The 72089-nt window shown below is 46.7% G+C and overlaps 1 long non-coding RNA gene across 1 annotated transcript; it reads right to left on the reverse strand.

The window, feature by feature from the left end:
- Nucleotides 1–15544: 15544 nt before the first annotated feature.
- LOC143268842 (uncharacterized) lies at nucleotides 15545–28502 on the reverse strand. The gene is made up of 2 exons (XR_013044970.1): nucleotides 27988–28502; nucleotides 15545–16999 (listed from the first exon to the last, which is right to left on the reverse strand). It is a non-coding gene; the product is annotated as an uncharacterized LOC143268842 (long non-coding RNA).
- Between the last annotated feature and the right edge of the window lie 43587 nt (nucleotides 28503–72089).

Consider the following 72089-nt stretch of genomic DNA (forward strand, 5'->3'; position numbering starts at 1 on the left):
GGCCCTGGAAGGGAGCTGCTTGTCCCCCCATGGTTTGCACAGCTTGCTGTCTTATAGAACTCAGGACCACCTGCCCGAGGATGGCACCACCCACAAGGGACTGGGCCCTCCCCCACCAATCGCTAATTAATAAAATGCCTTAAAGCTGGATCTTGTGGAGGTGTTTTCTCAACTGAGGCTCCTAGTAGGTTTTCAGTACTCCAATAATAGGTTTCTCTGCCCGTACAGTAAGCCAGATCAATTTAAAAAGTAAAAGACCAGGTTTATTCTGACCAAAGCAACTACCAGGTGACTCCTCCAGCCACCAGAAATTGAGGCAGGAGAAGGGCAGGAAAAATCACATGGCTGATCTAAAGGAGGGGTTTTTAATACCCTGTAGGCACTGGGTGACGATGTGTCCTCCACAAACTGGGTTTGTGCCCAATTATAACGCTTTAGGTGGGGATTGGGCTGCTGGCAGCTGCCAGAGGCCACCTAGGCTTTGTGGTGGCTCGTCTCCATTGTTGGAGATTCTCTGAGAATTTGGAGAGAATTGCAGAGTTTGGAGAGAGAGGAATGGGGGGGGTGGTGAGCTGGAGACTCCAGCTGACAGTTCCCTCCTTTCAGATAACTCTAGCTTATGTAAAGTTGACATAAGATTAGCCAGCACAACAATCAATAACTAATTATTTTCTTAACTAACCCTTTGATTTAGATTTTCCAGAATATCAAGTTTAGATGTGATATTTTTTGCTAAAAACTTGATCTGAACAGAGAGGTTGTGAGTTTTATACTGGAAAAAAGTAGTTTCTCATTCCCAGGTTTTTCTAAACATACTTAAAAGTGTTCCAATAACTGAATCATCCATTTAAGTATCCATTTTTAATTTCAAATTTATTTAAGCATGACTTAGTTTCCTGTTGGCGGTGCTCACAGTTCACGCACTGGACAGCCCCGTGGCTAGTGACTGAGGACTGGAGGAAGCCATTCTCTCCAGGCCCTGCCCACTTGGTGTGATAACTGGGTGCTGTCTGTTGTTATGTAGTGCTGGAGAGCACACCTGGGCCCATGCCAGGGGAATGCTCTGCCACAGAGCCATGCCCGCCCTCCCCAGCGCTGGCTGTATTCCTTATTAAAATACATATGAAAAAAGCATCCAACAGTCATTAATCAAAATTCAAATACTACAGAAGTGTAAACAGCAGAACCTAAGACGTCTTGTGCTCCCTCCTCACAGAACACTGTGGTCAACAGCATGGTCCAGATTCTCCACACTCCTTTTCTCAATTATAGCCTCACATGCACTGTTATTAATTTTTATAAAATGGGATAATCCTTTAAAGTCTTTGTTTCAGTTAAACACACATGCATCATATAATGTGAGGAGGGATGAACCGCCTCCCAAGGTTTTGTTCTATGAGACCCACACTCAAGTGAAGCAATAAAATAAACCAAAACAAGGGAACGAATGTTCTAAGCTTCAAAGCTATAAACACTTTGAAGAAAATGAATACAGCATAATGTCCTCTGGGCGACTTGGAGAGCAGGGGAAGCCTCTCTAGGGAGGTGGCCGTAGAGTTAAAAGCCCTCATGACTTAATCACATCCCCCAGAGACCCCAGTTCTTAATTCCACCAAAATGGGATTGTCAACACAGGGATTCTGAGCACAGAGTGAAGTCCTTGTTATCCTGGACATCAAGGTCCTCTCCCCAGAAGCCGAGTTTCCATCTTTCTAGGATTTCTTCCCGAGACATGTATCATCTGTCTGTGTGCCCTCAAGGCCTCTTGGGGGTGATGCCTAAAACTGTCACCTGTTCCCATCATCTTGGGGAGGTTCCCCCATTCCTAATCCATCCACCACCCATTTAATTGGTCTCCCACTGAAGAACACCTGGGTAATTGCTCCTTCCCCCACCCCCACCCCCAACCAGGCTGCACTGACCCTCCTGGTGCTGAGATCCTGTGCTCAAAATGCCTGTTCCCACACCCCTGCTGACATGTCTGTATGGACAGAGACGGACCTCCAAGGTAGAACAAGAGCTCCTTCAGCATGTAGTAGGCCCTGGTTCACCAAAACTAACAGAGAAATAAGAATTAAAAGTCAGACGGACAATGGTGGAGCACGACTTTAATCCCAGCACTGGGGAGGCAGAGGCAGGCGGATCTCTGAGTTTGAGGCCAGCCTGGTCTACAGAGTGAGTCCCAGGACAGCCAGGACTACACAGAGAAACCCTGTCTCAAAAAAATAAATAAATAAAAAACAAAAGTCTATAATCTTTGGCACAACCAGGTGAAAATGTCCTTACATTCCAATCGGCATTTATTTAATGATTCATGGATTTATTCATCTTTTCTATGCTTTCAAATGACTTGTCTTTCTGTTCTTAGCTTCTCCAGCTGTCCTGTGCTGTCCTCTTTTTCCTGCTACATTGTAAGTCCTTTCCAAACTGAATTGTAAAACCTTAAAAAAAAACATATCTAGAGCTGGGCATGGTGGTGCACACCTTTAGTTCCAGTAAAGCCAGCCTGATCTACATGGTGGGATTCTGTCTCAAAACACATACCACACACACACATCAACCACACACAACACACACACACATATCAACCCCATACATACATATCAACCACACACGCACATCAATCCCACACACATACATATCAATCCCACACATACATACATATCAACCCTACACACACTTATCAACCCCCCTCCACACATCAACACACACACACATACACACACACACACACACACATCAAACCCACACACATACATATCAACCACACACATATATACATATCAACCCCCCACACACATCAACACACATACATACATATAACCCCCCACACATCAACACACACAGACACACATCAAACCCACACACATACATATCAACCACACACACACATACATATCAACCACACACATACATACATATCAACCCCCCACACACACATCAACACACACACACACACACACACATCAAACCCACACACATACATATCAACCACACACATACATACATATCAACCCCACACACACACATCAACACACACACACACACATCAAACCCACACACATACATATCAACCACACACATACATACATATCCACCACACACACACACATACATATAAACCCCCCCACATCAACACACACACACACACACACACACACTTGTCTTAGATGGCCTTAGGAGATACAGATCTAACAGACTGAATTTTAATTATTTCATGTTTATTTCTAGCACCTGTTTTCTTTCTGTCACACTTGTGTGAGATGTCTCTGGAACTGATTTCGCTGAAGTAAGAAGGCACCAACACATGCTCTAACCAAATGGCTAGTCATTTCACCCCACCTGCCTGACTGAATAATCCCCACCCCCACCCCACCCCCGTGACTCGAGGCAAGTTCTGAGAGGCCACAGTTTGAACAATGCCGGTTCTGGAGAGCCGGGGCCTAGAACCTTAGGAATAGCATCTATTTCAGCAACAGCGGCCTTTTCCACAGAGTGAGCATGTGTTCCCCTCCCATGTGGTCCCCGGCCTTCCCTCTTGAAGGAGTTTGGTCTCTGCAGTGACTTGATACCTCTCCTCACGGGAAGCTCACCGTCACCGGCCTAACTTGACACCAGGTCCCAGTTAGCAGTCACAAGCAAAACTGCTAATAAAAGCATCAATTCCAAAACTGACTCAGAGAATGGCTGGAAAAAGAGGAGGAGACATCTATAGTCATTGTGAAGCAATGGTACAGAGGAAGTCAGAGGCATCAAAGAGAGATCTTCAGACATACTTGTTTATTTGGGGTGTGTGTGTGTGTGTGTGTGTGTGTGTGTGTGTGTGTGTGTGTAACTATGTGCACCACTTGCACGCCTAGTGCCCTCAGAGACCATACTAGGGTATAGGATCCCCGGAGCTGAAGTCACAGGCAGTTGTGGGCCACCACGTGGGTGCTGGGAACCCAGGTCCTCAGGAAAAGCAGCAAGTGCTCTAACCACTGAGACGTCTCTCCAGCCCCTAAATGTGTTGCTGTTTCTGAAGTGCCGGGATATTGTGGGGTCCCTGCGGGTATCACCGATGACAGGGAACGAACCGTGAAAAGGTGAGAATGAAACTCTGTACACCTGACTTGGACGGTCAGACTGGATCAAAACTGCTGGAGATTGGGTGCCATATTCTTCTTAGACACTTAAGCACAGTAAAACTTGGAGGAAAATTTTCACGTGACAATTATCACAAAAAAAAAAAAAAAAAAAAAAAAAAAAAAAAAAAGAGCTTTAGGCCAACTACACAGAAACTCCCCAGCAAAGTAACAAAGCACCATGACCTTCGCAATAAGAATGAGCTCTATTGGCTGACAGAGCTCAGGGCTCGGGCCTAGAGGAAGGATCTGTGATAACCATAAGGACAGATTCTGTTGGTGGTGGAGGATGCAAAATACATGGGCCCCTTTCATAGGGCCTAAAGAATTCTCAGGGTTTGGAGGAAATCCAGGCGGAGGCTGGCTCCTAACTGAAGAGCAAAGGATGGCCAGGTTGTTCGACCACTTCCACTCTGCATCCCAGGGACCCGGTGTCATCCATTTCCTTCCCTGGAAGAAAACAGGCCAGAGTGATTGACAGTCCTGGTCTCTCCAATGCTCATCTAAACTGTGCTTCCTACGCCCAGAGTGGGAAGCCAGAGAGCCATGGACCGTGGTTCCAGCTCCCGTGGTGTTTGACAAGCCTTCCCACAGTGCCGTCTCTCAGCTGTGGAGTTACAGCAGAAATCCTAACGGTCCCTTCAGCAGTGATAGTGTTTCCCATTCCAGAACTGCCTTTTTAACTCAGGGATTAGCTTCGCATCCCATGAGGTCATCACTGAGATTTTTCTCCCTTTTTTTTTTTTTTTTTTTTTTTGTGTGTGTGTGTGTGTGTGTATGTGTGCTTAGTTGTTATTTTAAGGTGTGTTATTTTTGTTTATGTTGCATGTGTTTAACTCTGTGAAGCTGTGTTACTGTGCCTGTCTAAAACACCTGATGCTTTAATAAAGAGCTGAATGGCCAATAGTGAGGCAGGAAAAAGGATAGGCAGGGCTGGCAGGCAGAGAAAAGAAATAGGAGAAATCTGGAGGGGGAAAAAAGTAGCCAGGGAAGGAGGAGGACATCAGGGGCCAGCCACCCAGCGACACAGCAAGCCATGGAGTAAGAAACAAAAAAAGGTATACAGGAGTAGAGAAAGATAAAAGCTCAGAGGCAAAAGATAGACAGGATAATTTAAGTTAAGGAAAGCTGGTTAGAAACAAGCCAAGCTAAGGCTTGAGAGAGAATTCTGCAGTTAAAAGAGGTACTGCTCTTGTAGGGGACCTGATTTCAATTCTCAGCACCCACAGGGCAGCTCACAACTGCCTGTAACTCCAGTTCCAGAGGATCCAGCACCCTCTTCTGGCCTCCACTGGAACTGCACTCAAACAAGCACTTGCTAATACCCAGACACACACGGTCACACGTAGTTAAAAATAGTCCTTTTTTTTTTTTTTAAAAGAAGCTGGCTCCCAGCAAGTGAGAGCTGAGAGAGAGAGAGAGAGAAAGAGAGAGAGAGAGAGAGAGAGAGAGAGAGAGAGAGAGAGAGAGAGAGAGAGAGAGAGAGAGAAGTTTGAAGGGGTGGGGGACATTCAGGCTCTGCTGCTGGAGACTGTCTCCTGCCAGGACAGCAGAGAATCTCAATAAGATGCTTCAATAAGAAATGCACAGCATGGACCACAGAGTCACTTTACAGAATAAATCTCTGCACGAGACACTAGTGACCGTGCAAGTGAGCAGGATCCTCCCAGACCCCACTGCCCAGTTAATGCACGTTGATATTATCTTCAGTTGAAAAGAAAAACCTCTTTTCAAAGTTCTGGGTTAAAATATGCCCTCCTTGCAATTTTTTTCCTCCTGTTGGGGAAGTGGGGGGCAGAAAAAATGATTTGCCCCCCTATAATTTAATTACCCCTTTCTCCAGGACTCCAATTAAAGTAACATCAGCTGTCACAACATGAGCATCTTTGGGCGTCTTGAAGACGCATCTGAATTTTGCACGTTGGATTAAGCTTTCCTATGCTTCTGCTGCCTTGACAACCCTTCTTAGTACCCGAGCTCATCTCTCATCCCTTCCTACATCTTCCACAGCTTTAGCCTCAAATCCTGTACCCAAATGTTGAGCCAGAACATCTTAAATGGCTTCCTTACCCAACCCCTGCCCTCTCAGTCTACTTCGGTTTTCTTGTTTGTTTGTTCTTCTGCTACCTGACCCCTGAATAGGCCTGACCTCCACCATTTTCGGTAACCTCCATCAGTGTGCAACTGACGCACCCACAATGACACACTGTTACCAGATCATCACCAAATGAATGACAGTTTACTCTAAGGGTCCCACCCTGTTCTATTTGCCAACATATAATGATGCTCCTGCAGCATTTCTGCACTGTCCAGAACAGTTCCGCTGTCCACAGAGTGCTTTATCCTCTTCCTGTTCCTTCCGTTCCTCTCACGTAACCCCCGACAATCATCCATTTGGGGTTTTGTTTTCTACTTTTCCCATTTACAGTCTTTCCCAGAGTGTCACATTGGTGGAACTCGTGTGGCCTCTTCAGAGTCGTGTCTGAGACTTCATCGTGAGAATTTCAGTTTCCACCATGTTTTTTCCTGGGTGACAGTCCATTTCCCTTGAGCATCCTTTAGCACCCACTGTGTAAGGTACCCCAGTCTAGTTATCAGGTCACCCGCTGAAGACACCACGGTTGTTTCCAGTTTGGCACTTAGGAATGAAGCTGCTGTAAATGTCCAGGTTGGGGTTTTGGTTGCAGACATAAGTTTTGGATTCTTTCTGGTAAACAAAATGATGTTCACTCTATAAGAAAACACCGAACCGGCTTTTAAAGTGGCTGCACCATTTGCATGTCCGCCAGCACTGAATATGAATTCCTGCCCCTCACATCTTTGTCAGCATTGGGTGGTGTCTGTGGTTTAGATATTGGCATCCTTGTAGGAGTGAGGTAGCATCTCACATAACACGCACTGTTAAACTTTCTTTCTTCTCTTTTATTTTGTGTGTGTGTGTGTGTGTGTGTGTGTGTGTGTGTGTGTGTGTGTGTTTAAGACAGGGTCTCCTCATTATGTAACTCTGGCTGTCCTGAGACTCACTATGTAGAGCTGGCTGTGCTGGGATTAATGGTGTGTGCCACCCACCTGACTCTCTTCCTTTTTATATATTTCTTTTCTTTCTCTCTTTCTTTCTTTCCTCCTTTTTAAATACGGCTGAGTTGCACTTGCAGCCCTGGTGAGAGTAGAACTCGCTATGTGGACCAGGATGGCCTTGTGAACACAAACTCTATATAATCCTGCTTCCTCTGTCCCTCGGGTCCTCATACTGTACAGGTGTACACTACCATGTTTCCTCTGTCTCCCGGGTCCTGATACCGTACAGGTGTGCACTACCATGCTTCCTCTGTCCCCCAGGTCCTGATACAGGTGTGCACTACCATGCTTCCTCTGTCTCCCGGGTCCTGATACTGTACAGGTGTGCACTACCATGCCCAGCCTCTGAGCATCTTTTCATTTTTCATTCACCTATCTTCTTTGGTGGAGTGTCTGCTAAGATCTTAGCTCCAACTTTAATTAAGTCATTGTTTTCTTCCTGTTTAGGTTCAGAAGGTTTTCGTGGATCTTGGATACAGACTTCCATCGCAAGCTCTCATTATAAATGTTTTCTCCTATCTGCGGCCCGTCCTGTTCACTTGACAGGATCTTTTCTCAGAGCAGAAACATTTAACTTTTATAAAGTTCGGCTTCTCAGTTCTTCCTCCTTGCTGTCCGTTTACAACTTGAACCCGGGGTTACAACCCGCTAAGTCAACAGCCTGTTTTGCTGCAAAGACAGAGGCAGTGAGCACCTCAGTCATTCCAGGGTTTGAGGAGTCTCTGGGTTTTCAGAAGACATACTGGGTACTTTCCTCACCGTTGTGACCAAACACAAGAGACAGCTGAAGGAAGAAGGCCTCATTTTGGCTCACGGTTTGAGGTGTAGAGCCCGGCCAGCATGATGGGGAAAGCGAGGTCGCAGGAACAGCTCCCAGCAGGCGGCGGAAGCAGGGCTGCCTCGCTCAGATGGACCAGGAAGCAGAGGAGTAGGGCTGGGCTCTAACATACCTGGGCCTTCTGCTCCCATAAGCCACTTCCACCAGTGGGCCCCCCAAACCTAAAGTTCCCACATTCTCCCACAACAGCACCACCAGCTGTGAGCTGAGTGTTCAAACGCATGAGCGTGTTGGGAGGGCTTTTATAGCCAGCGGCCTCTGTTGTAACTCCATGGAGTCTTCCCCACTTACCTCTGCCTCCTGTCAGTGACCTATGCACTCCCCTACATTAAACCCCATCGACCAGATGTCCTGCTGAGGACTTGCACTCAGCCTTTCTCGGTGCAAGGATGGTGTTGAGAGGAATTCATCCTTTCCGAAAAACTGGTGCTAAACTCATCCTGTCCTACCTGGTGCCAAGTCCTCTGGCACCAGGTCACACCTCATACATGAAACATCTTAGTCATAAACACACTTAAACATAAACAAAATATCCCAATCAGCAAGGTGTTTAACCCCTACGTCAGCACCCTTATCACGGGCAGCCAGCCTCATGGGTCATCCATTTGCCTAAATAAAACCAACTCATCTTCACTTTGATGGAGAGACAGTAAAGACTTCCTTTTGAGTCTCACTTGGAAAAGCTGGCTTTATTTAAGAACATAAAATAAAATAAACATTGTCAGCTGGTAGATATCTTGGATCTGTGCTTTGAAGCTGAGGTTACAGGCCTTTGAGCCACATATGAAATAAAAGACGAGACAAATTCAAAAGGACGTCTGTGTGGATTCTTCCTTATTACTTCATGACATGGTTTTCACATCAGATGTTTAACAGCTAATCAATCTGATTACAGCACCATTAACCCCACTTCCAAATGGGATTAGCCACTCTGGTCTTGTTCCTTTCAAAGATTAGTATTAGGGTTTTTTTTTTTTCTTCAATTAGGACTAAATGTTAACCAAAATGTAGTACATGAAAAGCGTTATTAATATTATCATAATAAGAGCGTGTGCTCTCTCCACATGAATGCATGTAACACATTGGCCTACAGCGTGGGACTAAAATCCCTTCCTTTCTAGCCTTAAGAGAAAAGAGAAATATGTGGGTACTGAACAAGGGAAAAGAGAGAACATTCTGTCAGGAGCTTTTTTTTTTTTTTGCAAATTCTGTTCTAATTTATGCAAAACCAAATTTATCTCCACAGGATTACATTTAACTGGTTCAAGTCCACACAGCTGAGAAAGATACAGATAGATTAAAACTCCCTTAAGAACTGAGTTTGGAAACAGCCATTGGATGCCCACATTCTCCCATTTGAACAGTCTATGCCCTTTATGAATTAGTAATGAGATTTGACAGGACTGATTTTCCTGGGGAATTATATGAGATGTTCTATTTTTTAACCAGAAGCTTAAAACATGTGATGAGATCAATGTTTTATATTGAGTCTGCCTAAGACCTCACACGAAAATCCTTATCAAAGGGAGCAGCTGCATGGCCAAGATGAGGGCCACTGGGAAATCCAGAAAATTCTCAGTACTGTTCTTCCCCTTTGCTGGGACACTCTGGTGTCTGTGTGTCCATCTGGTGAGAAGTTCCTCCCCTTTGCTGGGACACTCTGGTGTCTGTCTGGTGAGAAGTTCCTCCCCTTTGCTGGGACACTCTGGTGTCTGTGTGTCCATCTGGTGAGAAGTTCCTCCCCTTTGCTGGACACTCTGGTGTCTGTGTGTCCATCTGGTGAGAAGTTCCTCCCCTTTGCTGGGACACTCTGGTGTCTGTGTGTCTGTCTGGTGAGAAGTTCCTCCCCTTTGCTGGGACACTCTGGTGTCTGTGTGTCCATCTGGTGAGAAGTTCCTCCCCTTTGCTGGACACTCTGGTGTCTGTGTGTCCATCTGGTGAGAAGTTCCTCCCCTTTGCTGGGACACTCTGGTGTCTGTCTGGTGAGAAGTTCCTCCTCTTTGCTGGAACACTCTGGTGTCTGTGTGTCCATCTGGTGAGAAGTTCCTCCCCTTTGCTGGGACACTCTGGTGTCTGTGTGTCCATCTGGTGAGAAGTTACTCTCCTTTGCTGGGACACTCTGGTGTCTGTGTGTCCATCTGGTGAGAAGTTCTTCCCCTTTGCTGGGACACTCTGGTGTCTGTGTGTCCATCTGGTGAGAAGTTACTCCCCTTTGCTGGGACACTCTGGTGTCTGTGTGTCCATCTGGTGAGAAGTTACTCTCCTTTGCTGGGACACTCTGGTGTCTGTGTGTCCATCTGGTGAGAAGTTCTTCCCCTTTGCTGGGACACTCTGGTGTCTGTGTGTCCATCTGGTGAGAAGTTACTCCCCTTTGCTGGGACACTCTGGTGTCTGTGTGTCCATCTGGTGAGAAGTTACTCCTCTTTGCTGGGACACTCTGGTGTCTGTGTGTCCGTCTGGTGAGAAGTTACTCCTCTTTGCTGGATGCTCTGGTGTCTGTGTGTCTGTCTGGTGAGAAGGATAAAAGAGGCCATGCCATTAATCCCAGCACTTAGGAAACGGAGACGGGGATCTGGAGCATTCAGCCAGCCTTGATTACATAGTGTGTGTGGAGGATAACCTTGACTATGTGAGACCCTGTCTCCAAAAGCCAGAAAAGAAAAGAAGGAAATAACAACCATGGTTACCACGAGCCTAGCACAGGGAATGCACAGTCTCTGGTCCGGAAGCTCATTTCGGCACTTCTATTCAGAACCAGCTCTAGGAATAAAACCTTAAAGGCAGAACCTAGGGCTTCGTTTAACAGAAAAATTGTTTAGCAACTGATCTTGGAAAATGAAGAAAACTACCAAGAAAAAAATTATAACCCAGGGATCTAGAAATAATAACTGCCAACATTTATAGTACTGCATGTGTTTCTAACCAGTATTTTTTAAACAGATGGAGCCTGTGTGTATATATGAATGTATATGAATGTGTACAGATGTATCTCTTTGTAATTTTCATGTTGAGACAGTATCTGATTATGTTAATCAGACTGGGCTCAAATTCATAATCCTCCTGCCTCAGCCTCCTTAGTTGCTGAGATCACAGGCACACACCACCATACCCAAATTATATGTGATTTATAAAAACAAAAACAAAAACAAATTTGGGGTCTTACCACATATACATTCTACAATGGCTGTCTTTAGGGGGAAGCCAGGAGGGGCAGGTGCCGTCCCCTTACCACTGCTGGATGCCAGCAGCCAGCACAAAGCTGCGAGTGTGAAAGTACCCTCCACCCTCTGCCAGAACGAGGCTGATGGGGTGGAGTAAGTGTAAGAGCTGGTGTGCAAAGAGTGGTGCAAGCCTGTAACCCCAGCCCCCAGGAGGCCGAGACCCGAGGATCGAGAGTGTAATGCCAGAGGCCTGCAGAGATCCCTCAGTGGCAAAGATCACAGGCTGCTCTTGCAGAGGACCCAGGTTCATTTCCTAGCACCCACATGGAGGCTCAAAACAATCCAGGACATCCAATGCCTTCTTCTGATCACTTTGGCACCAGGTAAGCACCTGGTACATGCACATAAATGCATGCGGACAAAGTGCTCACACATACAAAATAAGTGAATCTTTTTAAAAAATTAGTTTAAGGCTAGCCTGGACTACACAGTGAATTCAAGACCAATCTAAGAGTTAGAGTTACAGGCTTGCACCACCATCCCCGGCTGGACACCAGCTCCAACATTTGCTTCATCCTTCTTGACAAGACTGTTTCTTAAAAAGAAAAAGAAGAAAAACTAAGGACAGAGAACGTGGCTCGGTGGCTGAGCACTTGCCTGGCACATGCGATGCTCTGTGTTCAATCCCCAGCAATCCCTAGTAAGAAAGAAAAGAAGGAAGAGAAGAGACAGAAAGATAGGGTGGGGAGAGAAAGAGTGGTGAAAATTAAAGCTACATGAGAACCTGGCAGCTCACAGTAGAGAGTCATAAGGCTTGCTGTGTTTAATTAGGCAGATCCACCTTATCTAGGAATGGCAGTCGTCTGTCCCTGGAGAAGGTAACAGCTGATACATGAAGCCGCGGCCAGGGCCACACCAGGACCCTGGGTGAGGAGAATCAGGCTCGGCAGCACTCACGGAACACTGAGCCATACTCTGTTGATGCCACCCTCTGCGAGCTTTAAGACGTGGGCCAGGGGCTAACAGAGAAGTGTAGGGGCAAAGGATGGATAGGGGGCGTGAACAGGCTGTGTATCAGTCTCCTGGGGGCTGAATAAATCACCGCAGACTTCATGGCTGAACAGAAGAAAAACTTATTTTCTTATAGATCTGGAAAGCCAGAAGTTCAAAATCAACGCACAAGAGGAGTGTGCTCTACACAGAGACACGGGGAGAGAGCCCTCCGTGCCTCCTCAGCACCCAACGGCTGTCAGCACTCCGGTGACTCACCCGGCGGCTGGCATCACCCCGACTCTGTCTCCACCTTCACATGGCCCTCTCATCCTCATCTCCCTCGGCCATTCTTTGATAAAGATGCTGTCGTTTCATTTAGGGTCCACCTTAATAATTCAGAATGGTCTTAATATCCATAATTTAATCATGTCTACAAGTGACCTGGGGATGGGAGGGACGGGACGGATGGGGCAGTTCTGTGTTATAAGGGCGTATTTGTACATCAAGTCCTAAAAAGAATCTGTATGGACATATCGTAAATAGCTCAACATGGACATGCTAATAATAGTTTGTTTGTCCTGAGGTAATGCCTAGTCCAGGTGACAGCACGAAGGACTGTAAGGCTTGATGGCTGTGGAATTATGCGAACCTAGCTGCTAGAGAGAGAGAACCATTAGGGGAGAGTTCGGGAGACATGGAAGAGAGGCACCAACACCGTGAATGTCAGGGCAAGACTGACCACCTCAGCACAAGGTCAAGACTCACCTGTGACACTTCTGACTGCCTCTGCGTCCCCTCCCCGTCTGTAACCTGCCGGCAGCTCTGCCTTCTCGGTGGCTAGCTCTCTGAACAAAGCTCTGTTCACGGACTCAATCCCAGTCTCTCTTCAGTGGCCCTGGTGTGACGAGCAGCTGGTACAGCAGGGCCATCTCTCCAAACAGCCCTCCTCCAGCCTCCATGGACATCAGACACACACGTGATGCACACATGTGCACGCAAGCAAAACACACGTGTAAAACTGAATAAATAAATCTAAAAAGAATTTTTGAAGAATTCTGGTAGTGTGAACTTTATTGTCAGAAAGTAAGTTCCAAATCTGCCGATGTATCCCTACTACGTCATAAACGCCACCCAAGGCTCGCAGCCCTCCCACGTCTTGCTTTGGCTAGGTTATCCCTTTTGTATTGTCCCAGGGCCACTCTGCACGCACCACAACGTGCTGCTCCACTGGCTTCTTCTGGACCATCTTCCATCCCATCGCCCTTCCTAGCAGCGAGAACTAATTCATCCTCGTGTTTCCGTCTACACAGCTGGGCAGTGCCTGTCAGTGCGTGTTGAATGAAGGCATGAGGAGAGAAGATCTGGTCTTATCCATGCTCGGAATGCTACCCAACAACACTCCAAATCAACACTCAACAGTCCCAAAGCGCTCATTTTAACCAGGGAGTCAGTGAAACCGAGAAGTGCTTGTCCTGAAACCTGGAATAAGAAACGGCTTTGCTCACTACAGTCAGTCAGGGCACTTAGAGGGAGGTGACCCGAATCCTGGTCTAGACTTGCCCTTAGCTGTGTGACTCAGGCAGGTCGCTCCACGTCCCTCGGATCGAGTCCCTCATGAATAGCACAAGCACTAAGAGGAGGCAAGATGGGATAGAAATTCGGGTCCTTGCTCGGTAACTCCAGGCTTTGCTTGGCATCCTAGGGGGAACCTGGAGTTATAATTACTCATTTAAATCCCAGTCTTGCTCTGACGGGAAACAACCTGCTTCCAGGAGTGTGTAGGCCGGCCGGCCCCAGCCATCCAAGCACTTCAGGACACCCAGGCTGAGCCTGAGATCCCTGAGAACTTCCTTCTCCACAGTTCTCACTACTAACAATCTCATTTGGTTTTGCATAAGCCTTTGAACTTCCTCTAACTCTTCTGTTGAAATAGTCTCCAAAGTAGAAGAGAAGGGACAATGAGTTATTCTAAGAAAGCCTGGGCGAGCGCATACCCCATAGCTGCCCTGGGGGGCCAGAAAGTCACTGAAAGTGTCAAAGTTTGTGATTGGCTGGTTTGTTTTGTTCACTGATAGGAACTCACTCTGTAGCCCAGGCTGGCTCCCACTCACTCTGTAGCCCAGGCTGGCTCCCACTCTTCATCCGCCTCCGTCCTCTGTGGTTGTTGATGTTTCTTTTCCTGTGTTTGTTTGTTTTCTGTTTTTTCAAGACAGGCTCTCTCTGTGTAGCCCTGGCTGTCTTGGAACTCATTCTGTAGCCCAGACTGGCCTTGAACTCAGAGATTTGCCTGCCTCTGCCTCCCAAGTGTAGGCATTAAAGGCAGGTGCCACCACGGCTCAACATCCTTCATTCTCTTGAATTACAGGCACAATAACACCCAACCAGAAATTCATTTTTAGCTCTGAATGGCATTTAAAATATTCACATGTATGTTGTCTACTCCTTGGTGTACCTACCTATTTTAAAAATGTAATTTTCTCTCATAACCTTTGAGGGAAACTATTGCTCACTGTTTCCTTGGGCTGGAAGTTCTGGATGGCTTTGTACCACTGAGGCCTGAGAGGGCGTGCTGGTTGGAGAAGGGAGCTGGACTAACCTCACCCTTCATGAAGACAGAGTCCAGAAGAGCACTCACAGGCAGGCATGGCCCACACAACCTACCAACCTAGTTCATTCTGTGTTCCCTTGCCACCACCAGTGACCCAGAGCACCGGTATTCCTTGCTCTAACAAGCTGAAGGGGGTGGGGAGGACGACATATGGGGACTTTGGGAAGATGTTAGCCAGCCAAAGGGAAATAAACAGAACAAGGAGACACAGACAGTCTGTTTGGGAGGCCATGGCCTGATCTGCCAATAGCTGGTTTGTTTCTAGGCCTTGGTCTGTTCTGTTCTCATTGGTGGTCCATGGTCTGCCTCAGCCGTTTTGGTTTCAGATGAAAGCCAAACCATGAGCAACCTTAGTCCTGGTAGCCCATGCTGCCCTCAAAGCCTCCAGAACAAAACTACAGAGGACTCTGAAAAGCCCCTTTAGTGGCCTGGCCCCTGGGCTCCTCCCCAGCCCTCTCTCAGAGGATGCATCCCAACACTAGGTCACAGTGAGCTGTAAGTGGCTGGCAGACTCATAATAAGCCCCTCTCCTCTGAGCGGGGATCAAAGCTCTAGATTGCAGCTGGAAATACAGCAGAAAGTTGTGAGGAAGTAGGCCCCCCACCCTCCCAGCTCCCCAAACCCTCAGCCCCCCACCTCCCCACCCCCAGAAGACAAGCATGGACTGGAATCTGCATGTATGCTGATGTGCATAAATGTATGTGTGCGTGTGAAGACAGACTGTCTTAATAACTTCTACACATTCTTTTTTTTTTTTTTTTTTTTTTTTTGGCAGGCTCTCTCGTGGAATCTGGAGCTCATTGGTTTGGGTAGTCTGGCTAGCCAATGAGTTTCAAGGTTTCCCAGCTCTCAGGTTAGAGACGCATACCACCAAGTGTTAGTGAGCACTCAGCTTTTTAAATCGGTGCTGGGGATTTGAACTCAGGTCTGGGTGCTCTCACCACAGGCACTTTACTGACAGCCCCGGGATAGCCAACTCTTGATGCATTGTCATTCAGGAATTGGGGTGTTTTCCAGTGGTTAGAAAGAGACCTACACCAGCAAACTGGGCACAGTTTGCTGGTGCAGGACAGGCTAGACCCCTGCTGCTCCAGCTGTGGGCACAGTTTGCGGGTGCAGGACAGGCTAGACCCCTGCTGCTCCAGCTGTGGGCACAGTTTGCTGGTGCAGGACAGGCTAGACCCCTGCTGCTCCAGCTGTGGGCACAGTTTGCTGGTGCAGGACAGGCTAGACCCCTGCTGCTCCAGCTGTGGGCACAGTTTAGCTGGTACAGGACAAGCTAGACCCCTGCTGCTCCATCCTCTAAGCATCTCTGCAGGAGAGCTGAGCAGACAAGGCACCATCTTGCAGCAAGGCAGCTTCCAGTGCCTCTGAGACCCCACAGGCGGCAGGCATTCTTTGTGGTCATCTCCTCAGACCGAGCTCACTCCGGCATCCCTGGACCAGTGGAAGTTTCTCCGAGCTGCTATAAAAGCTTCTTCAGGGCAGAGGTTAAGACACTTCTGCCTGGTTGTTCTCAGACTGGGCTCCAGAACAAACTCACACTCCTTCCCTTTTCTCCTCACGATGCTGGCGGAACACGCACCTCTCATATCCCCTCTTATCCACAGTCTTATCTTTTCACCTTTGACCATTTGTTGTTTTCTTCCTGGAAACTTTTTATCTCTTGCCATCCCTGACTGTTTCTCTGAGGGAAGAGGACCAGCTTTCACATTTTTGTTTTGTTTTGTTGTTTTTTGAGACAGGGTTTCTCTGTAGCTTTACATCTTTCCTGGAACTTGCTCTGTAGCCCAGGCTGGCCTTGAACACACAGAGATCCACCTGCCCCTGCCTCCCAAGTGCTGGGATTAAAGGCATGCGCCACCACTGCCAGGCCAGCTTTCACCTTTGAGCATCTACCAAAATGTCTCCATGTCACATGGGTGTGTCTCCTTGGGAACAGAGGGGGGCTGCGGGCTCTTTATGGGCCTAGGGAAGCTGCAGGCCCTTCCTGGGCAAAGGTGACATCTGGTCTACCTCGGTTGGAAAAAGTCGAGAGACTCCAGAATGTCCTTCCAAACAAGTCTCATCATCACCATAGTTATCAGGAACTGTTTCTTCAGTCATGATTTGTATAAACTCTGTCAAATGCTGGTTTGAATTACAAATGAGGACGAACATTCCTGTACTACCTTACCAAAGGCAAATGTGACCTGACCTGAGAAAGAAAAGTTAAGATGAGTTAGAAACCCCTGTAGCAGGAACCTTAAAAGTTCTTATTAATAAAATCAAACCCGAGGCGAGTTATTGGGGTCCATGCTGGTAGATCAGAGAGACAGAACAAGCCACAGCTATCTTACCTCGCCGGATCCTCAGCTGGTCTTGTCTCCTCAGACTGGAGGCCTCTGAGTCCTCATCCGGAATGGGTCTCAGCTGAATTACTGCTCAAAAGCCTGAATGCTTAACCAGCCAAAATCTCCTAGTTTCTGGTCCTCACGCCTTATATATCTTTCTGCTTTCTACCACCACTCCCTGGGATTAAAGGCTGGCTTTCTGGGATTAAAGGCATGTGTCACCATGCTTGGCTTTTTCCAATGTGGCCTTGAACTCACAGAGATCCAGAGGGATTTCTATCTCTGGAATGCTAGGATTAAAGGTGTGAGTGCCACCATTTTCTAGCCTTTGTATCTAGTGGCTGTCTGTTCTCTGACCCCAGATAAATTTATTAGAGTACACAATATTTTGGGGAACACAATACCACCACAAACCCCCATAACCCAAACCCAAGGATGAGCATGGCCTTGGTCAGAGCTTGGGGCCTTCAGGAGGTTAAAAGTCAGATAAATCACTGGATGTTCAGTTGCTCTACGATAAATAATGCTTTACAAAGATCTACAAAGTGGAAACTTGAAAGAGTCCTTGCTGCCTTGAAAACGCAAACTTTTTGCAATTTGTGAAGAATTCTGTTAAACTGCCCTCCCCGCTAAGCCCGGAATGTGAAGTTTGACCTCTTGACTGGAAATCAGAGAGGGGAGGAAGAAAACCGTAAAGGTGCTGACACTGAAAATCACATCTGGAAAGATTGTACAGGATGAGAGGAAGGACAAATGTACTCCCCAGAGGTGCTATGGAAACTGCTTTTTAACAATCTGCTGATAAATTGGTGGTCGTCTGCCTAATTATACCAAATTGATGCATTATTCTGAGACAGTGTTTTGCTATGTGGCTCAAGCTGGTCTTGACAATTTTCCTATCACTTTTGTTGTTGTTGTTTTGTTTTTGGTGGTTTTTGTTGTTGTTTGTTTGTTTATGTTTGTTTGTTTGTTTGTTTGTTTGTTTGTTTGTTTGAGACAGGGTCTGTCTCTCTGCATAGACCAGGCCCGCCTGGAGGAACTCACAGAGATCCACCTGCTTCTGCCTGATGAGTGCTGGGATTAAAGGTTCATGCCACCAGGCCTGGCCTGTCTTCCACTTGTGAACTCCAGGACAGCGGGGTGTGGACTTCTAGACCTGGCTCTATATTTTTATTTTAAACATTTAAAGAAGTTCTTATTAAAATATACAAAACACTTCGACAAAATGGATTAGTGAAGCAGCTGGATCAATATCGACAATAGTCAGCAAAAAACACACAACACTACCAACCCTCTTTCTGCACATTCCAGGCAGCAGCTGCAGTTAAAATTACATAGGTTTTAAGGATAATTGATATAAAAAAGAAATCACGGAAATGAGTGTGGAATTCAGGATGAAGATTGTCATGGCTGGCGTAGGAGAGAGGGAACCGTACAGTTAAACAGAGTTATAAAGATCTCTTTTTTTATATATATAATATCTTCTTAGACACTTGTTGTAATATTTAAATAGGCAAGGCAACAGAGAAAAAGGAAAAAAGAAAATTGGCGAAGTCTAGAAATATGCTTGTGTACAATACATTGGCTTTTCAGCTGTCTCCCTGAACTTCCTCAGGCCCCACACACCTCACACCACAGCCTTGACCTGCGTGTGGGGAAATCAGACAAGAAGTGGATGAGAGAGGAAACTCTACCCCTAGAAGCTCCAGACGGGGACTCATTATCTAGTCCAGACCTCTGGACGTCCCCTGTGTCCCTCCCCAACATCAGAACTGCAGCGTCTCTTCAGTGAGCAACAGCTTCGACTGACATTTCACCCCACGTTAGTGCTGCAGCCAGCGGTCACTGGTCAAGTGCTCAGAAATAAAGCCGGCTCTGTAAGGTGAAAGTACTAGAGAGTAAACACTGCCGCCATGGCCAAGTTCAAGCTACACCCATGTAAAACCCCCAGATAGCAGAGCCGGGAAATGCCATCACCATCGGCACCCAGGAGCTAGACCGCGCTGGCTCCCCGGCATCACTGTTTCCCGTATACTTTATTATTACTTTTCTAAACATCTCTGCAATTGACAAGCATCTTGCTCATATGCCTGTTTCTTCAGTCTCAAGAATGATAGAAGAGCCTCTCCTCCAGCTCAGAGTGAGAATCAAGTACAGACGCATGAAGCTTTCTAATCCTGTCAGCCATGCTTCCTTCATCCTTCTTCCTTCCTCACCAGCTATCTTCTTCCTCTTCCTCAATGCAAAGGCGCATTCCCACCACAGGGCTCAGGCCCCTGGAAACAGCACTTGGAGTCTGGGAACTATGTAGACACACTCCTATTGTCGGTAAGGTGGAATGAGCAAGCAAAGCCAGCTTGGAACACATAGCAAAACAGGGAGGGAGGGAGGGAGGGAGGGAGGGAGGGAGGGAGGAAGGGACAGAGAGAGGGAGGGAGGAAGGGACAGAGAGAGGGAGGGAGGGAGGGAGGGAGGGAGGGAGGGAGGGAGGGAGGGAGGGAGGGAGGGAGGGAGGGAGGGAGGGAAGGAATAACTATATAAAACATGGAGGTCCACCATGCATAGCTCTACTTGTAAAGGGTTCTGCTTGCGCTCAACTGCCCGCCCCTCTCGGGTAACAGGTCCTTCACGGTAACAAATCCTACCCAACAGTGATCCATCATGAAGCATTAACCGTGGCTGTGGCGCTGTCCTCTACCACAGACACAGTGTACATCAGGCAGTTTTTATGACTCTGCTCCTTCCCAGTGGGAGACGCGTCTGCATGAGCGTGCAGAGCTTGCTCCGAAGCTCTGAGCCCCACTGCCTTGGTTCCACTTGTTGACATGTAGATGACGGCAGATCTATAAAGGTGTAGGCCCTGTGTCAACAAACGAAAGTCACAAGAGACCGTAAAACTTTCTCTGCTCTTCCTCCTCCAATAATCAGGTTACATCACCGTTTCTTCAGAGGCACCTTCCAGAAAGGGTTGTGTGCCTCACATCTTCCGGCCCTAGCGTGGCTCTCACAGAAACTGCCCAAGAGTTTGTGCTGGTTCTGAAGACAGCTCGGCAAGGGTTGGTACTCCTCCTTAAGGAGGTGGGACACATTCCACTGAGAGTACTTACTGACTCACTTCTAGCTGGCAGACACAAACGACGGATGCTAGAGTAAACGACATTTCCCTCTTAGATCACTTGTGTGGAGTTATGACTCGAACAGTCCTTCCAAGGAGCCCACAGAGGAAGAGCTGAAGTCTCCAACCACCAGACATCTTAGAAATGCACTCTCGACCCACAGTCAACCCTTTAGACTCTGACTCTGACTGACAGCTTGACCCCACACTCTTGAGAGGCCCCAGCCTGGACCATTTCTGATCCCTGCCCCTCGGAGACTGAGGATTACAGACCTATGTGGTTTTGAGCTGCTCTATTTGGGGGCAATGGTTATAGAGTCACGAATCATCAACACAGCCTTCCAGAAAGCTGATCTAATGGCTTCATTTCCACCCCTGCCTCATCCCATGGGGTGTCCATGGTATCTCTTTTTCCTGTTTTCTTGCAGGGCCACAAGCCAGTCTTCTTCCTCGGCCTCTGCATGGTCCTTCCTATTTTCTCAATCTTCCTTGCCTTCTCCTCCTCGGGCTCCCAGGCTCTGGCCGTCTTCTCTTCTCTCTCATATTCTGTCTTACCTATCATCATGATTTTTATCTATACTTATATTCCTTTAATGGCAAGTGTTAACTCAAACTCTCAGAGGTAAATGGAGAAAATATTGCCTAATGTTGAAGAATAGAGCCTAGAGTAACTCACAGAATTCCTCAAAGATCTGTAAGGATTTGGATCCCAGGGACCAGAACTTAACACTGCCCAGACATTTTTTCCCTTTACTTCTTGTTTCTGCTTGCGTTCATTTCTTTGTTTGCTAAATTCCTTTTAGCATTGAAACTAGACTCCATCCGCACTTGGGAGAAGGTGGAACCACGAGCCTTGGTCCCACTGACCACATTAAGTGGCAGAGAAGTCTTTCTCCAGCAGAGGAGATGAGGGTTGGATAGAAATGGCGTACGTTCACCACACTATGGCTAGCTGGCTCTGCCATGGACCCTCCTGCTTCTCCCTGAATGCTGGGCCTTTATAGCAAAGACATGAAACAGCTCCAGCTGGAGATCAGGACATGGCATTTGGTAGGAAGGGCTACTGTAGGAAAGGTGTAGGATAATGCAATTATTCTCTCAGTTTTAGAGGCCAGAGGTCCAAAATTAAGGTGTTGGGAAGGTCAAGAACTCCCAAGGCTGCTGCAGGAAGATCTGTGGAAACCTTGCTCTTGCTTCAGGTGGGTCCTTGGCTCATCTGGTCTGTTTCCATCTTCGCACGGTGTTCCTTTTGTGTGCACCATTATCTCTGTGTTCACATTTCCCCGTGTTTGTGAAGGCACAGCGCACCCTCTATACAACCCACTCTAGTGACATCAGCTTAATCATCTCTGCAAAGACCTCGCTTTCCAATAAGATTTCTTTCTAAGGAACTGGTCACTAAACTGTTGACATAAAGGGGTGAAGTGGGGAATTCAAACCATAACAGGACCTGTAAAGAACACTAACACAGAATCTATTGAACCCATTGGCATTTCCCGCTCTTATCATGGTCTTTGTTCCCCAGACTGGCTCCTTTCCTTATAGATCTTATCTTAGTTACACACACCACCATGTGCTCTGTAATCCAAACCAAGCCCTTCTTTGTTCTTATCTCTCCAGTCATTCAGTGAGTCCCACAGGGCTGTGTCATAACTGCTTCTTAATGGGCCTCCTTCCTTCCAACTAAATGTTACATCACCTGAGCTTAGATTCCTAGAATTTTGTATCTGGATGTCACAAACACCTCCTAAATGTTCTGATGGTCTCCAGTTGTAGTTTTCTGACTATTCACTGTAACACCTTTGCCTCCATCAGTCCATCAAATACAGACGCCTGTGTGATCTTTCAAAAGCACCAAGGTTTAATGACAGTTCCGTAACTTTTCCATTGAGTTCCAGTGGTTTCCACGGCACAGAGTTCTTGATAAGGCCTCCCGTCTGGGCTAGTCCCAAAAGTTCTGCACTTCCTCTTCGAGTCCCCATCATTCTGTGTATCTAAAGCCTCCTCATTCTGGAAGCACAGCCCAAGAACTTCCTCAAGGACGTCCTCTTCATCTGGCCCCTCGCCGGCCCTGCTCACGGTCTCTTCCTAACCACTGTCCTGTTGTAGCAGCCTTTGAACAAAATTTCCTGCAGAAAAACTCTTCTCTGCTCTCGGAGGGTTTTGGGGGGTCCCTGTGGACACTGCACATGGACACTCAGACCCCAAAGGCTTGCACACAGCCGGGTATGGGCATGGCTAGGCAGCAATGTATGAGGACAGCACAAAACACTAGACTTTCCAAGAGACCACTCTGGCAGCAATCGAGGGGCCAGATGTCTGGCGAAGGTGCTGCCATAGGCAAGGGCAAGCTGGGCCCTCGACAATGATGACTCAGCTTCTGGGGGCTCCTGGATCTGGATGGGGTCCTGGTAAGGATGACTCAGCTTCTGGGGGCTCCCAGATCTGGATGGGGTCCTGGTAAGGATGACTCAGCTTCTAGGGGCTCCTGGATCTGGATGGGGTCCTGGTAAGGATGACTCAGCTTCTGGGGGATCCCAGATCTGGATGGGGTCCTGGTAAGGATGACTCAGCTTCTGGGGGCTCCGGATCTGGATGGGGTCCTGGTAAGGATGACTCAGCTTCTGGGGGATCCCAGATCTGGATGGGGTCCTGGTAAGGATGACTCAGCTTCTAGGGGCTCCGGATCTGGATGAGGTCCTGGTAAGGATGACTCAGCTTCTGGGGGATCCCAGATCTGGATGGGGTCCTGGTAAGGATGACTCAGCTTCTGGGGGCTCCAGATCTGGATGGGGTCCTGGATGGCTGAGGTCTTTGCCTAGCCCAGCCTTTCTGCAAAGATCCTTGTCTCCTTATGGGTGGCTGCAGAACAGACCACCTAAATGCCAGCAGCTGAGGGGTCAGAGCACTCGGTCCCTGTCTTAGGACGGTGGAGTGCGCTTCCAGACCACATGCTCCTGAAGGACAGCAGGGTGTCACCACCGTTATAGACCTGTACTGAGTGCAGACGTGGCCGTTCTGGACACTACCTTGGCCAGACACTTCGTTCTGGGTGCAGTTCTGTCTGATTGGGTCTGCTAACTACCCCCACTGCATAAATGAGAATACTGAGGCCCAGAACAGTTATAGAATGTGCCTGAGGCTTCACGCCTGGTCAGAGTTGGGGCAGAGATTTGAACCTAGGCTACCTGGTTCCAGAATCCACATTCTCCGTTTGTTTGTTTTGGGGTTTTTGTTTTGTTTTTTATTTAACATAATTTCTTTATTGAATTCTTTGAGAATTTCATATCATGTATCCTAATTCTGCTCACCTCCTAGTCCCCCTTTATCCTCCCCTCACCCCTGCAGTGTCCCCCAAAAGAAAATTTTTTAAATAGTCAAAACAAAACAAGCAAACAAAAGCGAAAACCAAAAGGAAAAACAACCCTTTTCGCTCCTTCATCCTCCTCTCCTCTCCAACCCCTCTTCATTGTCCTGGTGGCGTTGGGAGTCACGGTGTCACACAGTGCACCCTTTTGTCCATCAGTGTTACTTGCAAATGTTCACTGCAATGAGTCATTGGTCTGGTTCGAGGCCTCTGGTTTCTGGTACACCCTCATCACTGGATCCGCACAGTCTGGGATATCCTGAGGCCACTCCAAGTCATGGAGATTCTGCAGTGATCATTCACGAGCCCAGAAGGTCCTTAACTGGGGATATGTCAGAGTAGGCCAACTCCAGGCCAGGCTGTGGGCCTGAGTGGTAGCTGAGTGAGTCTGAGCCACTGGGGCCGCTCCCCTCAGGTGAGGGGCAAGCCAGCTCCCCTATGCCCATGCCATCAGGGTCAGTTCTCCATTGCCTATGGTGAGGGGCGGGTCTCTCTCTCTCTCTCTCTCTCTCTCTCTCTCTCTCTCTCTCTCTCTCTCTCTCGATTGCAGGAGGGGTGGGACAGAGAGGGGGGACTCTCCTGTGAAGGTTGGGACCAGCTCTCTTGTTGCAGTGTCCATGAGGAGAAGGGCCAGCAAAGGGTGGGGCTGGCCCCGATTTCATCAAGCGTGGTTCCTATGGTCCCCCAAGGTGACATGAGTCACAGACATTAACACAGACCTCAACTGCAGCAGAACCACAGACCCAGACATGGCCCTCAGCAGCAGCTCAGGCCCAGACATCCTGACCCTGAGTAGAAACACAGGCCACTCGGATCAAGATAAGATGGCTCTAGAGTTGGCATGGCCCTGGACAATAAGGCCACAGGTTTCAGCCTAGACCCCAGGCTTCCATGTGACCTTTGGTGGCAAAACAGACCCCAGCTGCTGTAGGACCACAGCCCCAGACATGGTCCTCGGCAGCAGCCGGGTCTGGATGTCACCAGTACAGTGCAGGCCACTCAGATCAGCATGCCCCCAGCGGCAGCATGGTCCTCAGACACTAACATGGCCCCTGAACTCGGGCATCTGCACTGTCTTTGATAACATCCACATTCTTAGCTTTCGTATTCTTCCACCTACTAACTAACACTGATTCATTTTTTTAAACAAAATTAATATGTCTGTAACTAAAACTAAGTTCACACACAATCACTTTTGGGGCCCCAGGAAGAACACTTAAGGCTCCAGGCTTTCGTCCTCTGAAGCTGACACAGTATGAAGCCAGTGTCCAGGTCATGGGCACTGAGACATCCATAGAGAGAAAAGCCCGTTTTCTCGGTGTTGAGCCCCCAACCAAAGCCACCAAGCAGCAGTTCTGATTCCCCAGAAGAGATCTGTGACAGAGCTAGGCTGGTAACCAGCACCTGGGAGGCTAAGGAAGGAGGGATGCTGTGAGTCTGAGGCCAAGCTGGACTCCATACTGAGTTCTAGGCTAGCCTTAGGCCACAGAGTGAGATCCTGTCTCAAAGACAAACAGATAACCACCACCACCCACAGAAATTGCGACAGAACTACTTTTCATGTGAGCCACTGCCCAGGAGACATGTTGAGGTCCCAACCTTCAGTACCTCAAAATGTAACCCAGTTTGGAAACACTGTGTTTATAAAAGTAATCACGTGAGAATGAGGTTCTCAAGGTAAATCCTAATCCACATGTACCCAGGAAGATGAAGGTGGAGTAATGTATTCATCCACCATCCAAGGAATCCCCAAACTGCGGCAAATCACCACACAGGCAAGAAAAAAGGAAGGAACAGTAGAAGGGATCAACCCTGCTAACAGTTTAATCTCAGGCTTTTTTCTTTTTTTTAACTTCCAGATCTGTGAGGCAGGAAATTTCTACTATTTGAGCTACCCAAGTCATGGGGGTACTTTGCCACTACAGCCTTGGGACGGGAATGTACCCATGCCTTCTATATGCTCTGGGTAATTACATACTGGATCTACGTAGTAACGGTATATGATTCTCCTGGTCAGCACAGGGAGGTTGACCAAAGAACTGGCAAATCAATAAAAGAACAACCAGACTGGCAAAAAACAAAACACCGTGGGCAGTGGAGGGCTTCGAGAGACCTCGGGCTTCGAGAGACCTCGGGCTTCACCTGCTGTCTTGAAAAGGAAGCTATCTGTGAGGCAGCTGCACGAGGAGGCCTGAGAAGAACAAGCTCTGGAAGACAGACAGACAGACAGACAGACAGGCATGGCTTTACCACAGGGGTCTGGCAGTAGAAACTCTTAGACTAGTAGGTATATCCAATAAAGAAAACTAGAGTTAAGGGACCCCATGTCGGGAGCACGAAGGTCCTTGCATCCACAGATCTCACAGATCCAGGGAAACTAACTTGAAGCACACAGGATTGTTCTCTCAAAGGAAAGGTCGCAAAAACATGTTCTTCATGGAAGTTGGAGGTGATTAAGAGCCTGGGCTCTGTGTTATCTGTTGGGCGAGGCCATATCAAGCTCTCACAAACAGGACCTTAGGTAATCTAAATGACCCTTATAGCCAGGGAATCCCCCAAGATGCCACAACCAAGATCAGAGATACCTACTAGTCTAAATGACCCTTACATTATCTGTACAGCCAGGGGCTCCCCCAAGCTCCCATAACCAGGACCAGAGGTGTCTAACAGCCCCAATGACCTCTACTCTATCTGTGTGCCTGAGACCAGGCCAGATCCTTCCCCAGACCCTTGAGTGAATACAAGTAGCCTATCTCTAGAACCCATCTTCCTGGAAGAAATGACATGTGCTTTGAGTTAACTTTCTATGTAACTATGCCTCTCTGGGCAATAGGGATTGTGTGCTACACCAGGAAATAAACTGTACTGTTTAAAAATGCCTGGCAACAAACTGCCAGCCGTTAGACTCACTAGACGTTCGATCCAGTCTGACTAAGTCAGGCTGGACTGGGTTTCAGGTTCACCTCCTCGCCTCCTGCTGGGACTCCTGCAGGGATCCCACCCCCACCCCTGCAACCTCAGGCGAGTAGATCGGAAGGCTTTCCGAGTGTATAAGCGCCAACAGGCGGAGTCACTACTGTCTTTATCGACTAGAGAATCTCGACAGGGAAGCCATCCTTCCAGGAAAGCATCCTCAAGCTTGCCCTCTGGTAAAAGGAACCATGGTGAGGGCTGATAGGATGGCTCGGTGGGTGAGGGTACTTGCCACACAGACCTGGTAACCGAGTTCCATCCCCAGGACCCACACACAGGTGGAAGAAGGGATCGGACTCCATAAAGTTGTCCGCTTTCCACCACATGTGTGCTTGGCATGAGCTTACCCCATCTCTCTCTCTCTCTCTCTCTCTCTCTCTCTCTCTCTCTCTCTCTCTCTCTCTCTCTCTCTCTCTCTGTCACACACACACGCACACCAGTAATTCATTGAAACCAGAGGTGAAGCTTGCCCTCCCCCTTTTTTTAAAGCAATGAGGGTCTGGAAAGATAGATCTATAGGTAGGTAAAGTCCCTGCCTTGCAACCAAGGGAACCTGAGCTGAGACCCCAGAACCCACATGCGGAGTGGTGGTCCACACTGTCATTTCAGCACTGAGGAAGCAGAGACAGGGGCATCCCTGGGGCTTGCTGGCGATGGGAATACTTGGTGCACTCCAAGCTAGTGAGAGATCCTTCTCAAAAGAAAAGATGTGGATGGGGCTCGAGGTCTGATGTCAGAACTTGATCTCTGGCCTCTACACTCACAAGCACACAGGTACACAGGCACTAGCACACACACACACACACACACACACACACACACACACACGCGCGCGCGCGCGCGCGCGCGCGCGCGCGCGCGCGCGCACCCACACAGATATGCGCACACATTAAAATAAGGCTTGGGTTGATGCATTAGTAAATGTGTCCTGTGTACGCCTCCATCTCCCTGTAATTACCATCTGCTTTATTCACTTCTGACTGCCCAGTTATACTGCTAATTTAAGAAATATTTACATTAGCTTTAGTCAATATTTGACTTTTTTAGTAAATGTTATACTATTAAGCTGCTTAAACATTTATCAAGCAGTTAAAATGAGTCCTTACCTCATTTAATATTTATCTTTGAACAGACCTGGTAAGCATAGAGATAGTCATGGCAGCATTTAGAACTTACTTTCGGTTTTCTTGAGCTACTGTGTACCTGTAAAATGTTAACCATGAAGAAAAGCTGTTCCACAAAGGAAAACCTCCCTAGGTAAACCAGAAACCCAGTTCATAAAGAGCGCCAGCCGCAGAGCGTGGGAAAGAAGCCAGCTGATCTTCCATGGAAATTTCAATTTAACTTCAAGTAAATCTTGAGCAAAAAGCTGAGCACACTTCACACCAGTCGCATACCTTGAATCGTCGTGCCTCGCATTTGTCCCTCTCACACTTACTTCTCGCTGGGTAACATTCCTAAAGTCCAGATGCTTTCTCCTGCCACCACAGTGAGTGGGCGACTGAGAGAGAGCGGAGCAAGTAGTCAAGACAGGAGAGGAAGGACTCACCCGCTGGACGCCAGATCTTCAAGCCCCACTGAGGAGGCAGGGCAGGAAAAAGCTCCGTGACCAGCCGTGAGACAGGAGCCCAAGGGCCTTCATCCTGTGACCGCTTACGGACCATCTGTTACGTGCTGGCTACCATGCCCAGGGCTGAGTTATGATGAACAAGACAGATTGGATTCTTGGTGCCTGTGACCGAAAGCAGGCAAATCAAGAAGCTTCCAGGTGCTGATCATTACAAGAAACTTCATGCAGAATGATTTGAAATCCTGAGTCTCTTAACCCTTAAGAGTAGAAGAATTCGGCCCTGGGGAAATCAAGAAGTGCATTCCCCGCAAAGAACACGGTTGTTCTGAGGGGACAGAATGAGCAGATTCTAGAAACACAGAGTCCATTTTCCTCCTCAAAAGGAAAAAAAAAGTGCACAACGGAGCAGGGAGACAGCTCAGTGCATAAAGGCACTCGCTGTGCAAGTTCAAATCCCAAACCTACATTTAAGGGAAAAGGGCAGATGTGGTGGCAGCACCTACAATCCCAACATTCTATGGTGAGAAGGAAGAGTCAGAGCATGGGTCAGCTAGTCCAGAGTACTGGAGTGCACAGTGCTAGTTCTGAGTACTGGAGTGCACAGTGCTAGTCCTAAGTACTGGAGAGCACAGTGCTAGTCCAGATTACTGGAGTGCACAGTGCTAGTCCTAAGTACTGGAGAGCACAGTGCTAGTCCTAAGTACTGGAGTGCACGGTGCTAGTCCTGAGTACTGGAGTGCATAGTGCTAGTCCTGAGTACTGAGTGCACAGTGCTAGTCCTGAGTACTGGAGTGCACAATGCTAGTCCTGAGTACTGGAGAACACAGTGCTAGTCCTGAGTACTGGAGTGCACAGTGCTAGTCCTGAGTACTGGAGAGCACAGTGCTAGTCCTGAGTACTGTAGTGCACAGTGCTAGTCCTGAGTACTGGAGTGCACAGTGCTAGTCCTAAGTACTGGAGTGCACAGTGCTAGTCCTGAGTACTGGAGAGCACAGTGTAGCAACACTAACAAGAGATCCTGTCTTCTCAAGGCCAAAGGCAAGACCCTCATCCAGAAAGTAACTCTCCCATCTCCACTCTTGAAATGTGTCAGGAATGCATGAACACACACTCACACACTGAAACTAATTTATTCAGTCATTCATTTCAAAGATACCCTTTTAATTTTTACAACATAGATTTGTTTGTTTATGGGGGGCACGCACAGGTGCCATAGTGAACCTGGAGTCAGAGGACAACTTGTGGGAGTCAGTTCTCTCCCTTCACAATGTGGGTGCCCTGGGATCAAACTCGGGTCATCAGGCTTGGCTTGTCGGCTGTAAGCACTCGCATTTACTTACCTGGCCAAGGTCACATGATAAGGCTGTGAGAAATGAAATCAGGTCAGGTTGGAGGGGCCACGCGCAACCGAGGTTGTGACAATTTCATTGAGAGCAGTCAGACATGAAACAGAAGATGACGGCCATTGCCAGGATCCATACAGCTGTAGTGGCCAGGATACAGTAAAGTTTACAAGCCATACAGGGTCCACAGGATCAATGTCTGAGACCAACTGTGCTGTCACGTTCCCATGCGTCCTTGACTACGAAGGGAACACACAGAGAAACACACAGCAGCCTGAACGCTTCACTGCCTGAGGGAGTGCGTCAGTCTCTCAGGAACCGGAAGGTACATTGTACTTCAGAAGCCATGGACCTGAAAAACCTATGATGTATGCCTCTCAAGGCAGCTAGAGCAAGCCAGCTCCATGGTTCCCTGCAGATGGCAAGTGGCTTTACCCACTGAACCATCTTGCTGGCCCTAAAATGTACATACATAGGTAAATAGCACCATAACCAAGTATTATTTTATAATACAATATGGTGTTTGTGGGGAACGTTTGTGTCCTTTGATTCTTCTGATGTCAACCTTAGTGTGACTCTGAATGCAGGAAGATACTCCAGGCACACTGAGCATCACGGCAGCAGCGATAAAGAGAGTGAGAAAGGACAGGATGGCACACGTCTGTAATCCCAGCACTCAGAAAGTTGAAGTAGGGAGGATTTCAAGTTCAAGGCCAGCCTCGGCTATACAGCAAGGCATCATCTCAAAAAGAAAAACAAAACAAAACAAAAGAACAGAGGTAAAAAGGTGTCTGAAAATAAAAACAGTAAAACAAAGTGAGATGTAGTTCTCCAGGGACTGAATCCAGGGCTTGTGTATGCCTCGGTACTGGAAGAAAAGTCAGAAAATGGAAATCACTTAAATGTCCATATATAAACATCAGCTTATCCATTTGCTGGGAAATGCATGACTAAGAAAGTTCTCACAGCCTTCAAGATAAGAAGCAAAATATAAAATTAGCCATATAGGAATAAAACATAGAACAGATAAGAGGAAGGAAGAATGCTAAGTGATGGCACAGTATAGCCTTTTTTCCTCAGCACATAGCATGTTCCCCCTGTCATCATCCTGGTGTGGATACCCTGGCCATGTAGCCATGGCAACTAAGTGAGAAAATACGGAGGTAGCTAGGTCTGGAGTAGAAGTGATAGAGTTCCTGACGCCTCCTGGTAGAAGGCAGAGGGGAAGGTCTCAGGAATTGCAGCCATTATTCCCTCCTGCCCATCCCCAGTTGCAAGTGATCTTGGGAGCTGTTAGAGTTCACAGGAAGTGGAAGGTTAACTGAAGGGGGGCAGCCTGATGTGGTGGCGCTTGGCAGTGTTACAGCTGTTTGGGGCTGATTCATGTTCCTGTAAGAATATCCCTCCTTGGTGTTTTATAAGTAAGCCCAATAAACGTATTGGACTTGGTGAAACTATACCTTGGCCTGTTGTTGATGTGTTTATCTAGGTACACAGACATTGTCCACACCCCCGAAGAGCAGTTAATGCAGCAGGGAGCATGATTGTTTTCTATGTATTATTTCTTATCTTCCAAATTCCCTTAACTGTGCATGAATCACTCTTATGATTAAAAAAAGAAAACACTTGGATCTTCCTCTGCTCACTACGTTGGCACTCCCCACATATCTTCCCTCTCCTGTCTGCCGCCTGAACTCAGCAGGGGGTGTAAGAGGGACTTTTTTCCAAAGCCACTGCAGAAAGACAGACCTGTGAGGTCAGGCATCAGACTCATTTGGCCTCTCCACCTCCAGTGTCCACTGGAACTCAGGCCGGAGGATGAAGAGGCTAAAGCCAGAGGCAGGTAGAAAGGAACAATGCTTGCTTCAACCAGGGATGATGCATTGAGAGACTAAGCGTTGGCCAGTGAGTATTCAGTCTCTCTCCTTTGGGAATTCTAAGGTCACTCCAAAGAGCAAGAAGGAAGATGCCATGTCATAGTCAAGGATGAGAGGCCAGAAAAGCCAGAGGCAGGTCAAGAGGAACTCTGAAAGCCATGTATAAATGCTCCTGGTGGTTTGGGTGGAACCTCAAACAGGCCTGGCAGGTACCTCACTGGCATTTGAAGCATTGGCAGAGAATAATCACAAGAATGGAGACAGTAGAGAGGGCATACATTTATCTATGAATCTGGCATCTGATCAATATAAAGAGTAAATATTCCATACATTCAAATCTCATAGGGGATGTATCTTAGTTACTTCTCTATAGCTGTAATAAGACATCATGGCCAAGGCAACTTAGAGAAGAAAGAGTTCATTGGGAGATTCTGGTTTTAGAGGATGAGAGTTCATGACCATCACGACAGGAAACATGGCGGCAGGCAGGCATAGGGCTGGAGCAGCAGCTGAGAGCTCACATCTTGATCCTCAAGCATGAGGCAGAGACAGAGACACACAGAGAACCGGGAATGATGCAGGCTTTTGAAATCTCAAAGCTCTCCACCAACAAGGCCACATTTCCTAATCCTTCTCAAGCAGTTCCACCAACTGGGGACCCAGCAGTCAAACCTATGGGCCATGGGGACCATTTTCACTCAAGGCACCACAGTGAGGAAGACAGTTTTCCTCTTCCATGACCAACGTTTATTAACTAAACTGACAGGAGAAAGAGCACACAAAATTTATCTAATACCAGTATTTTATTTTCTGTTCCCAGAGGCACAGAATTCCCCCAAGAGTAAATATCGTCTGTATATCATCTTAGCGAAGAAAATAAACTTGTGGAGAATTGACAAGATGAAGAGGGTCTGAGCTTTGAGGGGTGACAAACTGTGGGAAGTTAAGCTTGTGGGAAAACTAACGACAGGTAAGAGCGGGTGTGTAACGTGTGTTGGTGCAGACCCATCTCAGGATGGGTTTTCTGTCTCTGGTGTTGAGAGTTATTCCTTCCCCCGTGCAGTAGAGAGGAGGGGAACATCTTCACAAAGGGGAATTTACGGCTCCCTCCTAGGCAGACAAAATGAAGATTTTCTTGTTTCTTAATTTTACCTTAGCACAAAGCAACCCCTGTGACAAGCGGCACATTACTCCCATCATCTCTACTATTCACGTCTGTACTGACAAGGAGGACAGGGAACCACACTCGAGTTTCTGAACTGGATTCCAGAAGGAAAATGGTAGCAGTCACAAACGCAGGAAAGGAAGGAAGTGGCCAAGAACCTGGGTCACGTGCAGAATAGACACAAGAGGCAGAAGGCACAAGCTAGAGTTACAGGTGACTCAGACGCGCGCTCACAGGGTGCTGTGCTCCGGCCTCCAGAATCCAGAACGTGGTCTAAGTGACTCAGACTCACACTCACAGAGTGCTGTGCTCCTGACTCCAGAATCCAGAACGTGGTCTAAGTGACTCAGACGCGAGCTCACAGGGTGCTGTGCTCCGGCCTCCAGAATCCAGAACGTGGTCTAAGCGACTCAGACGCGCGCTCACAGAGTGCTGTGCTCCTGACTCCAGAATCCAGAACGTGGTCTAAGTGACTCACACTCACACTCACAGAGTGCTGTGCTCCGGCCTCCAGAATCCAGAATGTGGTCTAAGTGACTCAGACGCGCGCTCACAGAGTGCTGTGCTCTGGCCTCCAGAATCCAGAACGTTCTCTTGGTATCAGAGAAGAGATGGCGAAGGTTGTGGAGAGGAGCAGGTCACGGGCCCGAGAGTTAGGAGCAGTGGACGGCTCGTTCGTCTCCAGGGACACAGGAGCTGTGGCAGAGGTGAAGCCTCCCTTCCTGACACCGCAGCTTCCCTCTGTAACCCCACACAGTCAGTCAGCCCTGTCTCCCAGGTTTTGTCATCTGAACAATGAACATTCCTTTCCCATTACTCATGTTCCTGATGGCAATGCTAAAGAGACCTGAGCCAAGCACTAGCCTTGAGTGTGCTTGGGGAGCCCCAAACAGGCTTTTATTGTGGAGTACTTATTAATTTCATTTTCTCTTTTTACCCTTTTATGGGTATGGGTGTTTAGCCGGCATGTGTTTGTTTACCGCACGTGTGCCTGGTGCCCGCAGAGGTCAGAAGAGGGAATGGAATCCCTTAGAACCAGAATTATAGATGGTTGCGAGCTGCCGTGTTGGTGCTGGGAACGGAAGCCAGGTCCTGGGCACAAACAGCAATTGTTCTTAACCACTGGGCTGTCTTTCCAGCCCCAGAGATCCTTCATTGAGTTTGCTCAATTTGCTGGAGCCTGGCTTAAAGAATGTAGAGAAACGCGTTTACCGGTTCATTACAACAGATGGAAAGTGATTAGGGCGAGGTTGTGAAGACAGCCACAGTGCTCACACCCCCTCGGGGAGCACTGCCCTCCAGGAGCCTCCGGATTTTCTGCTGTCTGGAAGTTTCCATCACCTGTTCTTCAGGTGTTAATGGAGATGACGTCACTCCAGTGTAACTGAGCATGGACACCGTATAGAAATGTGAGCATAGAACCGAGTGTGACCTGGTATTGACAGAGGTGGGGGGGGGGAGCAGGGGAGAGGGACCAATGAGGCCTGTCCAGTCCCTTAATCTCTCTGTGCAGCATTTCTCCCTAAAAAATGTAGGCAGTCTCCCTTCTGAAATGGATTTCTTGTGAGTTATCATTGGACACGAGAAGCCTGAGAAGATTTGAGTTTCTGTGAGCAGCCTTGGGAAATAGAAACCATCATTTCTATGACCTGGGCTAGGGAGGGAGTCAGGAACCAGAGAAGCCCAGCTGGTGAGCAGGCAAGACGGTCCCCCATGTGAAAACATTTGGCATGCATGATGGCCTGAGTTCAGTTCTGGGAACCCACAGTGAAAGGAGAGAATCGGCACACAAAAGTTACCCTCTGACCTCCACACATGCTGCGGCACACACTTGAGCACACTTGCACGCCAGCACATAAACACATGCACACACACGCACCACATAGCAGACTAGCTAAAAAGCGTCTCCTGATGGCCTCACCAAAGCCTTTTCTCCTCTCAGCCCGTCTCGGCACTGAAGAGCTTTAAAGCACTGACGTGTAAAAGGAGGCAGACTCGTTTTAGATTTCTCAGAGGTTTCAGATCCAGGGTGCAGCCTGGAAGGGGGGGATACATGCCTTCCACACACAGAGACTCTCCCTCAAATCCTCTTCAGTCAGCACGCTCCCCCAGGCCTGCCATGAAGGTGTCTGGTGTCCCAAATTCCTTTCATCTTCCTGCTCTCTCCACCTCTTCCTCAGCTCTTCCACCCTCCTGTGGACCCTTCCTGGCGCTTCCCTCCACCCACAGCCACGCAGTTCAAAGCAGCCCACAGCTCAGCTTTGAAGGTGCCTTAAAGGAAACGTGGATGCTTAACTTCCTCCCAGTGACACCGCAACTTTTTTCCAGCTGCTGCTGCCCACTGCCACTCAGGAAGCCAGCAAGAGCAGAGAGCAAGATCTCGAAGCCTTTCCCTAGAGGTCTCCTTTAGTTCCTGGGAGGGTTTGCTGACCCATCAAACCACCTGCCCTCAGAAACTGGGGTTCTTGGGAGGGCTATTGGCTCCACACTGAAGCCCCCCCAACTTCTACCTCTTCCCATGACCACTGCTCCCCAAGTTTGCATGCCCACACTGACGGGAGTCTCAGACATTGTTCAGCAAAGGACGCTGTTAAGGTTACTAATTGCATGCTATAGGCTTACAGGTACTTAAGGGAACTGTGGTTCAAATGGACCTGGCAAAAGTCTGAAGTTTATCCGTCTGAGTAGATAGTGTTTCCTTACATTCCAGCACAGAACCTTCGAGAGAATGAGACCTCAGGAGATCAAAGTCCTCTGCCTTTCAACAGGAGATGTGCATCGCACCCCTGAGGCCCAGGCTGGCAGAACAGTTTTGTCAAGGACACACACTTGGTGAAGGTGTGAAGCAGAACACACACTTGGCAGAGGCGTGAAACAGACCTTTCTCTGGCCTACGTGCTCGCTGTAACACGATGTCCTTCAGAAAGTACCACCTGCCTTTGGAAGTCGTCCAGCCCTTGTTTTGATTTCTCTCAAGGCATTTGCGTTGTCTCAACACCAGCTACCTAACCCTGCAGCTGTGTCTCCACACCAGTGGCAACGTAAGCAACAGGACAAAGTGGGCTCCACCCCGAGAAGCACAAACACCCCATTAAGGAGGAGGCAGGAGAGCGAATAAATAGGCATGTAACAACAATAGAAAGATTTTGAATGAGCTAGCAGCAATTTCTTTAAAACAAAACAAAACATAAACCTGCAGGGGGGGAAGAGGCCAAAGCAGGAAGAGGCCTCAGAAACACCAGTATGCAAGTGATTCTGTGAAATAAATGTAAAGGGAAAGCCAGGCGGGGTAAGACTGCCCCTTTAGGGACTCAGAGATGACATCTCCATTTCTTCCTTTGTTCTCTGGCTCTCATCAGGGGTGTATGTGAACACCATGTATGAGACGATTTTTCTGATGAGCTCTTCAGTGCTTTGGGCTGTCAAAGCCGCTGGACTTTTCTGCTTCTTCTTCAAACTCAGTCAAATTGTCCTTTTCTTCACCTTCCTCTCATGACGGCAGTCTGCGAAGCCGTTATTGGGTCTAAGACTGTGAACCCTGGACCGCTGTGCATCAGATCAGTAGCTGACGCCTGCCTGCTGGACCCTGAGTGCCAAGAAAACACCACATCCGAAATCTGCCCTCAAAGTGCCTCTCTGGGGAGGTTCAGGCCTGTGCTGACCACAGTGCCTGACTCCACTGGTGACATCCCTGACACACACACACATATACACACAGACACACAGACAGACACAGAGACATACACACACAGAGACACACACATACATACACATACACACATACATACACAGACACACACACAGACACACACACAGAGAGAAGAGACACACACATACATACACATACACACATACATACACAGACACACACACAGACACACACACAGAGAGACACACAGACACACACATATACACACAGACACACAGACAGACACAGAGACATACACACACAGAGACACACACATACATACACATACACACATACATACACAGACACACACACACACACAGAGACACACAGACACACACATATACACACAGAGACACACAGACACACACATATACACACAGACACACACAGACACACACAGAGACATACACACACACAGACACACACATACACACAGACACACAGACATACATACACACAGACACACACACACAGACATACACACACAGACACACACACACAGACATACTTACACACATACACACAGAGACACACAGACACACACAGAGTCATACACACACATACACACAGAGACACACACAGACACACACATATACACACAGACACATACACACATATACACACATACATACATACACACAGACACACATACACACAGACACACATACACACAGACACACACACATACACACACACACACACATACACACACACACACCCTCCCTGCTGTTCTCAGAACTATCCTTTTGTTTTTTAATTACTACACTTTGTTTGTTTGTTTGTTTGTTTGTTTTTGGAGACAAGATTTCTCTGTGTAGCCCTAGCTGTCCTGGAACTCACTATGTAGACCAGGCGGGCCTTGAACTCACAGAGATCCACCTGCCTCTGCTCCTTGAGTGCTGAGATTAAAGGCATGCACCACCACTGCCTCACCTCATTTTTTTTTAAGGCATCTTAGTTTTACAGAAACTGTGAGCACAAATTATATACTCCTCTTTCTGGAGCCTTCTGATGTTAACGTTTGCTTTAGAGTGGTATATCTGTTACAGCTGAGCCAATATGAATATGTTGTTAGTAGCTGAAGTCTGTAGTCCACATTAGGGTTCACTCTTCCTGCGATCTGGAGTAAAGGTTTGAACAAACATGTACTGAATGGCATGCAGCCAGCATCACAGTATCATACAGAACAGTTTCATTATCCTGAAAATATCATGTACTTCACCTACGTTCATCTTTCACTCTCTCTAAATCCTTAGACTCCATTGATATTTTCATTCCCCACCCGCGTTTACCATTCCCAATTTTATACAATTAGAAACATGTCCCGTGTATGTAGCCTTTTCCAGTTGTTTTTCCCACCCTCCAAAGATGCATTTAAGGTCCCTTCATGTTTCTTTCTTTAAATGAAGGCAGGTTTGTTAGGCTCATAATTTGAAAGCATAGTCCTTCATGGTGGCAAAAGCCACTTGAAGTTGTAGTGGCAAGAGCTTGCTCATACCTGGGCAGGTTAGGAAGCAGAGAAGACAGAATGGGGGTGCGTACATGGCTGCCCGCCTTTCCTTTATTCAATCCAGGACCCCAGTCCATGGAACTGTGCTGCCTACATTGAGAGTCAGCCTCCCCTCCTCATTTAAACGTCTCTGAAAACATCCTTACAGACATTCCCTGGAGGTGTGTCTCCTAAATTACTCCAAAGTCAGTCAAGTTGACAATGATAACCATCACAAGTCCATGCCTTGTAGACTTGATACAAATATATCACTTTTAACCTCAGCTTTCCACCCCTGGTCTTCAAAGGCTCATGGCCATCTCCTAACGCAAAATGCACTGGCTTCACCTCTAGGAGTCTCCCAGTCTTAACGGTTCTAATAATAGAAAACACAAGGTTTCTTCTGAGACTCAAGGTGATCACTTAATTGTGAGTCCCTTTGAGGACAATATTTTAGTTACAGACTTCCAGTATGTAATGACACACCGTAAATATCCCCATGCCAAAAGGGAGGACTGGGAAGATAGGAAGGTTACCCCAGACCAAAGCAAGACCTAGCAGGGAATGCACCAAGCCCGCAGCTCTGGCTCTGGGGTAATGGGTGACGTCATCAGGTCCCTACAGACATGGACAGCCCACTCCTTCAGTTCTGCTGACCCCACTCTAGACCTAAAACTCCGGTCCCGGCATCGCCAACACCTTGTGCTCTCCACAGCATCCAAGGCTTTACCTTCCCAGTTTCACATGGTAGCTTCTTGAGGCCTCCTTACCGAGAATCCAGCCAACGCTGTCTGTCTGACCTTGGTGTCTTTCTGGAACTTTGGCGCATGCGTTCCCTGTCCTGTCACTCTTAGCCTTTTGCGTGTCTTCGAAGACAGCATCACGTGGACAGTACTGACAAATCCGTCTACTGGCTCAAATTGAAGTCCAGCTCCTGCAGCTCTAACGGCCTCTGAGTACCCTGAAGGCTGAACCTGGGAAAACACTTTCCTAGGTCACTGGTTTTTGAGCAAGAAACAGTCTCTCTCCAAAAGAAAGGAGTCTCCTTTTTGTGGATTAGATATGGAGTGGGTCCTCAGGATGCTCACGTGTAGAAGGCTTGGTCCTTGGCTGGTGGTGCCCCTTGGGAAGTGGTAGAGACTTTAGGAGGTGGGGTCTAGCTGGAAGCGGGAAATCGCTAGGGTGTTTGTGAAGGTTGTACCTGACTCCAATCCTTTCCCCTCTCTCTAGTACGTTATGTCCAATCCATGTTCCTACTACAGTGATGCTCTGCTCCACCACAGGCCCAGGACCAGGGGAGCACGGACCATGGGCTGAACACTCTGAAATCATGAACTAAAATAAATAACTACTCCTTCAGACTGTTCTCTCGAGTATTTTAGTCACAGCTGTAGAACATTAGCACAGTAGCTCATCGCTTGTTTTGTTTTGGTGCTATGACTGAATCCAGGACCTTGAGCATGCTAATCACACGTTCTGCTACTGAACTAAATCCCTAGTTCAGTTTGTTGCTTTGTAATGATAATAACATTTCATTATGCTGATACGTAACAGTTTCTTTATCTAGTAAAGGGGATGTTGGTTGCTTTTAAGGTTGGGCAATTTTGAATAAAAAGCATGCATAGGTTTGGGTATAGACAAGCTTTCAGCTCATTTGGATACTTGAAGATGGTTGAGGGGAAGGTTTTTATTGTAGATACAATGGAGAGTGCAGCCAGAGGCATCTGGAAGAGTCCAGAGCAGGGAGAGAAAGTAGTGGACTGAACATGGTCGGCAGAATGGGCCAGGCCAGGAGAACAGCAGGGGCGGGCGGGGGCGGGGGGAACCAAGAGAGAGCCAAGGGGGCATCTGGCTGAAATAGCAGCATTCTATAGGAATGGGAAGCTGGGGGAAGGGAAGCCCATGAGTTAGAGACGTTTAGGGTAGGGATGGGGTAAGAAGAGCTGAGAGGAGCCAGGATGCCAGCATGGACTCTGTGAGGGGTGACTTTCCAGGCTGAGAGAGCTTGGGGCCAGCATATGCTTTGGTTTGAGAATAGGCACCACGGTTAGCCACTTGTTTCTTTTGGACCTGACAGATACACATTAAGGAGGACAACTGCTAACTGAGTTTTAGCTGGCCTTTTCTGTTGTTCTGTTACGGGTACAGCTGGACCAGAAGGGAGACAGAGGCTCGGATGGAGCTTGTAGATTTCTGATGAAACTGAGTCAGGAAACTGTAATCACTGGAAGAATGGAATACAATTCCAAGGAACACTCCCAGGTATACACATCTTAAAGCTGTGACAATGACCTTGAAGAACAGAGCCCCTGTAGTTGGAAACATCATTGGATGTTTTATTCTGCTTTCGGATGTAGGTACCTGTGGGTTTTGAACCTGAGGTCAAAGCTAAGGGAAGCGAGGCTGTTGCAGGAAGAGGTCGGGCCTGAGACAGAGAACATAGCCACAGCCGCGGAACAGGGGCTTCTGGCTGATCATGTCTCTCAAGACTAACGTTTCAAACTGATGAGCACTTTGGGATGGTTTTCCTACAGGTTTTATCAGTTCTTAATCAATATAAATGGGTGGGGGGTCCTTGATATGCTCAGATGTCAATCCTTTTCAGATAATGTTTTACAAATAGTTTTTCCCATCTGTGATCTATCTTTTCATTCTCTTACGGGTTTATTTTTCTAAATAAAATGTTCTTGTTCTTTTTCCTTGCTTTTAAAACCTATTTCCTTGCAAAAGACCTTCACTGTCCGATTGAAACCTGAAGCAAAGGAACCTTCTACAATGAAATTCTCAGCGGCCTTGGGCAGGAAGCCAAACAACTCCAAGTGTCCTCAAACAGCCTGATGATCCTGGTCCAGAGGAAAGTCAACTACAGCAGCCGTCAGGAAGTCAAAGCTGCCCCTGCCTCCACAGTCTAGAATGGAGCCTCACCCTGCAGACGCTGGAATCAAATATTCAACTCTGAGTCCAAGCTACAGTCAGGACAACGATTATGGAGTGACTTAGCTGCCACCTCTCCCTCTTGATAGGGTCAGGGAAAACTGTGGCTGGAAGCTGGTGGGCCAGTTGGTTCTCATCAGTCCATGAACACTGTACGGGAAGGACTAATAAATCCAATCTACAACTGTTTAAAGGGGGTATGGTTACATCTTGCAAATAAGTTCATTGTCTTCCACACTGGCTCATCTCTGAACTGCATTACAGAAAGAGGTAGTGCCGTCATCTCACACAGCACAGATGACCGAAAGATGGCGTGTGTGACTAGCCACAAGAACAGTGCACACAGAGGGCTCAGGGACCAACAGAGTGACCCAATACAGAGGCCATGATGTGACCTGAGGTTTCTGTCCCAAACCTTGTCAAGTCACACCCTTGTCCTGAATGCTCTATAGAAACAGGATGAATTCGCTGGGTAGGTTTCTCTCCCTTGGCTGCTCACTGTTGCCAAATACCCAGCAAGCGCAGGGGAATAGAATAGGTAAGGAATATGAGGCCTTTCTTATTTAGTAAATGTATATTTTGAGAATTTCATACACAAGTACACTGTACTGTATCATTTCCACTCCCCTCCTTGTCTCTCCAACCCCTCCATTCTTAGATTCATGATTTCTTCTATAATTATTATTGTTATATAATATGACCTACTAAATCCATTTAGTGTCGGGCATATGCCCATGTGTTTAGGGCTGACCAGTTGGGATCAGAAAACTGATCAGGGTGTCTTGTCCCTAGAGAAAACAGATTCTCCCTTGATCAATAACCATGCTCAGACACGGTGTCACTGGCCAGGAACTCTCCAGTGCAAGACCGTGGCACTAAAGCCCACTTTTATGTTTCAGCGAGAGGCATCTGTTATATCAGCTATAACGATCTGCACTAAAAGAAGTCATGAAGGGTTAGTGAGGGCTCTCCCAGCCCCCACCTACACGATTCAAAACAGGAATAGAATACAGTGGCGTGCAGTTCGGCACCCAGAACCTTCATATACTAGAATGCCTGTTTGGCGTGTGTAAAGCCCTGGGTTCAATGTCTAGAGTATCATGGAGCCACAAAAGCTGAAAAATAATTAAATTCAACCAAAAGTATATGTAATAGTTAAAACATTTGGACATTTCTTGTGTATGTCAAATGGCACACACTTTCTAAAACATTTCTGCACCCCATCTCTCTCTCGCTGGTGGCCTCACATGGGCTTGTGTGTGATATCAAGGCAGAGATTCTACTCAGCCAGCCCTAAATCCAAGATTGGGCCAGCCCCTTCTGGTCTGCTGAAGACTTCATCGATAAACACCACTAATTATCAGCTATTTCCATGCATCTGTTTCCACCTTCTATCATAACTAAATAAGCACTCTGCCGTGACTTAACTGGCTACGGCAGTGACTGAGGGAAGAGCAGATTCTCAAATCCCTGTGGTGTTTGCTTTGCCAGTTATAGACACTTTCGGGTTAAAAATAAACTGTTTCTGTTACCAATGAGTTCTACAGCATTATCACGTGTTCTAGCTTTTTTCCCCCATTTGATTTGTAAAATGCAAAATTTAATGATGAAATATATGCATATTATCGGGACTGGGAACGTAGTTCTGTTAAGCTTTGAAATTGTAATTTCTTCCTGTACATTGTTTTAGAAAAGAAAATTTTCTTTTGCTTTCTTCCTCCCTCTCTGTCCTGTTCACAGTTCTTCCAGGTACTGAGACTCTTCTGCCGTGGGACCCACCAGCCACCCAGCACTGTGGTCTCACAGCCATCTGGGACGGAATGTGCTGTGGTTCAGAAAAAATGATGGCAGGGCTGGAACTGTGGCTTGGTGACAAAGTGCTTGCCTAGCATGTGCAAGGGCCTGGGTTCAGCCTTTAGGACCACCCAGACAGACAGACAGACAGACAGACACACACACACAAGCACACGCACATGCACATGCACGCGCGCGCGCGCGCGCACACACACACACAATATAGCATTTGGCGTGGCACACTGAGTACTTTGGGTTTGGGTGTGTTGGGTTTTTGTTTATTTTTAAGTATGTTTTTTGTTTGCTTGTTTGTTCGTTTTTTAAGTTTTGAGACTTGGCCTCACAACATAGCCCAGGCTGACCTTGAACTTGTGGTCCTTTTGCTGCATCCTCTTGAGTCCTGTGCTTACAGATGTGCACTACCACACTTGGCTACACAGAATACTTGGAACTAACAGGCAGGGGAACATCTCAGAAACAGTCTTAGAACCAAGGTCTCTGGCCTTCTATTAATGTGAATTTGGAGAGGAAAAGACCCAGGGAAAAAAAATCAGCTCCCATTTTCAGCCAGGCACTGCAGCAGAGATCTGGAATAGCTTGGTAAAATTTCTTACTTGCAGCTTTTCCTGTCCGTTGTCCCAGGGTCTTGTCTGTAAGCTCTGGAACAAGCCAGGTGTCTCAGCTGTCCCATATTGGGTGCCAAAACTGTGCGAAGAGGAGGGAGCAGAGCCTTCCTTCCTGTGGTAAGGGGCACATCCAAGATGCAATGGGAAGTGTCTGTTTCATATTAGGTTTTATAGCAGGGACAGCCATATAGAAATGTGCTGAATCAAAGGGTATGTGATCGAGCACGAGTAGACCGAACCTGGAAAGCTGGCAAAGGCTGTCTAGACTTCCCCTGGTCTCTCTGTTAGCAATTCTTTCCCGCAGGGAAAATAGCCCTCTGGAAAGAGGGTCTATGTCCTACTATTAGGCAAAGGCAGGTCGGGGATTCCTTCAAACTCTTACACAGAAAGTAATAATGTAGGCTCTGTGGCTTATTTGGGGCAGGGGGCTGGTTTCTAAGATCTGCCTTGGGGAAGAGAAATTCCTTTTCTATGTCTCTCTTCCAAGGAATATACAGGGTGAGAAATAGAAGAGACAGGAGATAGTTATATAGACTTTGACTCTGAGGCCTTCCAACGCCCTTTAATTTAAAATATGCAACTGTAAAAGTGCCATACTTTGGATATCACTTTCTCAGTCCCAATAAGAACAAAGTGTGGTGATATTGTGTTCCCCAAAATATTGTGTACCTTAATAAACTTATCTGGGGTCAGAGAACAGAAAAGCCACTAGTTAGGCAGTGATAGCACACACCTTTAATCCTAGCATTCCAGAGATAGAAATCCCTCTGGATCTCTGTGAGTTCAAGGCCACATTGGAAAAAGCCAAGCATGGTGACACACGCCTTTAATCCCAGAAAGCCAGCCTTTAATCCCAGAGAGTGGTGGTAGAAAGCAGAAAGATATATAAGGCATGAGGACGAGAAACTAGAAGCATTTGTCTGGTTAAGCATTTGGCCTGGTTAAGCTTCAGGCTTTTGAGCAGCAGTTCAGCTGAGAGCCATTGGGATGAGGACACAGAAGCTTCCAGTCTGAGGAAACAGGACCAGCTGAGGAATTGGCAAGGTGAGATAGCTGTGGCTTGTTCTGTCTCTCTGACCTTCCAGCATTCACCCCAATAACTGGCCTCGGGTTTGATTTTATTAATAAGAACTTTTAAGATTCATGCTACAACAAAGTAATGTTTCCTCTTATTGCTAAGGAGGCAAATATAAAATGCAGTTTCCACTTATCCAGAAGTAAGTTATGCAAAGAAACAAGGGCAAAATCATGAATAGACTATGTCAGATACACAGACAGACGTCAGAATGTATCGTAATACAGACTGAGAAAGAGCTGAAGAGGTTGCAGGCGTCTAAGGACTGTACTAAAGGCGCAGACAGGGAGCCGGCACAGACACAAGGCAGGGTCTCTATACGGACCCAGGTAGGAGGTTTTAGGAGCCCCAGGCTTAGAGCTGGCCAGGGCTCAGAGTTGTCAAATGCAGGTCTTAAAAATGGGCCATTTCAAGTGTCACTTTGAAGTAGCCTGATGTACCAGGCAGGAGAAATCACTCGTGAGCAGGCTTCTGGGGAAGAGGTGGAAGTCCTCAGCTATGACAATTTTCCTGGACGAGGTTCATGGCAAGCGAATAGTCATGTGAACATGGGACAGTCCTTTGATGTGATACAGGCGAGGGGTTATGCAGTTCATTGGTGTTCAGTAAGCCCACAGTCAGTTTTTCTGAATTATGCCTATGTGTTTAATTTGATAAGTCATGGTTGGTAGTATTGCATAAATAGGTTGTGTATAGTCTGGGCCTCAGGATTTGCACTACACAGATGGTGGGCATTTACTTCCACAAGCATGCTCTAGCCATTGGGCTTTTGTGTCAACATTCAGAACAGAGCAAGCTGCCATTTTATGAAATAGAATTGCCCAGGCTAATGCAAAGCCTGGGAGCTACGGTTCCAGACATTGTAGTGTGTCTTAGAGAGAGGCACAGCCTATCACCACAGGCTCTTTCCTTGGAGTCTTTCGAGAACTACCTTCCAGCCTGGCAAGCAGATTGGTCAGAAAATTCCACATAAACTCTGAGTGAGGGGCCTGGCAAGATGCTCAGCAGTTAAGAGCACTGGCTGCTCTTATGGAGAATGAAGATTTGGTTCCTGGCACCCACAGCTGCCCTTAACTCCAGTTCCAGGGGATCTGACACCTCTTCTGACCTCCATAGGCTCCAGGCACACATGTGGTACTTGTACATACATGCAGGCAAAACATACACATGGACATAAAAAAATAAAAGTAAATAAATTTTCTTTTAAAAAAAAACCGAGCCGGGCGGTGGTGGCGCACGCCTTTAATCCCAGCACTCGGGAGGTAGAGGCAGGCGGATCTCTGTGAGTTCGAGGCCAGCCTGGGCTACCAAGTGAGTCCCAGGAAAGGCGCAAAGCTACACAGAGAAACCCTGTCTTGAAAAACCAAAAGAAGAAAAAAGAAAAACAAAAAACTGAGTGAGACAAATGAGCAGACTTCTGCCCAATAATTCTATTTCTGGGAAACAGGACACATCATCTAGCTGAACTGGAGGGGCTACATGATGCTCACCACTCCAAATGGCCAATCCCAGCTATTTTACCTCAAGGAACACCTCTAAGGTTACTGTTGGTAAAGTTGTAAAATAGTCTGTGAGACTCCCACTAGCATCAGTGAACAAGGAAGGGGGCTTCTCCCCAAAACCCTGAGGCAGCACCACCCTTCTCATTTTTACCAATTTGCCTACAACAATTCCGATTATTGTGACAAAGTAATTAGGGAGTGGAGGAGCCATTTGTTATCGCTGCCCTTACAGCCATATAACACAGCAGGAGAGGCCAATCCACGCTATTACTGGGTAAAGAATTACCAATCAAAACAAAATTATAAAGAAACGTCCCACTGCTTGTGAATATACTAAAACAAATGACTAGGACCTGGAAATGCAATTAATTTTGATCTAACGCTCCATATAAAGGGTGGACTTGGGGGACCAAAGTGGCCTTTCTCATCAGCCAAGGCATCAAAGCCTAAGCCTGAGACTCAGCTCTTAGCCAGTTTCTCCCAAATGTTCTTCCGTGCATCTGAAGGATGCAAAATGTCAACCACACCCACACTTAAGAGGCTAAAGAGGTTCTTTTTTTTTTTCATGCTGAAGAACTTAAGAGATTACTAAACAAATACAAAGCCCACTGCAAATGCCAGGGACTCAAGGGCCCCAGAGTATCTGAACCTGAGAATTTACATACTCATTTAAAAGGAACATTCAGTGTTTCTAGAGTAAAGGCGATATTTCTAAGGAACTCCAACCACCACCACCACCACCACCACCACCAAGGAAGCTATGTCTGAAGCATTCACTCTTCACATGGATTGTATTTTCCTGCAATATCCAGGTCAATCACAGTTCTAAATTTACTACAGTAATTTTTGTACTATTTCCCTTGTCCCCAATCAAAGCAACTGAAACCGTGCATTCCACTTGGAGAAAGCATTCTAAAATGTGCAAGTTCATAAGCCCCAAAGGAGAGCTAAAAGGCCTTCAGTATCAGCAGTGCCCTGGTTAAGCGTGGCTGTCCAAACACGGGCCTCTCAAACAGGGCAGAGAGTGAAGGGCTGATTGGAGGTTCCAGGGTCTATTTTACCTCTCCACCCAAAGGTTTTTCTCTTAAGCTGAAGTTTGTGTTCTTGACAGGGTTCATTTGTTTCAATAGGAAAGAGAAACAATCCAAAGAACTTCCTTTAAAAAAGAAAGAGAGAGAGAGAGAGAGAGAGAGAGAGAAAGAAAGAAAGAAAGAAAGAAAGAAAGAAAGAAAGAAAGAAAGAAAGAAAGAAAGAAAGAAAGAAAGAAAGAAAGAAAGAAAGAAAGGAAGAGAAAGGAAGAAAAAAAGAAAGAAAAAAGATCCTGGAAATTGAACCCAGGACCTCACACAGTAGGCAACTGTTCTACCACTGAGCCCCAAAATTATTTTAAAAGCTAAAACTTGGGCCTAGAGAGATGGCCCAATGGTAAAAAGCACTGGCTGCTTTTCCGGAGGACCCGAGTTCAATTCCCAGCACCCACCTGGAGGCTCCCATCCATCTGTAACTCCAGCTCCAGGGGATCCGACTTCTCTTCTGACTTCTGCTGGCACCAGGCACACAAGTGTTGCACAGACACACATGCAGGCAAATCCCCTGCACACATAAAATCTTAAATTAAAATAAGTGAAAAGCTATAAAATATGCCGGCAGTGGTTGCTCACGCCTTGAATCCCAGCATTCGGGGAAGCAGAGGCAGTCAGAGGATCTCTGTGAGTTCGAGGCCAGCCTGGTCTACAGATCGAGTTCCAGGACAGCCAGGGCTACAGAAAGAAACCCTGTCTTAGGGGAGGGGAAGGGGGAAGGGGAAGGCTACAAAAATATGACTTAAATAGCACTAATACTGTTGGTGAGAATCTAAAATACAAAATCAATCACACAAAAATAAATACCCTCGAATGTTCCTACTGGTTCCTCTCCTCTAATTTCTGAAGAACTCTATCCTCAGAAGTTGTTTTAGGGGTAAACAAACCTTTCTGCCGTGGAACCCATTAGGAGCTAGATAATAATTGGTGTGATGGATTCAATTTGACAAACACTTGGTAGGTCTACTGGGCCCTTGCAATGGATCGCTGAAGTATGGAATCGCAGGGCAGTCAGTGAACAGGAGTCACCTCTGCAGTATGCCGAAGGGGCTTGAGGGAAGATGTCACTGAGACAAGAACAGATGTCACTGAGAGGCAGCAGAGGTCTCTGTCCCAGGAGCGCTGTCCATGCTGCTGGGACATCAGTGAAACCAAAGACAAGTGTGTTGCTGATAGTGAGGGCGATGGAGTTAGATCTCAAAACCACAGACACCAGACAGAGCCCTCTCCCCAAGGTTCCCAGGTCCCTTTACTGTCAGAAAAAGAACTCACAGACGAGTGAGGAATCAGGAGGAAGTTGTTGCTGTGTAGTTTTTATGAAAGCATTTATAATGTAGTCACATCATTTCTCTCTTCCCTCTCCTCCCTCTAAACTTTCCCATAGCCCTCCCCCAACTATGATCTCCTTCATCTTCATGGCCTCTTTTCTTCATTAATTATCATTGCATATATGCATTTGTATACATGTCTATATTCATAAATACAATCTGTTTGGTCCATATAACGTTACCTGAATGTATGTTTTCAGGGATGGCCGTTTGGTGCTGGAAAGTCTGTTGGTGTGCTCTTTCCTGGGGAGGACCACCTCTCCTGCGCCCGGCTTTCCTGTTTCCTGTAGTTCTTTGTGTGGGGTTGAGGCTTCATGGCTTTACCCCGTGTGGTTTAGCACATTCATTACTGTTGCCCCCATTCAGCTCACATTTGGATGATCATATTGGTGAGACTTTGTGGGTGTGTTTGCTGGGACACAACCTCACAGCTAACTCCTTGATCCTCTGGCTCTAACAATCTCTCCACCTCCTCTTCTGCAGTGTTCCCTGAGCCTGAGATGTGGGGGTGTTTTGTAGATGTATTCATTGGAACTGGGCTCCACACCTCTGCATTTTAATAGGCCGTGATTTTCTATGGTGGTCTCCATCTGTTGCAAAAAAGAAGTTTCCTTGATGAAGGGTAAAGACTCCACATACGTGAGGGTATGAGGACAAATGTTTATAGACTGTTGTTAGGGACAATGCTGGTTTAGTAACTTTTGTACAGAGCAAAAGTGCATACCCAAGGGGTGGGTTGGGGTTCTGAAGGGTACCCCACCCTTCTTATGAGCAAACTCAAATGAAGGAGAGAAGTATTCACAAGTTAAGGCAGGAAGGAGGTGCAGAGTTCCAGGAAAGAACGAGAATTTTCCGAGAAGAGGCTTTACTCCCTCTTTCTGCCCTCACTGCGTGGTGGCGTCAGGTACGGGCCATGCGCAGGCGCTTTGCAAAGCAAATGATATGAAGGCGTCTCTGCGTGAGGCAAAGGTCGGTTAGCAGTGGTCTCACCCACGTTGGTCCCAGCTGATTGCGAGTGGTCTGGCTTTTTACAGTTTGTGTATTCATATGAGGTCCTGCTGAAAAACAGTTCTATGTTCATGTCTACCTCTTTTTAATTATGCAGTATACCTCTTTTTAAGTGTGTGTGTGTGTATGTGTGTGTGTGTGTGCGCGCACACACACACACACACACACACACACACACACGCTTGAGGAGGCTAGAGGTGTTGGACCCACCTGGAGCTGGAGTTACAGGTGGTTGTGAGCCTCCCAGCACAGGTACTGAAAACTGAACATGAGCAGCTTTTAACCACTAGTCCATCTCCCCGCGCCCCGATTATCTTCTCTTTGTTCCCCCATGCCTGTCTAGCCTGCTTCAAAGTACATCGAGAATTTTCAAGGAATGGCAGATATCCCAATGTGTGGAATGGCGTTAGGAGTTTGGTGACAAGACAGGAGCTCAGAGAGGAGGGGGACACTCTAAGGACTCCCAATTTTTCCTTCCTAAACACTGCTTGTCACAATGGTTTTCTATTGAAAAAAATGTCACATCTCACCAAAGAGCCTTGAACGCAGAGTACAAGATCCATTTGTTCGTGAGAAATCATCTAATTTTCCTAGAGGACAGAAATCACCCTGTAAATGCTGCCACTTTCCTCCCTAACATTTAGCTAGGAAATGCTTTCCAGAAAGAGACCTTTGGTTTGGTCTGTGGGAAAGAACTTTATTAGCCAGACATTAACCCATACCTGTAATCCAGGGATCATAAACTTGAGGCCATCCCAAGCTACACAGAAATTTCAAGTCCAGCCTGAGCTGTCTTGACCCTGTCCCCAAAAGCCATGAGCTGGACATGTAGCTCAACTCGATGACAGAGCCCTTGCCCAGGACCACAAAGTCTTCCTTTCCCGCTCTCTGCCTTCTGGTGGATGCGGCAAACGTTAACTGCTGAGCACAAGGTTATTTTTTTCTTCCATTTATTTGTTGTTTCTTTGTTTTTATGGTAGGAATCAAACCCAGAGCTTTGGGCATTTTAGGCAACTGATATACCCCAGCCCTTAAACTTCTCTTGCCCAGTTATACAAGCCTGTAATACCAGCATTCAGTCAACAGAAGCAAGAGGATCGAGAGTTCAAGGCCAGCCTGGTCTACAGAGTGAGACCCTGATTCAAAAAGACCAAGGGGAGAGGAATTCGTTAGCTCTGAAATAAAAAAGACATTTGCTTTTAATCCAAACACAAAACTTTCTCCTGTAGCTAATCTCTTCACAATTTTGAACTTTACCAAGGCACTGGAGGAAACCAGAACACTGCACCCTAAAACACACCACTCTGGCACGTTGATTATTTTGAGCTGGAGGCGCCTGAGGAGGAGCAAACACAGACCAAACACTGTCTTCCCCTTCTCCTAAAGCCATGGCAAAAATGCCCTGCGAGGAAGATGCTCTCCTGCTTCCAGGATGAAAACACTCTTATCTGCAGAGATGGGCATGCTGTGCCAAGAGGACTCCAGACGAAGCCAGCTTCCTTCCATCAGTTTCTCCCATGTATTTCCTAGTCATAGTCCCGTAACTTATTGCCCCAGAAACACACGCCCTTTTCTTCGTCCAGTTATTTCTATACAATGTGTCACCATTTGCCAAAAAGATATGTAGTGCTTTAGTCTAGTAACTGCCTTGAAGTTTTCGTTTCTTTTCTATAAAGTACTCTGTGCTAAGCAAAATTTTCATTTTTAATATTCATTATTATCAGTATCATTAAGACAGGGTCTCCTGTAACCCGGGCTGACTTTGAACTCACTATGTAGCAGAAGGTAACCTTGAACTCTTGATTCTCAGGCCTTTCCCTCTTAGTGTGCCCCCACTGTCCAGTTTAGGTGGGGCTGGGGATTGAACCCAGGGCCCTGTATGTGCTAGGCAGGCACTCTACCACCTGAGCTACATCCCCAGCCCCATGTAAAAATTGTAATAACAAGATCTGTATGCTTTTATTTCTCCCGCTCATCTGTCTTTGGTCAATTTAAGTACAAGCCTTGGGCATGTAACCTCCCCTGCAATATTTCGTGGTGTTCAAGCTCCAATCCTCCAGCTCTCTTCCTCCCTCGGGCCTCTCTTGTGTGTCTTCTAAAACGCAATTATTTCCCACTTACTCAGAGGGGTTACTCATCAGGCGGCTCATTTGTACCCTTTGCCTACTACTAGCTTCCATTTTTATTTTGATCATTTCCAAGCTTATTGCCAGAGAAAGATAGAGGCGATGTTTTATCAAATACATTTATCTTGCCGGGCGTGGAGGCACACATCTTCAGTCCCAGGATGTGGAAGGCAAAGGCAGACAGACCTCTGTGAGTTCAAGGCCCTTGTCGACATAGCTAACTCTAGGCCAACCAGGACTGCACCATGAGACGGTCTAAAAACAAAACAAAAATGCATTTACCTACACACGATGGAGACAACACGATCATTAGCCAAGTCCTGTTTCATTTTTCTCTTACTAGGCACATAGAAGCCCCATATTTCTGATCTTTCTTGTAAAAGTGTGTGTGAGTCCCACTGCGTATCTCTATGTTTGACACCTGTCGCCAGATCCAGCAATCTGAGTATCAACCCGGACTCATCCACTACCCTACTCAATATCACGTCCAGTTATTCTCGCCCCCGCCCCCCCCCCCAAATTCCATTGCTGATGTCTCCTCTCTGTCTTCAATGTCACCTCATTTCTGCTGATTAGTTACGTTTCCTGGCTTCCCCGGCCCGTGTCATGTCCTGTCTCTATGGAAACATGGGCAGTTTCTAATTTCACTTCCTGTCCATTTCTAATTTCACTTCCTGTCCAAACTGTACCATGGCCTCTGGGATTCCACCTGCCTTGGGCTCTACCTGTCTCTCTGGCCTGCTCTCAGAGATCCCTTCTCCTCCTCCTCCTCCTCCTCCTCCTCCTCCTCCTCCTCCTCCTCCTCCTCCTCCTCCTCCTCCCTTCACACGCCTCCAGCCAGTTCAGGCTCACTTTGGTCTCTGTACTAGAATGGTTTGTCTGACTCCCCTTACACCTAACTTCCTGTCACCCCACAAGTCTCTATTTAGGCCTCATGTCCCCTAGAAGGGCACTCCTGACACTCTACGTAAAGTCCTCCCCTTTTTAATCTCTGTCATAGTAACTAGTCTCTGTAGAAAACTCTGTGACAATCTTATCTGGCCTATATTTACTGACCTGTCTTTCTCAATAGAACACTGTGTTCATAAGGTAAATAATAACGAAGACTTTCTCTGTGTTAGAAGCCAGCCGAAGTGTGTTCTACATGCGAGTGTAGCATGCCAAGTGTCTCCTGGAAACACTGCCTTTTGTTTTTTTACAACCAAAGTTCCCAGAATGTACATATTGCTCCACGGAGTTCTTTTGTTTGTTTTAGACTGATGGAAATTTTTACAGTTACACCTCCCAAAGTCTCATACATTTTAGCAAAACAATGTGGGGGAAATTTTTCCAGTTACATTCCAAATTCAAAGACAGAACAGCAGCAACACGTCAATTGAGAATTATGTGCCCTGTGTCTTTAGAAGGTGCCATGACTTATAAACGGCAGCCTAACTGTAAAACAAGGAAATGGCCAAGAGGTCCTGTCCTGCATGGTGTAGGATGTTGTGAGGCTCAACAGAGAGCGAGCGTGTGGCCTTCTAGTGCTGCTGACGGGAAGGGTGACCTCAGCGCCTCATGATCAGATGAGTCATGTTCTGTCACTGACGCTTGTCCTGAATGCCCTTCTCTAGTACTTTCTATGTCCAGCCCTTGCTTCTACCTGGTGCTAACCAGAGAAGTCTACTGCGTTTCTAGGAGGGTTGTGGGTTTGGGTTCCCCAGGAAGCGCGGTCAGTGCAGTAGGAACAGATGCATTCGTTGTATAAACGACAACACCCAAAGCAACCGTTTCACCTTTCTAGTGACCAGCACTTCACACATGTGGTGTCCTGATATGATCACGGTTTAATACGAGGGACACGGTGGGGGAGGGGAGCAGGGGGGCTTTCTATACCCTTGCCAACTGACCACCTAGTATCAGCAAATGAAGCTCACAGAAGACAAAATGAAAGGAAATATTCAAGCAGGTCTGTGGAAGTTCACAGAAAACGTGACAGACAGGTGAGCACTCAGGCTTGTGTACGACCCACTCTCGTGTTTTGTTGTGTTGCCATACCGAGCCTCATACATGCTAAGCACGTGCTCTGTCACTGAGTCACATCCTCGACCCTCACAGACACCTATCGGGATGAAGACAGGAAAGGTAACCGGAAAGAAAACGAAAGCCAAAACCAAAAGTAAGCTTTCATAAAAGAGATAGGACCTGTATAAAGATACAAATGACTTTTTGAAAGACAAATGGCCTCCAGAAGAACAGATGGGAGATAGTAGTTTGTGACAATGTCCATGAAGATATATGGCACAGACTTCTCAGCTCAGAGGGTAAGAGTTGCTTTTAGGAGGGTAGAGGGCTTGTGAAAATGGATTTCTTTGAGGAAACCCTCTGCTCTTAGGTAGACAAGGGATCGCAGGAGATGAAATGCCTTCAGTTCAAAGCAATTCTCATAGAAAGCCATAGATATTTCAGTGGCACCCGATGCAGCCCTTAGGAGTCTTAGTGTGTTTCACTCATGCTGTAGGGGACTGGAGGGGAGGCTTAGGGTGACTTGAAATGTGTTACTGCCTTTTCCTTTCAGAATAATGTGAGCTGATGCCCATTTAGCATCTTCACACAGAGAATGTCTAATTTCAACCACAGATTACTGTATTTAATCAGACATGTTGCCATTAAATCATTTTAATAAATACCTATGATAGATATTTAGATGGTGTGTGTGTGCATGTGTGTGAGTGCGTGTGTGTGTGTGTGTGTGTGTGTGTGTGTGTGTGTGTGTACTTGAACTGACTTCTGTCTCCAAAGCATAGACCACAATTTCTGCTAAATGTCCAGCAGTGTCTAACTCCTTCAGAAATAGACCACTTTCGACCTTCACAGCAGCTCTGAAAGGTAAGACCATGTCTTGTTTGTTCGTTCATTCACTGTATAAAGCGAGGCTTCCTGCGTATCTAAGGCTGGTGTGGAAGTCACAGCCTTTCTGCCTCAGCCCCTTGTGCTGAGCTTTCATATCCTCATCACCATGCCTAGCTGTGGTAGGTGTCTGCATTCACTTCCCTCTCTGAGGAGCATAAACAGGTTAAGCAGCAGCCTCAAGATTTAACAGAGGTGTGTAGTGCAGCTGGGACCTGAGCAGGTATCCTCAGCAGAATCTGGATTCTTAAAACACAGGGTCTCTAAACACCTCTCCTAAGGGAAGAGCCACCAACCAACCAACAGACTACACACCCCAGTGCCCGACAGCTCAGCTCACGGCAGATGATCAGTTCATATCCATGCGCAGTGAAAGACTCAGTAAGTGCAGATGGGTAGATAGAAACTGACTCATTAAACTTTGCCATGATAACTCATTTCTACTCTTCAAAAGCACCAAGATCTTGGAAGTCAAAGGCCAGGAACTATTCTAGATTGACCAAAAGTAAAGCGATACAAGATATGATAACATATGCCACAAGCGACTCCAGGCTGGGTCCTTCTTATTCTTCTCCTCCTCCTTTCCCAGCACCCACAAGGCAGCTCAAAATTTGAAACTCCGGTTCCAAGGAATCCAACGCTCTTTGCTGGCATCCTTGGGCACTTCATGCACAAGGTACACGTACATACATGCAAATCACTCATACACATAAAATAGATAGATAAATATCTCTAAAATCTGGGCAGACAATTAGTAGATCCTAATAAAGGTCATCTTTGGGGACTCCAATGATTATCACCACCAAATCAGAATTTTCTTTTTTCTCCAGAAGGTCTGCTACCACCTGCTTACCTGGGTTTCTCTCAATATCAGCTGACAAAGGGGAGCATAGAATTAACCAAATTTATAACAGTCCATTTTCCATGACAAATTACTTAATTTGAGAAACAATTTACATTCTTGGCTTTCTGGTCCCCTGCTGACACTGAGATAAATGTTACCAGTCTTGGGGATTTATTTTAATTCAATTTCGTATATTAATGTGATGCGCAGAAATTGTCACCTCCTCCAGCCTCCGTTGCTCTCCGGGTGCCTCCTCCCCTGTCTGGGAACCTGGCTGATGCCTGTGCACTAGCTAGGCTGGTCCTGTGTTGACGTACTTCCAAAGTTCCAGTTCCTCACCCCTCAGCATTGGCCGTGAGCGCCCGAGCTTATGTTCCGTTTGTTGGCTGTCACTTCAGGTTTTATCTTCACCATGTGGGAGATTTTATCTCCATGAATCGGCCCAATTACCATGCTCATTTAATTATATTACCTGGCTTTCTTATTTGGATGAATCCTTGAAAAGCCTTAGAAGACAGTTTAGAGAGCCACCAGACTAGTTCCCGGGTTTTGCTCTTCACATGTAAGAAGTTGATTTAAAATGGACATGGATAGAAACAAAATAAAAATCTGACACTTATTGGAAGAAGAAAAGACCAACTGTTCTCTTTTTAATTTTCTGCGTGAATCTATACAATATTCAAAATGGAGCCAGGAATAGTGGGGCATGCTCAGTGCACACTTGGGGCACACCCAGCACTCGGGAGGCAGAGGCAAGTGGGTCTCTGGGAGTTTGAGTCCAGCCTGGTCTATGTAGTGAGTTCCAAGACAGCCAGAGCTACATAGTGATACCCTGTCTCAAAATATATAATATATATATATATATAGTGTGTGTGTGTGTGTATGTGTGTGTGTATATATATGTATATATGTATATATATATATATGTATATATAGTTGCTTTGCTTAATAAAACAAACAAAAACTCTATGTCCTTAAAAATGTTTATACATGTCTTTGGGTCTGGAAAAAAAAAGTGGAGTAGCCTTATTTTACTAATAAAACTAATAAAGGCTCCTCTTCTCCGGTGTTCACTGCGTCATCTCCTTCCTGGGCCTGCTGGGGCCCGAGGGAAACAGTGATGAACAGGACAAGTTACCGGGCGCCCTCAGAAGCAGCAGGCTGGTGGGAACACAACAGCCTGTTCCAGCTGGTAAACTACCATAAACAAGGTGGCTAGTTGACGTCGGACACTTACTTCTCACAGTCCGGCAGACTAGGAAGTCCAAACTCAAAATACTAGCAAATTCAGGGACCCCTTCCTCATAGACAACCAACTGCTCAGTGTAGTCACTGGAAGGGACCAGGGCTCTCTATAGAGTCCCTTTTCTAAGGGCACTGTGATGCTACATCTTCCTGGTGACCATGGAATCTCCTAGGGGACACGCTCCTGGGGACGTCTGTGAAGGCTTTTCCAGGGAGTTTAAGTGAGGAGAGAAGACCCACTCTGAATGCCATGGGTGGTGTGTGAGAAAAAAAGGGGACAAGTACCAACATTCAGGTATCAGCTTCCTGACCCCGGACACTCGGGGGCCACCTCACTCTCCGGCTGGTACAGAGGGGTCCTCGTCCACCACCACCCCTCTCCTGTTGCTGTGGATGGACCATCCTGCAAACAGTGGGCCAAAATAAGACTTCCTAACACTGTTTTTGTCAAGTATTTGATCACACCAACAAGAAACATCACTGGTGCCAGCACTAACCCAGTCACAACAACTCCCCGAGACTCCACATCCAAATCAGCGCCACGAGCCAGTGCAGAAGCGGGGGCGGGAGCCCTGAGAGCAGAAGCTGGAGCCGCGATGCCTTCTTTGGACAAAGGATTCATTTAGAATTTTCTAGTTTTTCAGAATATGTTTTCAGCCACAAATTCCCAGGTAAATCTCACTGGTGAACTCTTGGCTAGTTGAACAGGGCCCTTCCATCCCAGCCTTGGGTGTTGAAACTACCTGCCACCACTTCCCCTGGAAAGCTGAGACCATGTGTCCATAGGACTCCTGATGCCTGGGTTAGCACATGGATTTATAACTGTCTCATGGAACATTTACTGATGGGAACAAATCACAGAGCCTTGACTTCCATCAGGGTGTATGAAGCTTTCTGACTGAGGAATGGTGAGTTGATGATGAAAATCATTACTGCTGATAGAAAGTAGAGACAGAGGAGTTTAAAACATACCTGTGAACTAGTTCACTACTTTTGTAACTTTTCAAGTACTTGTGTGAAGTATAGACATGGCGGTAACCTGAGACGGCTGGGCACAGAGGCGGCCTTGTAGCCACATACTGTGTGTTGGAAGAGTAACCGGTTTTGAGCAGTATTTATGAGTTATTTGAGAAGTATTTTTGAGTTAGTATTTGCCGAATGAATGAATGCATGTGAATGAACAAAACCAGTTTACACCAACCAGCAACGCAGGATGGCTCCCAGGCCTGTGCCAGAAGCATCAATCATGAGTTGGACTGTGAGGAACTAGTATTACCCCTGTTGACAGATGCAGGCTAGGGTCAGAGTCCAGCTCTGGGATGTGCAGACATCTGATCCACAGGCCTTCATCTTCATTATTAATCTGCTGTGCAGGATCATTAATGGGGACACAATCCAAAGACAAGGATCTGAGCTTTATTTTGCTCAGAGTCTGGGAACAAGGCAGGCTCGAAGCTCCAGGACAAGTAAGGGACACTTGGGTGCTTCCGCCAAAATCTTGGGTACACGTGATAAGCCTGTGTGCAGGCACACTTAAATCCCCCTCGGAAGGTACGTGTGCCAAATCAGCTCTCTCAGATACGATATCCAACCACCGTAGGGGAAATATTCACCTCCCCATCCTCAAGAGAAGAACAGGCATGCCGGCCCCTCCCTGCGGATGCAGCCCCCACAGCTCATAGCAAACTGGAACTCTGAAGTGAACCACAAGAGAACTGGGGGATGACCATGAATAAGTCCTGGGAACCAAAGAGGACAAGGTGTGGATAGCAGGGAAACTGCCGTTCTCCAAGATAGTCAGTGCTGTGGGTCAAACGTTGTCCCCCACAAAATTCATGAGCCGAGAACCTGAGCCCGGTACTCCAGGACGTGTTCCATTTGGAGATACAGTCTTGGGCCCAAATCCAATCCAGCCAGCACCCTTTGGTTTGTTTAGAGTTTTCCCCCTGATGTTGTTGTCGTTGTTGTTATTGTTGTTGTTGTTGTTGTTGTGTGTGTGTGTGTGTGTGTGTGTGTGTGTGTGTGTGTGACTTTGTTTTTGTATTGGTATTTAGTATTTTGTATTGTTTTGGTATTTTGATTCCCGGTCACACTATGTAGTCCAGTCTTGCCTTGAACTTGTGCAATGAACAAGAACGGGCACCACCAAATCTCAAATGTCTATTTCCATGCTGGTGTATCACAGAAGGCTACAGATTCGCAAGAAGCCTTGTTCATGCCACCTTGGCCAGCTCCTCTCACCCCCCACCCCCACACATACTCCCCTTTCATGCAGAAGCATGCCTTTCTCACTCTCCATGCCTCCAACCTCCAACTGTCATCCCTGCTCCTCAAGGCAGACATTCTGTCTCCCTTGAAGAATATGCTTGGCTAGTGATTCCTTCTGGCGAAACTAGATTATTCTATTTCTCAATTCTCTCTGAACCATAAATTCATGCCTTTCAGGTTGGTCCCTGCACAGCCCATTCCACGGCAAATTTATTGCCCACTCCATCTTCCTTTTGCGCTACTTAATCTGCTGTATTTTAATTGGGTAATAAAACTCTGTGTGCCACCCAGAAAAATTCCAGAGCAAGCAATCATCGGGGACATTCTCTCAGCAGCCAATTTCTAATTATTTATTCAGGCCCAAAGCCTAATTCCACCCCTGAGTGTGGTGGTTCTGAGCTGCTGCACTCCACATTTGGGGCTCTGGAGTCGGACACAGTGGGGGCTGGGTAGGCAACAGTTGAGGTCCCATGTGAGCACATCCCTGAGAAGGAGACTGTCTCTAAAGCTGAATGGGGTGAGAAGGGGCCTCTCTGCCATTGTCATAGAAACAGCAGGGTGGCCCCAGGGCTTAGCACTGTGAAGTTTTAATACTGCTCAGAAAGGAGCCTGCCACAGTAAACACACATGTCCCCAACGACGACAGGGTCATGCCGAATAAAGAAGAGACTAGTCAAGTCTGCCGCCAGCAGCTGGAAGCACATTGACACAGGATGAATTCTATATAAATGAAAATATCTCTACGAAAATAAATGGATAAAATGTTAGGGTAGGCCAGGGAAAGACTTTTAAGGTAGTTTTTGCCTCTCCCATAGATCTAGTCCTTTTAACTATGGCACAAAATTCCAAATATTTGGACAGATGTGATGGTGCACATTTTTAATCATACCACTTGGGAGGCAGAGGCAGGGGCATCTCTGCTAGTTCAGTTTCAACCTGGTCTACTTAACAAGTTCTTGGCCAGCCAAAGCTACATAGTAAGACCCTGTCTCAATAAAATAAAATAAAGTAAAATTTTAACTTGGTAAATTTGATATTAAGTATTTTAAAATAAACATGCATTCCCCCACTAAATAAAGATAAATGACAGGTTAGGATTAAACCAAATCAATAAGAAATATCAATACCATGATAAAATATATATATATATATATATATATATAGAGAGAGAGAGAGAGAGAGAGTCTGTTAAAAGAAATAAGCATAATAACCTTTTTTTCATGTGCATAGTGTGTGTGAGTGTGTGTGCAGGTACAGGCACAAGCATGTTACACACACTAGCTAGGCAGCTTGCCTCAGGAATTCCCCTGTCTCTGTCTGCTGGTGGCTGGGATTACAAACAGTGGGTGCTCCTGCCCAGCTTCTACAGAATCTGGGGCTTGAAATCTGGCAAGGGCTTTGTCCACTGGACCATCTCCCCAGCTGGTAACTAACTCGTTAAAAAGTTAGTGGTTTTGATGTTCTGAATGAAAATTGAACGTAGGACCCCACAAATGCTAGGCAAGTACTGTGTCGCTGAACTATACCCCCATTTTTTTTGAGACAGGGTCTCAATAAATTTCCCAGGCTGACCTTGAATCTGACATCCTCCCACCTCAGTCCCCTGAGTAGCTGGAATTATGTATGTGTGCCACCAGCCCTGGCTTAAATATTTTTAAAGCCCACTGAAAAAAGTGAAAATCAGAATTACGCTATTTTTTTTCCTCATCCAAGTAAGCAAGAACCCAATCTCATGCATTGTTGATGGAGTATAAATTGGTCCAGTTTTTACAATGAGTAAATTCACAATATCTATCTGAAATACAAATATAGTCATGTATTGCTTAAATGGTGGCCACAGTACTGAGAAATTCAGCTAGGTGAATTCAAATACCTTTATACAGACTAAGATAGTTATGGCATCCTTAGGTGATGGAATGCTGTGCAACCACTCTAATAAATGTAGTCCATCGACCTCAGTGTCAAGTGGTACAAGATTATACATGTACCTTCTGAGCCTAGAAACATGTCTTCCAAGTATACACACACATGAAAAAAAATATATCATACAAGGGTTATTTACAAAACACTGTCCATAGTGGCCAAAAACTTGAAATTACCTAAATGTCTATCAAAAGGGGATTGAGGGGCTGGAGAGATGGCTCAGCAGTTAAGAGCACTTGTTGCTTTTTCAGGGCACCCAAGTTCAGTTCCCAGCACCCACATGGCAGTTCACAACCATCTGCAACTCCAGTTCCAGGGGATTCAATCGCGTCTTCTACCCTCTTTGGAAACGAGGCATGCATATAGTGTACAGACATACATGCAGACAAACACCCTGTGATGTTTCCTTGGCTGTCAGCTGTGCTGTAGTCACGTCTGGAATTAACTAAAACTCAAGTCAAGAGTGGTGGGGCACACTTGTGAGGGACTTTTGCTTAATTTGAAGTGGGAAGGTCCACTGCTAATCTGGATCTTTGAAGTGGGAAGACCCTCCTGTGATCTGGACCACACTCCCTACTGGCAGCTTATATAAAGGACATGGAGGAAGGAAGCTTAGCTCTTTGCCTTTCTGCTCATGCCTCCATAGCAAGCTCATTCTTTTGCTGGCATTAGAGTCCACTTTTTCAGGATTCTGAGATATACTGAAGACCAGCTGAGATGTCCAGCCTTGTGGATCGAATAACTACTGGATTCTTGGACCAGAAGGCAGCCATTGCTGGATTAGCCGGACCACAGTCTGTAATTCATTCTAATAAATCCTCTTTCTATATATAGTGAGAGATTTTATTCTATAAATTCTGTTACTCTAGAGAATCCTGACTAATACACACTCCTACATTCATACACACACACACACACACACACACACACACACAATATATATATATATATAAAATCTTTTTTAAAGGGAATTGTTTTATTCAATGATTATAAATTCATACAACAGAATAGTCTTTAGCTATTAAAAATTCTGAATGAGGAACAGAAGAGATGGCTCAGTGGTTAAGAGCACAGGCTACTCTTGTGGAGGATCAGGGTTCAATTCCCAGAACCCAAATGGCAGCTCATAACTATAATTCCAGTTCAGAAGGAGTTGATGCCTTCTTCTGACTTCTGAGCATACTAAGCATGTACACAGTACACAGACATATATGCAGATAAACACTCATACACATAAAATAAAAATAAATAAATAAATCTTTAACTTATTAAAAATTCTGGATAAATCAATGAATCAATATGAGAAAGCTATTCATAAAGATAGAAGCATATAACCCACACATGTGTATAAAGTGGTTGTTGGGTGTGTAAAGACAGATGATAGGACATAAAATATATCTGTATGACTCATGTACTTCAAAATATTCAGAAGGATAAACAAGAAATAACTAGCCCCGATTATTTGTTGAGGATAGGAACTGTGTGTTGAAGTGGGAGGGATTTGGGATTTGTTTGGTTTTAAAGCTTTATGTACTTTTTTGTTGTTTTTGTTTTTGTTTGTTTTGTTTTGTTTGTTTGTTTGTTTTTTGTTTTTTCGAGACAGGGTTTCTCTGTGTAGTTTTGGTGACTGTCCTGGATCTCGCTCTGTAGACCAGGCTGGCCTCGAACTCACAGAGATCTGCCTGGCTCTGCCTCCCAAGTGCTGGGATTAAAGGTGAGCGCCACCCCCGCCCAGCTTTATGTACTTTTTATTTTTGAACCATGTGAATGTCTTACCTATTTAAAAAAGAAAGAAACTACGTCAAAAACAGAGTCTTCTCTTTTCCTCTTTCTCTTCCTTCACTCTCGTCCCCAGAGACTGGGCTCTGCCCCTTCTCTCCCCTCCCCTCAATTAAAAACAAAAACAAAAAAACAGAGTCTTCTGGTGAGGAGAGGGAGAGAGGACCCAGAGACTGATGACACAGTGTGGTTTCCTGGCAACAAAACCTCATCAGAGTCTGGAATCTGTCATAATGATGACAGCTCCAGGAGGCGGGGGCTGCAGGAGCAGAGGAGGACGATGGGAGCAGATCTGGCCTGACTCTCTATCCATGTAGTGCTATTTTTTTTTTTTTTTGACATGGTTTCTCTGTGTAACAGTCCTGATTGTCCTGGAACTCTCTCTCTGTAGTCCAGGCTGGCCTCGAACGCACAAAGATCTGCCTGCCTCTGCCTCCCAAGTGCTGCGATTAAAGGCGTGTGCCCCACCGCCACCTGCCGCCTGCCGTCAGCACAGCTCTGCATTTGATGTTATTGTCAAACTCTATGCGTGTGTGTGCGTGTGCGTGTGCGTGTGCGTGTGCGTGTGCGTGTGCGTGTGCGTGTGTGTGTGTGTGTGTGTGTGTGTGTGTGTGTGTGTTCTACTCATTAAATGGACATTTGCAACCTTGCTTTTTCATTTCTTCACACTAGCAACCTAAAGTAGAGGAAGTAGTCCCCGTCCCTGGACTTCTGAGAAAACCTGCCCACCTGAGAATTTTTCCAAATATGATGAAAAGGGAGTAGACCGCACACCTCAGACACTGCATCACCTCAGGGAGGCCCCTCCCTCTACCCCTATCAGATGCCACTCATCCAAGGTCCATGCCTGCTCTTAGTGATTAATAGTCAACAACTATTTAGTGAGAGCCTCATGAGAACTTCCTATTTTGCTTTCTTTTTCCGGTAGTGGCTGTTTAAGACAGGGTCTCACAATCCTCCTGCCGCAGCCTTCTCAGTGTGAAATTACAGGCATTGCACGTGGCTGGTAGGTATTTTGATAGACTGAAAATCTTCCCACAAACTCTTTTTCGAGATAAAGCTGTCACTTGGACTTCAGTGTTAGTCATGAATGCACAGTAAAGGATGCAGTTTATTAACAAGGGAATTTGATGTCTTCATAGTCAGACTCAGGAAGATAGTGAGCTCAAGGCCAGCTTGGGCTATGCAGAAGATCTCATTTCAAGAAAACAAAAGAATAAAAAATGAAATTAGAATTGTCCCAGGAAATTCGCTTCCATTCATAGCTTAGACTGTGAATCTAGAGTGTCACACAGCACAGAGGTTGTTTAGGCATTGGCAGGAAAGACAGAGAAGTCAGCTAACCTGGGCTCATAGGGTCTCACAGAGACTGAACCAACAGCCAAGGAGCCTGCACAGGACTGACCCAGGCTCTCTGCATATATGTTACAGCTGTGTAACTTGGTCTTCCTGTGAGACTCCTAACAGAGGGAGCAGGGGCTCTCTGACTCTGTTACCTGCTTTTGGGGCTCTTCCCTCCTGCAGGGGCTGCCTCGTCCAGCCTCAGGAGGAGGGGAGGTGCCTAGTCTCACTGCACCTTGATATGCCGTGGCTGATGTACATGGGAGACCTGCCCTTTTCTGAAGAGAAAGGAGGAGGAATGGATAGGAATGGGTGGTTTGTGGGGAGGGACTGGGAGGAGAGGAGGAAGGGAAGGGAAACTGTGATCTGGCTGGAAAAAAGTAATTAATTAATTAACTAGTTAATTAATTAATTAAGAAAAAGAAAAATATCCTGCCGACAAACCACCCAGACATCCAGGCCCCTGCCAATGTATAAACAAGATTATGTATAAACATGCATAGCCAGGCATGGCAGAGACTGGAGACAGAGGCAGGAGACTGGGAAGCTGGTGGCCAGTCTGGGCCATGTAATGAGATTCTGTCCTAAACAAATAAAATACACTGCCAGTTAGAACCTGGCTAGCAAGTCTCGACCCCGAAGGACACCCAAGCTCAGTTATCTTCCTTTTGTAGGTACTGCAATACCCTAGCAGAATTTCCAGGGCCATCATGGTCCTCTCACTTCCAATCCACAGCGGATCTGGCCCAGATATGGATTAAAGGAAAGAGGCTCCCTCTCCCAGAAGGACCCAAACCCCTCAAAAGATCCTCCCCTTTTCCCGTCCCTTCAACCACCACGCTCCCAGGCTCTCCCTGCCCATCCCAGTCACCGCTGAGTCAGCACTGGATTTTGTTACTGGTTCAGCACTGCCAAAAGAGGGAATTATGGCCCAGTTTAGGGTCAGAAACTGGCAACAACAAAGACATTAGTTATAATGGGAGGAGAGGGAGGCAAACCGGCTTTAGCAGAATTAATCCCTGTGCCCAGCTTGAAAAGAATACAGCCATGAATATTCAATGAGCTGTGACAACAGGCCAGAAGCCTGCCCCTAGGTGTCCAAGCAGCCTTAGGGGCCAGATCTTTCTAAATTTACCAGAGGAAAGTTCAGAGATTGCCTCTGAGCTAACTTGATATACTGGCCCTCACACACATAATGTGAAATAGAAATCTACGAGATTTGCCTTAGGAGAGCTGTGTTGATGTCAAGGCCCACACAGCTAAGGATTGGAAACAGAGATGCTAGAAAGCAGACTCTAGGCCAGGTAGTGGTGGCGCACACCTTTAATCCCAGCACACGGGAGGCAGAGGCAGGCGGATCTCTGAGTTTGAGGCCAATCTGGTCTACAGAGCAGGTTCCAGGACAGCCAAGGCTACACAGAGAAACCCTGTCACGAAAAAACCAAAACAAAAAGAAAGAAAGGAAATAACCTCTGGGGCCTGACCCCTCCAGGGTCTCTTCTGCAGTGACCTGGGGCTCGCTGCTGATAGGGTAAGGCCCTCCCTCTGCTGCTCCCTCACAGGTCTTTGTGTTTGTCACTCAGACCCTGGCTCTGGCATCTCTTCACTCTGGTTTGCTGCATTCATCTTGCCTCACACTCCCTGGGAAGACATTCTGATTGGTCCAGCTCATGTTCTCAAGCTGTGTTCAGCATTTCAGCTCAGCCTATGGATTGGCTTCCCATATGGATCTAGCCCTGTCTGGCTATGCTGGGAGTGGAAAGATTGCGTGATATAAAGTAGATTATTATGAAGGCAGAATTCTCGAAGCATTTCCATTCCTCAGAACACATAACTGAAATGTCTGATGCAGCAGGAAGTACCCAGTCAGGGACCACTGCAGGGAGAAGAGTGAGGAAATGCATTAGTCCCCCTACTTGAGCGTCATTATGACAACTGTTCTTTAACATCCAAGACCCACTCTTCTCCAAAGCACATCGACTTGCCAAGGTGACGGACCCTAAAATATTCAGTCTCAACTGTTAACCATTATGGAACCATCTCCTGGATGAAGATGGTACACTCTTGTGTCTGACACTGGGTTTCTCACACCCTGAGACCAGATTAAACCAGTAGGTCATTAGGCAGGAAAGACCAGCAACCAGGTGGAGAGACACAGTACTGCAGAAGGGAAGAAGACAAGAGCTACCCAACACCGAGCAACTGGAGACTCCATCCCACTCTGAGCATCCTCAGAGACATCTCATCCATCGCGAGCTAACAATACTCCTGGGGCCAGCAGCTCCCTCGCGACTCCAGTCTACCTACAGACAAGAGCACAGAGAGGCTGCCGGATATGGTGTCTGCCATTGATCACCACCACCGTACAATGATGTAGTGACTGTCGAGAGGATCAGGTAAGACACCAAGAGAGTCGGTGTGCTCTTCGGACCTAGGAACCTGAGCCTCTGGTCTAAAGAGGGAAATGCCACCAGTTATGGGAGGCACATTGATCAGAAGACAAAGCAAGAGAGCTCAAGAGAAGGATGACTCTTGGAGAAAAGCTTCCAAGAGAAGATCACTTATCAACATCAGCATACTGAGGAATCTGTCTAAATACTTCAGCAGGTAAAGCGCTTGCTGCACAGAGCCTGCCAATGTGAGCTCCCATGACACCTAGATCCTGAGCAGAGAGAACTAACTCCCAAAAGTTCTCCTCCGACCTCCATAATTGTGCCGTGGCGTGAGCTGACGACACACACACACACACACACACACACACACATACACACACACACACTCACACACACACACTCACACACACATACTCATACACACACACATATACACACACACACATACACACACACACTCACACACACACTCACACATACAAACACACACACACTCACACTCACACACACACACACATACTCACACATACAAACACACACACACTCACACACACATACACACACACTCACACATACAAACACACACACACTCACACATACAAACACACACACTCACACACACACACTCACACATACAAACACACACACACACACTCACACACACACTCACACACATACTCACACATACAAACACACACACACTCACACACACTCACACACACACACTCACACACACATACTCACACACACACATGCTCACACACACAAAAAATGAAATAAAATAAAATGATATAAAGAAGAGCCTGCCAGGATAGCCAGGACTACACACAGAGAAACCCTGTCTTAAAAAACCAAAAGAAAGAAGGAGGAAGAGGAGGAGGAGGAAGAAGAGGAAGAGCCTGTCTATGCCTATACCAAAATAAAATATTAACCTCTCTTCAGTGTAGAAATAGGCAAAAAAATTAACTGCCAGTAAAAAATGGGACTTTTCTCAGAATATAGCTCACGCTCTTCTAGAAGAGTGAGGCCCCGGAGTTGTGTTCTGTGGGGCAGGGGGGCCCCATTGCACTCTAAACTTGCTTGCGGTAGGCATTACTGAATGCATTCCTTAGTCAAACACAATTTTGCTAAATTCGAAGACTTATTTCCTTATCATTTTACACCTATAGTTTTAACTTTTCCATTCACTGACCACTAATTTTTAAAGATTTCTCTTTATTTTTTAGCATACTCGTGTGTGTGTGTGTGTGTGTGTGTGTGTGTGTGTGTGTGTGTGAAGTGTGCAGGTACCTGAGAAAGCTTGAGGAGGGTATCAGTCAGGTCTTCGGGACCTACAGTTAGAGGCAGTTGTGCACTGCCCAATGTGGGTGCCTGGAACTGCACTCTGGTCCTCTGGAAGAGCAGCAAGTGCATTTAACCATGGAGCCATCTCTCCAGCCCCTGAAACAGCCTTCTGAAGACAGTGCTTAGCTTCATACAACTCTCTTAGATCCAGGCTGGAAGACGGCTCAGCAGATAGACACCTGTTACCCAACCTGACGCCTGAGCCAGACCCCAAGGACCCACATGGTGGAAGGAGAGAAGCGACTCCTGCAAGCTGTCCTCCGGCCTCCACAGCTCTGCCGTGGTGCACACATGAAACCATAAAAAGTGTTTTATCCTCTATTACATCAACGAACTAGAATCTGTTTAAACATTTCCCCTATTGAAACATGTGGATTTCCATTTGCCTCTAGTATCTAAAAACAACAACAATTTGCCATAGAATGTTGAACATGAGTACAATGAGAAAACAATTAGACAAATACACATTATGGGGTGCTCTAAAGACAGCTGGCAAAGTTATCTGTATAAGGGGGCAGAAGCAAAGGCTCAGCGGTTAAGAGCACTGGCTGCCCTAGTAGAGGACCCAGGTTCAAACCTTATCACCCACACGGTGGTTCACAGCCACCTGTAACATCTCTTCTGGCCTCCGAGGCCCTGGGCACATGTGGCACACAGACATACATGTAGAGAAAACAGCCACCTACACAATAATTTTTCAAAAAATGTCTGTGTGAGCTAATTTGTAGCTCAGTGCTAGAGCCCTTGCCAAGCATGCAGGAGGCCCTGGGTTTAATTCAGCAACCCCCAAAAGGGACAAATAAACACCAGGAAAAAGGGGACCTAGTGTGATGAAAAACAAAAACAAGGCAAGGACGGGCAGGGACATCCTGGATTTTAGGAGACTGGACAGACAAGATGACTATGTACAGTATGTGATCCTTAATCTTGGAGGGGGGGGGGAACAAGTATAAAGAACAACTTGAGTAGCCTGGCACGGCAGTGCATGCCTTTAATCCCATCACATAAACTAGAGGCAGAGGCAAGCAGATCTCTGAGTTAGAGGCCAGCTTGGTCTATAGAGTGAGTTCCAGGACAGTCAGGGCTAAGAAGTGAAAACCTTTCTTGAAAACAAACAAACAAACAAATAAATAAAAAGGAACAACTTGGGCATACTTAGGAAATGTGTAAAGTGTATGTACGTGTGTGTTGTATAATATTATATAGATGTTAAATATTATATTATGACAATATACTTATAGAACTAAATATTTTTGTTCTTAAGAAACACATGCTGAGGGGCTGGAGTGGTTAAGAACACTGGCTGCTCTTACAGAGGACCCAGGTTCAAGTCCCAGCACCCACATGGCAACTCACAACTGTCTGTGACTCCAGTTCCAGGGGATCCAACACCTTCACACAGACATACATGCAGGCAAAACACCAATGCACATGAAATAAAAATAAATAAATTTAATGATAATTAAAAAAAGATATACATGCTAAAACCATGAAACCCTGTGTTCCATTCCCAGAACTATATTCAATGGTGTGGAAGTGCATGTCATCCATAGCTACCTAGCACATTCAAGGCCATCTCGGGATACATGAGGCTCTTGTCTCAAAGAAAACAATGAAGAAAAAGAAGAGGAAGAAGATGAAGAGAAGTGATGAGGGAGGAGGAAGAGGAAGGAGAGGAAGAGGAGAAGTTGGTGATGAAGGAAGAGCTGGGCATGATGGTGCATGCCTGTAATCCCAGGACTCATATGGCTGAAGCAAGAAGATTGACACAAGTTTGAGGCCAGCCTGGGCTACATGTATGTGCTGGCCAGCCTGGGCTGCATATCAAGACCCACCCTGCCAAAAGTTGAGGCTGGAGCTAGAGAGATGGCCGCTCAGCGGTTAAAAGCATGTACAACTCCTGCAGAAGACCTGAGTTCAGTTCCCAGTACCCACGTCAAATCGACAGAAAAATAAAATAAACCTTTAAAAGAAATTCGAAGTTGCACGGTCCCAAACAAGGGCACTGTTTGGGAGGACAGTGGAACTGTCAGGTGGTGGGGTCTAGCTTGAGGAAGAGGGCCACTGGAAGTGTGCCCTGAAGGGGTGTGTCTTGTCCCAGGCGTTTGCTGTCTGTCTCTCTGCTTCCTGGCCACCATGAGGGAAGCAGTCTTGCTGACCCTGGACTAAACATCTACATAAATTCTCTCTCTCTCTCTCTCTCTCTCTCTCTCTCTCTCTCTCTCTCTCTCTCTCTCTCTCTCTCTCTCTCTCGGTTTTTCGAGACAGGGTTTCTCTGTGTAGCTTTGCGTCTTTCCTGGAACTCGCTTTGTAGACCAGGCTGGCCTCTAACTCACAGAGATCCACCTGCCTCTGCCTTCTGGAGTGCTGGGATTAAAGGTGTGCGCCACCACCACTCTTAACAGGGTCTCACTATGCACTCACGCTGGCCTTAAATTCTCTGGCCTGCATTCACAGGAATCCACCTGCCTCTGCCTTCCAAGTGCTAGGAATAAGGGTGTTGTGTCACAGTACCACAATTACTTTTTTAAAACCTGATTAGCTGTGTGTTATACAGCCTTTACACACCATAATTTTAGAAAATACTACACCCACATATGTGTGCCCACAAACACATGCACCCACACGCACATACAAATAAACACTCACACACACATAAAACAATTAAAAATGTAGCTACTAGCAGTGGGACCAGGATTTATCCCTAATGCATGAACTGGCTTTTTGGAGATCATTCCCCATGGAAGGATACTTGCTCCAGCCTCAACTTGATATGCCAGACTTTGTTGACTCCCTATGGAGGCCTTACCCTCTCTGAGGAGTGGATGGGGGAGGAGGGGAGGGAGGGGGAAATGTGGTTGGCATATAAAATTAAAAAAAAAAATTAAAAAAAAACTTTTAAATAAAAAAAAAGATAATGAAAAAAATGTAGCTAAATGTTAACAATCTTTTGAAATGTGTATGAGTTTTCAGAGCTGAGGCTGTGGGCAGGGTACTTCCCCAGCATCACATAAACAAGGTGTGACAGCACACACTTAAAATTCCAGCACTCAGGACTGCAGGCAGGAGGTTTAGATGTTCAAGGTCATCCTTCACTACGTAAGGACATAAGGCCAGATTGGGCTACATAAAACTCTGGAGAGAAATAAAGAGAGAGAAAAAGAAGGGAAGGAGGGAGGGAGGGAGGGGTGGAGGAAGGGAGGGAGGGAGGGAGGGAGGGAGGGAGGGAGGGAGGGAGGGAGGGAGGGAGGGAGGGAGGAAGGAAGGAAGGAAAGAGGGTTTTGTTGCGATATTCTTTCAACCCCTTGATAACGCCTGAAGATTTTTCAAGTGAAAAGGTGGAATATTTGTATAACACTACACAGCTAATTTTCATCTAATGAGAATATTTGTCTTCACATTCAATTACTACCACCCCAAGAAAAATAAAACCTCTGTAGGGAAGATTTGGTTGTCTTAGGACAGAGCCCGGTGTCTGTCCTAACAGAATGGTGTTCCCAGCCCCGAGAACATAGGGATTTTTTAAGCTCTTGGTTGGTCTTGTGAAATTATTTTCCCCAAAGAGCTACCAATTTAGTATTAGTGAGAGGACTGGTCGGACAGAGCAGGGGCAAGGGTATCAGGGAGGAGGTGATGCTGTTGGGTGAGCTGGAGCATCGGCCCGTAGCACTTCTGAACCAGAGAGAGAGAACTTGATCTCCTGACAGTCATTTTCCTCATTTCCAAACTGCCTTCTCTCCCCTTTTCTTTCCTACCTTCCTCCCGCCAGAATGAAACCAAGAGGACAGGCAAAGACAATCAACACTCTCTCTCCCACTCTTGCTCATGCTGATTTCACAGAGGAGTATGCGGTGCCGGTGGGCTGTATCCCAAAGGTCCTGTGTGACCCTCCGGACAGGTACACCAAGGCCAGTATTTGCATGGTATGATGGTGATGATTACGTTCACGCATCATCTTGCTGGCCCCTGGGTGTCTATATAGTTAAACATTATCCTGGGTGTTTCTGAATGAAACTGACGTGAATGGGTAAACTGAGTCAGGCAAACCACATTCCCCCTTGTAGGGGGGCTTCTAAGCGACAGAAAGCCTGAATAAAACAAAACGCAGGGTAAAGGAAAGTCTGCTGTCTTTGGCGGTCTGAGCTGGGAACAGCCTTGTCCTGTCCTCAGACTTAGGCAGGCTGGAGGTTAGACCGTCAGCCCTTGGCTTTTTATGATCTCAGGCCAGCAGACTCAGATAGGAGCTAAGCCAGAGCTTCCCAACATCTCCCACTTGTGATGGCTCCTCAACCTCCCCGACCACTCAGCACATTCCTTAATTTTTCATAATAGCTAAACATATACATATATAAAAAATGCATGTAACACTGGGCGGTGGTGGTGCATGCCTTTAATCCCAGCACTCGGGAGGCAGAGGCAGGCGGATCTCTGTCAGTCAAGGCCAGCCTGGGCTACAGAGTGAGTTCCAGGACAGGCACCAAAACAACACAGAGAAACCCTGTCTCAAAAAAAAAAAAATGCATGTAACATAATATAGGGTATAAATATTATATATATGTATCCCTCCTCCATATTAACAATATTATATTTTGCATATATGTTATATTAATAATATTAATAAAATTAGTGACTCTGAAACAGTGACCCAAATGTACAAAAATCAAATGAATTCCAACCAAGCCAAGCCAAAGCCTGCCTTTCCCAGGCTTCTGAAAGCTCTGACTAGAGCTGAGGGACTCATTTCCGCTTTAACAACTACCTTCTCCTCACCTCTTCAGCAGGAGACGCTGACTGCCAGACAGGCCATGTCTAATGAGCCGCACGCTCACCCCAACCCTCTCTCCTGTCACAGATCCACTCCCA

This window comes from Peromyscus maniculatus, chromosome 16 (genome assembly GCF_049852395.1).
Source record: "Peromyscus maniculatus bairdii isolate BWxNUB_F1_BW_parent chromosome 16, HU_Pman_BW_mat_3.1, whole genome shotgun sequence".
NCBI classification, from domain to species: domain Eukaryota; kingdom Metazoa; phylum Chordata; class Mammalia; order Rodentia; family Cricetidae; genus Peromyscus; species Peromyscus maniculatus.